The sequence below is a fragment of the Siphateles boraxobius genome, unplaced genomic scaffold, assembly GCF_051911475.1.
Source record: "Siphateles boraxobius isolate OS27281-9 unplaced genomic scaffold, OSU_SipBor_1 31, whole genome shotgun sequence".
In the NCBI taxonomy this organism is placed as follows: Eukaryota; Metazoa; Chordata; class Actinopteri; order Cypriniformes; family Leuciscidae; genus Siphateles; species Siphateles boraxobius.
The window spans coordinates 21,329,779-21,401,867 of record NW_027508931.1 but is presented as its reverse complement, the minus strand read 5'-3'; the positions used below and the strand labels follow the sequence as shown (position 1 = coordinate 21,401,867).

The following is a 72,089-nucleotide window of genomic DNA, read 5'->3' as shown; positions in this document are numbered from 1 at the left end:
AATTCATCTATTTCGATGCACCACTGAACTCCAAGTCCTCGCTCAATGTGAAGTTCTCCTAGGACCATGTCTTGATCTTTGGTCTGTGTACATTCTTCCTGTGGTATTACGGAAATCACTTCTTTGTCGTTGGACACGAACTTCTGTAGCCGAAGCTTTCCCGTTCTGCACAAGGCCCTTGACTCTTCCACCAGATGAACGGCTTCATCGGTTGATTTTACGCTTATTAAGCCATCGTCGACATAGAAGCTTCTTTGGATGATCTTGATTGACTCCTCGCTAAACTTTCCATGACCCTGCGATGCCAGATGTTTGAGTCCAAAGTTGGAGCAGCCGGGGGACGAAGCTGCCCCAAACAAGTGCACCTTCATTCTGTACACTGAGGGTTTGGAGTCCAGATCGCCTTTGTCCCACCAGAGAAACCTTAAGTAGTCTTGGTGTTCCTTTGTAACGTGAAACTGATGAAAAATTCTTTCAATGTCACACATAATGGCTATTTGGCCCTTTCTAAATCGACATAGCACTCCAATTAATGTGTTGGTCAGATCTGGCCCGGTCAGGAGATGATCTTTTAGAGAGGTTTCTTGGAAACATGCTGAACAGTCGAAAACGACACAGATCTTCCCAGGTTTGTGGGGGTGGTAGACTCCGTGGTGTGGAATTTACCACGCTGGTTGGTTTTCGATTTCAGTCTGTGGAACCTTCTCAGCATCTCCTCGGGTTATTATGTCATTCATGAAATGGACATAATCCTTGTAATACTGCTAATTTTTTCTCAGTCTTCGCTCTAAAGAGGTGAGCCTTCGAACAGCACATAGTTTATTTTCTGGGAGATTAGGTTTGTCTGTCTTGAAAGGAAGTGGGAGTTCATAGTGGCCGTCTTCCTTCTGCCTTATAGCTTTTTTCACCTTAGAAAAGAAGAGAAGGTCTTCCTGAGGAACCGGTTTATCATCTGCAGTGTGATCTGTGAAATTGGATTCGTGAACATTGATGATGTCTGTTGGACTGATCTCTTTGACTTGAGTTCTACAAGCAAAGTGTACTTCCCTCTTTAACTCAACTGATTGATGCACAGCAGGTGTCACCTGTCGCACTATGATTCTATGACTGGTTCCTATTGCATCACCACAGTCACTTTCTGGATTCGAGCAGCCGACAATGCTCCAACCGAGGTCAGTTCGCTGTGCATATGGATGGGTTTCTTTGCCAGACAGGATCTCCCTTGGGAGAAGTGCTTGCTGACAGTTATAGCCAATCAATAGGCCTACTTCGCAGTCCAATGGCAGTGGAATCTTGTCTGCTAATTGTTCCAGATGAGGCCATTTTAGGGCTGTTTCAGAAGTTGGAATGTGCGACCTGTCTGCTGGAATGAACTCTCATGTGAAAAGTGGTGGCAATTCAATCCTTTTCTCAAAATTGTATCCTCACTTCTAGATTTGTTAGTTTTTGACAGGGTATGACTGTCGACATTGTGGATAGTCGCAAACTGATATTTTCTTTGTTTATGTTGAGATCCTGGGCCACTTCATCTAGAATAAAGGTTGTGTCGCTCTGTGTGTCTAGGAGTGCTTAGACAAGAACTACTTGATATGGCTGTTTTGTGGATGAGACCCAGACTGGAACGATTGGAGATGTTTGTGTGCTTACGCCATATTGTATGACTCTGTTGGTGGTTGCTGTTGCAGCTATCTCTTTGATGTTTGCCTTGTGCTTTAACCCTCTGGGGTCGGCTATCGCGCTATCAGTGCAAAAGAGACTCAAAATACTCTGTTGATTTCGATCTTACGTGTTAGTGTTATACATCATTCGATCCTGTTAAGTGTCTATTTTTTTGTGTATACTCACAATAAAAACAAAGTATTGCGCTTTTTGTCAAATAAAGAAAACTAAAGATGATGCGAGTTTTGCGTTCTCTCTGTCAGTGAAGTCCATTCTGAAACACGTCCGAAAATTAACTGTAACTCCGCGAATACTTGTCACACAGGCACGAGTGTTTTTCCATAATGAAGCTTGAACTCTCTTCTTTTAAATTAATTCATTTATATATAAAAAACAAATATTCTCAGTTTATGTAATCTGTATAAAAAGAGAGAGATGTCAGTATTTTTATTTCCAGCTCATTAAACCTAATTACTTGTTAATGTGCCACGCCCACGGAGAGTGCACGCTATTCAATTCAAAATGGTGGACACGTGGTACATCCCATCATGGCAAAATCGATATCCGGTCTGGATAAACAGACAGCCGGTCTGGTTGTGGGTTCGAACCCCGTGTTGGATGAGTATTAAAATTGTGTTGATTCCTGTATTATTCTTATCTATTGCGCCAAAGTGGCTTGTTTTGATTTCATCTATAAGTACTTCTGAACCTATCTCTTCTTCATATACACTCAATTTCTGCTGTTGTTCTTCCGACTCTGCAGTGCTGTTGGTGCTTAAATGCTTGCTGCGCGGCTGTGCTTACTGTACTTGCTGTGCTGCTGTAATTGATGTGCTGATGTGCTTGCTGTGCTTTATGTACATTTAGATGTACATTCAATTTTTGCTGTTTTTGTTCTTCTTATGTGCAGCTGTACTTGATGTACATTTACATGTACACTCAATTTCTGCTGTTTTTGTTCTTCTGGCTCTGCACTGCTGTTGGTGCTTAAATGCTTGCTGCGCTGCTGTGCTTACAGTACTTGCTGTGCTGCTGTAATTGATGTGCTGCTGTGCTTACTGTGCTTGATGTACATTTATATGTACATTCAATTTCTGCTGTTTTTGTTCTTCTTATGTGCAGCTGTGCTTGATGTACATTTACATGTACTATAAATTTCTGCTGTTTTTGTTCTTCCGGCTCTGCACTGGTGTTGGTGCTTAAATGCTTGCTGTGCTGCTGTGCTTGCAGTACTTGCTGCGCTGCTGTGCTTACAGTACTTGCTGCTCTGCTGTAATTGCTGCGCTGCTGTGCTTACAGTACTTGCTGTGTTTGCTGTAATTGCTGCGCTGCTGTGTTTACAGTACTTGCTTTCACGCTGTAATTGATGTGATGCTGTGCTTGCTGTACTTGCTGTACTTGCTGTGCTTGCTGTACTTGCTGTACTTGCTGTGTTTGCAGTACTTGCAATACTTGCTGTACTTGCTGTATTTGCTGTACTTGCTGTGTTTGCTGTAATTGCTGCGCTGCTGTGCTTACAGTACTTGCTGCTCTGCTGTAATTGATGTGATGCTGTGCCTGCTGTGCTTGCTGTACTTGCTGTATTTGCTGTGCTTGCTGTACTTGCTGCACTTGCTGTACTTGCTGTACTTGCTGTACTTGCTGTACTTGTAGCTTGCTGTACTTTTTTCTGCTTGCGGTGCCTTCCTGGGCTTGGCCCCGTGTTGCTGCTTGCAGCTATATTTATTATTATTATTATTCCCGGTGGAAGTCTATGGCAGCCCTATGAACCGTAAGTAGGAAAATGATGAAATTTGGCACACTTGTAGTGATGGTCATGAATAGTAATTGGACCAATTTTTTGAGTCTCCAGGACCAACTCTATAGCGCCACCACCAGTTCAAATATTCAACATTGAAATGGTTATAACTTTTGAACCCTTTGATCTAGAGACATGAAACTTGGTACACCTGATTCCACTCATTATGCTGATTACAACCAATACCTTACATTAAGACCCCGCCCATTACAGTAGTGGCCATTTTGAACTGTACAGTATTCAGTTTTTTCGCTACTCCTCCTTCAAATTTTCTCCAGTTTTCTCCAACCATGTGCTCAATTGATCTTCGGAATGAGCCGCATAAAAGTACTGTTCCCGATGTTTTTTTATTCATCTTTGTTCAAAAGTTATGGTGTCGCAAACTTAACGAGGTCCACCAAAAATTGGCTAAGAGGCTGTATCTCGGCCAAAGTTTGATCAATTGAAACGAAAATTAGTACACCTCATCGGAAGCATGTTCTGAGGTTCCATGCCAAAGTTGGGAATAGCGCCACCTACAAGTCATGAGATATGAAGAATTGCTATTTTGGCCAATAACTTGTGAACAGTTTGTCAGAAAATCATAATTGTGGTATCTATAGATTCCTTGCATCATGCCGAATCAGTGGATATCGATTTTGCCATGATGGGATGTACCACGTGTCCGCCATTTTGAAATTTGTCATATTTTGCAATATCTTTTAAACTATTTGAAGTTTCTTCACCAAATTTGGTATGGATCATCATTAGCATGGCCCGAAGGTACCTGAGAAGTTTGATCACAGCGCCACCAAGTGTTCCAGAGATATTATTGTTTTTTAAAAAAATGCTCATAACTTTTGCTAACATTGCTTGAAATTTGATTTCTTTATGACAATATATTCCTTGGCTTATGCCGATTTCAACGATATCTCATATGTTGTTTTTCAACAATGTGACTGGCCGCCATATTGGAGCGAATGTAAAACAGTTTTTTCGCTACTCCTCCTTCAAAATTTGTCCAAAATGGTCCAAAATTTGCTCAAATGATCTTCAGACCGAGCCGCATAGAAGTACTGTTCCCGATCTTTTTGCTATACTGGAAAAACAAAAGTTATGATGTCGCAAATTTAACAAGGTCGACCCATATTTGGTTCAGAACAGTTTGTCACAAAATCATAAAATTGGTGTCTATCCATTCCTTGCGTCATGTCGAATCCGAGGATATCTATTTTGCCAGGATTGGATGTTCCACGCCATAAGCTACATTAGCATTAAGCTAGCTTAGCATGCTAATCTGGTTAACCTGCTTTTGTGTGCTCATTCTTATACTGAACCCTCTCCTCTGCAGTTTGTGACTGTACGTCCACTGAGTGGCACAGTCTGCTAAACCATGTGTTACTAAACCCGAGCCATTCAGATTGTGGGTTAGAACCCCGTGTTGGATGAGTATAAAAATTGTGTTGATTCCTGTATTGTTCTAATATTTTGCTTTGCATTGCGCTAAAGCGGCTTGTTTTCATTTCATCCATAAGTACTTCTGAACCTATCTGTTCTTCATGTACATTCTATTTCTGCTCTTTTTGCTGTTCTGGCTCTGCACTGCTGTTGGTGCTTAAATGCTTACTGCCCTGCTGGGCTTACAGTTCTTGCTGTTCTGCTGTAATTGATGTGATGTGATGCTGTGCTTGCAGTACTTGCTGTACTTGCAGTACTTGCTGTGCTTGCAGTACTTGCTGTACTTGCAGTACTTGCTGTGCTTGCAGTACTTGCTGTAATTGCTGTAATTGCTGCGCTGCTGAGCTTACAGTACTTGCCGTGCTTGCTGTATTTGCTGTACTTGCTGTGCTCGCTGTACTTGCTGTACTTGCTGTGCTTGCTGTACTTGCTGTAATTGCTGTGCTTGCCGTACTTGCTGTGCTTGCTGTACTTAAAGGAGAACTCCGGGCAATTTTTAAGTTAATCTTGATCGTTAGACCTTTGTGAGAACTGACTATAGAAAAAAAAACGAACCGGATTGGTGCTTGCTACTCGGAGCTGCGACCGCGAATGCCCAGAGCTCCCACCCAGCTAAAACGGCAGCTATGGGGGCATCGACATAAAGAGCGTTTTTGAACCTCTTAACAGACACAAAATGCAATTAAAATGTCTGTCCAACATGAACAGGGACCCTACATGTGAACAATATGCGTTTAGCAGCTTAGCCATTGTTTCAACTCACCTAAATAGTCTTTTAGACGACAAGCTGTAGTCTCGCGCTGCAGTCCCTTTGCTGTAGCCGGAAAAGGTAAACAATGTCCAGGTGGGAGGAGCGTTGATCATGTGCGACGAGTTATGATCAGAGTTGCTTACAAGTGAAGAAGAAATGGTTCGTGTTTGTGCCTTTCCGAATTGTGACAACAGAATGCGAAAATATAAGAGCTTAAATTTTCATCGTCTTCCTTTCCATGACCTCGAGATTCTGCAGTTTGTGGCTAGTTGTATTTCAACTTGATGTGCAAACTCCCGTAGAAGTACTACGCGCTAAAGATTACCGCATTTGCAGTGAACACTTTGACAAGGATGACTACACACACTCAACACAGCGGGGCCGTTTGAAGAAAAATGCCATTCCATGTACGAAGACTCGTCGCACATGATCAACGCTCCTCCCACCTGGACATTGTTTACCTTTTCCGGCTACAGCACGGGACTGCAGCGCGAGACTAAAGCTTGCCGTCTAAAAGACTATTTAGGTGAGTTGAAACAATGGCTAAGTTGCTAAACGCATCTTGTTCACATGTAGGGTCCCTGTTCATGTTGGACAGAAATTTTAATTGCATTTTGTGTCTGTTACGAGGCTCAAAAACGCTCTTTATGTCGATGCCCCCATAGCTGCCGTTTTAGCTGGGTGGGAGCTCTGGGCATTCGCGGTCGCAGCTCCGCGTAGCAAGCACCAATCCGGTTCGTTTTTTTTTCTATAGTCAGTACTCACAAAGGTCTAACGATCAAGATTAACTTAAAAATTGCCCGGAGTTCTCCTTTAAGGTACTTGTTCTGCTTGCGGTGCCTTCCTGGGCTTGGCCCCGTGTTGCTGGTTGCAGCTATATTTATTATTATTATTATTATTCCGCAAATGGGAGTCTATGGCAGCCCTATGAACCGTAAGTAGGAAAATGATGAAATTTGGCACACTTGTAGTGATGCTAATGAATAGTAATTGGACCAATTTTTGACCCTCTAGGACCAACTCTATAGCACCACCACCAGTTCAAAATTTGAACATTGAAATGGTTATAACTTTTGAACCCTTTGATCTAGAGACATGAAACTTGGTACACCTGATTCCCCTCATCATGCTGAGTACAACCAATACCTTACAGTAAGACCCCGCCCATTACAATAGTGGCCATTTTGAAATGTACAGTATTCAGTTTTTTCGCTACTCCTCCTTCAAATTTTCTCCAGTTTTCTCCAACCATGTGCACAAATGATCTTCGGAATGAGCCGCATAAAAGTACTGTTCCCGATTTTTTTTATTCATCTTTGTTCAAAAGTTATGGTGTCGCAAACTTAACGAGGTCCACCCAAAATTGGCTAAGAGGCTGTATCTCGGCCAAAGTTTGATCAATTGAAACGAAAATTAGTACACCTCATCGGAAGTATGTTCTGAGGTTCCATGCCAAAGTTGGGAATAGCGCCACCTACGGGTCATGAGATATGAAGAATTGCTATTTTGGCCAATAACTTGTGAACAGTTTGTCAGAAAATCCTAATTGTGGTATCTATGGATTCCTTGCATCATGCCGAATCCGTGGATATCGATTTTGCCATGATGGGATGTACCACGTGTCCGCCATTTTGAAATTTGTCATAATTTGCAATATCTTTTAAACTATTTGAAATTTCTTCACCAAATTTGGTATGGATCATCACAGCGCCACCTAGTGTTCCAGAGATATTATTGTTTTTTTTTTTAAAATGCTTATAACTTTTGCTAACATTGCTTTAAATTTGATTTATTTATGTCAATATATTCCTTGGCTTATGCCGAATCAACGATATCTCATATGTTATTTTTCAACATTGTGACTGGCCGCCATATTGGAGCGAATGTAAAACAGTTTTTTCGCTACTCCTCCTTCAAAATTTGTCCAAAATTGTCCAAAATTTGCTCAAATGATCTTCAGACCGAGCCGCATAGAAATACTGTTCCCGATCTTTTTGCTATACTGGAAAAACAAAAGTTATGATGTCGCAAACTTAACAAGGTCGACCCATAATTGGTTCAGAGGCTGTAACTTGTGAACAGTTTGTCACAAAATCATAAAATTGGTGTCTATCGATTCCTTGCGTCATGTCGAATCCGAGGATATCTATTTTTCCAGGATTGGATGTACCACGCCATAAGCTACATTAGCATTAAGCTAGCTTAGCATGCTAATCTGGCTAACCTGGTTTTGTGTGCTCATTCTTATATTAAAGGATCTCCTCTGCAGTTTGTGACTGTACGTCCTCTGAGTGGCACAGTCTGCTAAACCATGTCTTACTAAACCCGAGCCATTCAGATTGTGGGTTCAAACCCCGTGTTGGATGAGTATAACAAATTGTGTTGATTCCTGTATTGTTCTAATCTTTTGCTCTGCATTGCGCTAAAGCGGCTTGTTTTCATTTCATCCATAATACTTCTGAACCTATCTGTTCTTCATGTACATTCTATTTCTGCTCTTTTTGCTGTTCTGGCTCTGCACTGCTGTTGGTGCTTAAATGCTTGCTGCCCTGCTGGGCTTACAGTTCTTGCTGTTCTGCTGTAATTGATGTGATGTGATGCTGTGCTTGCAGTACTTGCTGTACTTGCAGTACTTGCTGTGCTTGCAGTACTTGCAGTACTTGCAGTACTTGCTGTACTTGCTGTACTTGCTGTGCTTGCTGTACTTGTGGTACTTGCTATGTTTGCAGTACTTGCTGTACTTGCTGTGTTTGCAGTACTTGCTGTACTTGCTGTGTTTGCAGTACTTGCTGTACTTGCTGTGTTTGTAGTATTTGCTGTACTTGCTGTGCTTGCTGTACTTGCTGTGTTTGCAGTACTTGCTGTACTTGCTGTGTTTGCAGTACTTGCAGTACTTGCTGTACTTGCAGTACTTGCTGTACTTGCTGTACTTGCTGTACTTGCTGTGTTTGCAGTACTTGCTGTACTTGCTGTGTTTGCAGTACTTGCTGTGCTTGCTGTACTTGCGGTACTTGCTGTGTTTGCAGTACTTGCTGTGTTTGCTGTGCTTGCTGTACTTGCGATACTTGCTGTGTTTGCAGTACTTCAAGTACTTGCTGTACTTGCTGTGCTTGCAGTACTTGCTGTACTTGCTGTGCTTGCTGTACTTGCGGTACTTGCTGTGTTTGCAGTACTTGCTGTACTTGCTGTGTTTGCAGTACTTGCTGTACTTGCTGTGTTTGCAGTACTTGCTGTACTTGCTGTGTTTGCAGTACTTGCTGTACTTGCTGTGCTTGCTGTACTTGCGGTACTTGCTGTGTTTGTAGTACTTGCTGTACTTGCTGTGCTTGCTGTACTTGCGGTACTTGCTGTGTTTGCAGTACTTGCTGTACTTGCTGTGTTTGCAGTACTTGCTGTATTTGCTGTGTTTGCAGTACTTGCAGTACCTGCTGTCCGAATGGGTGACATTTGCTTGTTGTAAGTCTTCAAAATTAAACTTTTTTTTTTAATCTTTTTCAACATTTAATCTAATACTACACATATTTAATTACTCAAAATGTGTATTGGTCAATCTCAGGCAACTTTATTGATTTTTTTACAAGGTTTAAGCAGAAGATGTACGCATGTTTTCTCAATCCTGTTACCGAAAACCATGTGCCATTTAAAAAGCAAGTTTAAAAGCATGTAAATTAATTCCTTTGTTTTCCCCACAAGAAAATTTTTATTTTAAAGAAATTGTTGGTTATTTGTTCCAAAAATTTATATTTGTGACAATAAAATCACTATCAAGGCAAGGTGTATTTTAATAAAAAACACAAAGCCATTTTTTTCATTTTAAAGAAGTCCGAAGCCTCAAGTTTATATGTTTTTAAATAATTTAATTTATTAAAGCTGCAGTTCATAACTGTTTTGAGTTAAAAATATCCAAAATAATAATAATAATAAAAAACATAATCATCCTGTGTTCAAAAATATCTGCTTACCTTTTCTCGATTCAAAATGGTTAGCTTGTAATATTTTTAATTCCAGTGGTACTGGTGGGTTTCCGCGGGAAATTCGAGCATGTCTTTGCGTCATTACGTCACATCCGTACACATGAAGAAGGAGTCCCGGCAAGCAGGCTATATTGCATGTGATCATGTTGGAGGTTGACATTTTAGCCTTTTCTCATAGCACAATAATTAAAATTATGGTGGATCTAGAAAGGAATCGACAATCACCAGTGACAACTGTAGATTCAACAGTTACAACTGTAGATTCAACAGTTGTAAAACCAAAAAGAATTCGGACTTCTGAGTGGGTAGAGAAAAAAAGAGACTGCAACCGTGCCCTCGCGAAAACAAGAATAAACATCGGCAGGGCTTTTGAAAGGTGGCGTGAACTCCGTGACTTGAAGGGGTTCAAAACGGACGCAGAAACGGCTTTTTTCTGCTGGACAGGTAAGACATTTCAATAGTTCGTGTAACGGCAGCACACTTGTTCTTTTAATTCACGCAGTTACGGACTTTCCTTTGTTGTTGTTTTTTTCGTTTTGCTATTAGTAATTATGAATTATTTTGTGCTAGCTATGAGAGGGTGCAATTCACGTCTACTCCAAGAAAACAAAATCCGCCTCCTCGTTTGTCAAGCATTTGAGCTGAATCAGATCGGTAAAGTGAAAATTTTCTTGTCGTAAGATGTCGGAAGAGTTATATTATGTAAAACACATTTATGCGTAACAGTGATTCAGTTCATACACCTTTTATTTCATAGCACTATGAATGTTAATTGTTTGTTAATGTTAACGTCTCAGGTTACGTATGTAACCCTGGTTCCCTGATAGGGAACGAGATGCTGCGTTTGAGACGCGGTGGGGACGCTCTGCGTGATTACGTCGTGAAGCACGTGTAAAATCAGTCCAATGGAAGCCCGCTACGACATAGGTGACGTCATAGACCAGGAAACTATAAAGCAACCCTGAAATCAGACCGCGATAGCTTCTGAAAAACCTGAAGCAAGTCGATCAGGGCATGCAGGAAGTATGGCAGGCAAACGCAGCGTCTCGTTCCCTATCAGGGAACCAGGGTTTCATACGTAACCTGAGACGTTCCCTTTCAAGGGAACTCGAGCTGCGTTTGAGACGCGGTGGGAACCCTATACCCACTACGCCATAGTGACAAATGCCCGTTCTGTGTGAGGTCCTGCCCACACTAAGAAGCAAGCAACCTCGCCCCAGGAGTGGAGAGGTCAAGGTCATAAAACCTGACAAATGTATGCGGAGAGGACCATCCTGCCGCATTACACACGTCAAGAAGGGAAACTCCCGAAATTAAGGCCATAGCGGCCGCCATACTCCGAGTAGAATGGGCCCGCACAGCCATAGGTGAAGGCTGTCCGGCCGCTTCATAAGCCAATGAAATAGCCCTGACTATCCATTTACTCATAACCTGCTTAGATGCAGGGCATCCTCTCTTGAGTGACCCAAAACAAACAAATAGTTGCTAAGATTTACGCCACAGGGCAGCTCTGTGAACGTAGGCATCTAAAGCCCGGACTGGACATAACAGGTTAAGCTGTTCCTGGTCAGGGGTATTAAAGGGTGGAGGATAGAAGGCCTGCAGCACTATTGGGCCCCCAAAATTCAGTGGAACCTTAGGAATATAACCCGGCCTGGGGTAGAGAAATGCCTTCACCATACCAGGTGCAAATTCCAGACATGAAGGAGCAACCGACAAAGCATGTAAATTACCAATTCTCTTGATAGATGAGATAGCAAGGAGAAATAAAGTCTTTAGAGTGAGGAACTTTTCAGAAACCTCCTCGATGGGCTCGAAGGGAGCTAAAGCCAGACCCTCGAGTACAATGGCCAAGTCCCAAGCTGGTGCTCTAGCGTGCAGTGCAGGTCTCAACCTCAATGTACCACGGAGAAAGCGAGTAATTAGAGGGTTTCTCCCAATAGAAGTACCCCCAGAGGGGTGTGGTAGGCAGATATAGCCGCCACGTAAACCTTTAGGGTGGAAGGAGATAACCTGGCCGAGAAAACCTTGCAGAAAATCAAGAACTGAACCAACAGGGCAGTTAACAGGATCTAACTGACGTTCAACACACCACGTGGTGAAAAGTTTCCATTTTAGCGCATACAGCCTTCTCGTGGAAGGAGCTCTGGATTGAAGAATGGTTTCTACAACATCGGTCGAAAGACCGGTCTCCCTGAACCTGGCCCCCTCAGAGGCCAGGCCCACAGTTTCCACAACTCCGGCCGAGGGTGAAATATTGTGCCCCCGGCCTGAGACAGGAGGTCCACCCTGATTGGGATCTCCAAGGGGGAGCCGTCCAGAAGAGACACCAAGTCCGAGAACCAAACTCGGGTCGGCCAATAAGGGGCTACTAGAAGCACACGAGCCCCTTCTCGGCGAACCCTCTCCAGAACCCCCGGAAGCAAAGATATCGGGGGAAAGGCGTACAGGTGCAGCCTCGGCCACACCTGCACCATAGCATCCAGACCGAGAGGAGCTGGGTGCGTTAGAGAGAACCACATGGGACAATGGGTTGAATCTGATGATGCGAAAAGGTCTACCTGAGCACGACCGAACTTTTCCCACAGGAACTCCACCACTTCTGGGTGAAGTCTCCACTCCCCGGGCCTCAGCCCCTGTCTCGACAGAATATCTGCTCCCACATTCTGACGCCCCGGAATATATACCGCCTTGAGCGACAGTAACTTCCCCTGGGCCCATAGGAGGATCTGATGGGCCAATTTGCAAAGGTGACGTGACCTCAGGCCCCCCTGATGGTTGATATAGGAGACCACCGAAGTGTTGTCTGTGCGGACCAACACGTGATGGCCTCTCAGGTCTGGCATGAAATATTTGAGTGCTAGAAATACCGCCATCAACTCTAAACGATTTATGTGCCAGGAACATTGATGGTCCTGCCACAGACCTTGCGCCGAGCGGCCACTCATGACCGCCCTCCATCCCGTGAGGGAAGCATCCGTCGAAAGCGTGACGTGTCGACAAGGAGCCCCCAACACTGGGCCCTGGGCGAGGAACCAAGGTTTCTTCCACAAGGCCAAGGCACGAAGGCATAGCCGCGTGACCTTGATCTTGCGGAACGGATTTCCCCTCGGAGAAAACCCCTTGGTCCTGAGCCACCACTGCAGGGGTCTCATGTACAGAAGGCCAAAACTAATAACGTTGGACGCAGCTGCCATGAGACCCAACAGTCTCTGAAACTGTTTCACAGTGAGTGACTGGCCTAGTTTCACATTCTTTGCGGCTGTGAGAATCGCAGAAATACGAGCAGGAGACAGGCATGCCTGCATTGTGGTCGAATCCCGAATTACACCTAGAAAAGTGGTCCTCTGAGCAGGGAGGAGCACACTCTTTTTGGTGTTTAGCCGCAACCCCAAACTCTTTATGTGGGACAGAACAGCATCTCGATGCTGAACTGCCACCTGCTCTGACTGAGCTAAAATCAACCAATCGTCGATGTAATTTAATACGCGGATGCCCTGGAGTCTCAACGGAGCCAGAGCTGCATCCACGCATTTTGTAAAACTGCGGGGAGATAAACCTAGGCCAAATGGAAGAACCCGATATTGGTATGCTTCGCCCCCGAAAGCGAACCTTAGGAACCTCCTGTGATGAGGATGGATAGATACATGGAAGTACGCGTCCTTCAAGTCTATTGTGACAAACCAGTCCTCGGACTGAATCTGTGATACAATCTGTTTGAGTGTAAGCATTCTGAACTTGAGTTTCTGAACCCTGCTGTTTAACTGGCGCAGGTCTAGAATAGGACGCAGCCCTCCATCCTTCTTTGGAACAATGAAGTAACGGCTGTAAAACCCTGACACTCTGCTGGGAGGAAAAACCCTTTCTATAGCTCCCTTTCGAAAGAAGTGTCAGTACTTCTTGCTCCATTACCAGAGCCTGCTGTGAGTCCACCACCGTGGGGAGGACTCCTTGAAATCTGGGCGGACGAGAACCGAGCTGAATTCTGTAACCCTTTTCTATTATGTGCAGGACCCATAGAGAAATATTTGGCAGAAGTTTCCACGCTGCCAGAAATTCCGATAAGGGAACCAGTCTCTCGAGACTGGCCTCTGGATTTGATTGAACAACCATTTCGGTGCCCTGAAGCGGCGAACCGGCAGGGAACAACCGAACTGACCATTCTACAACCCTCCTCAGAGGATTGCACGTGGACGCTGACACTTCGGCGCCCTGAAGCGGCGAACCGGCAGGGAACAACCGAACTGGCAGCGCTGCGACCCTCCTCAGAGAGTCGCACCCCAGAGGGCGCCGTTAGGAGAAACGATTTCTCAAAACCGTCCCTCTTTTCTTTTTTTTTTTTTTTTCATTCGACAGGACTTCTTGTCTAAGCTTTATTAGAGATGACGACAGTCCTCAGATCTTGCCTACCTCTAACTAGCTTAGTTCCTACGACCCTCCTCGGAGGATCCTAGGAAAAAGCAGGCACCTCGGCACCCTGAAACGGCGAACCGGCAGGGAGACCGAACTGACTGCTCTACGACTCTCCTCGGAGGATCGTATGGGGACGCTAACACCTCGGTGCCCTAGCAGCGAACCGGCAGGGAACAACCGAACTGGCAGCGCTGCGACCCTCCTCAGAGAGTCGCACCCCAGAGGGCGCCAAGGAGAAACGATTTCTCAAAACCGTCCCTACCCCGGAGGGCACCACCCTTAGAAGCCTGATAGCCTCGGCATCAGGTCTTCTTCTTTGTACTCTATGCCAGTTTCAGGAACATAGATTGGTGAGGAAGAAACCTCTGGAACGCTGCTGAAAGGTTTAGTTTTCTTGGAAGCGGAGCGTCCAGAAGAACAGACATTTTTATCTTTCTTTTTCTTTATTTTTATATCAGAAAAACGTATACATATAAACATATATATATATATATATATATATATATATATTCTCGAATAGAGTCAATGCTGACATCCTCACATTCATCTATGTCCTTAAATACTTTACCCACCAGTACTGCCTAATAAAATTGTATTTATTATTAAGATGGCTGGTGGGTAACGTCGGGGTTAAAAATGATGACGCCGACTCGGGAGAGAGAAAGCTCGCAAGCGTCTCCATAATCCAAGGCACTGTCATACCATGATACTTAATACCCATAACATTACTCTAGTTAGACGTTTGTGTATTAAACACATAAAATAGAAACCGGTTTATTCCACGATCTCGACACCTCAGTGTGGAGATAGGGAAAAACCAGTAGTCCCCGACGAGGAGGCTGAGATACAGAGTTTTCCTGTTTTTTTAGATATATTTCATCCAATAAACTCTTTTTATTTTCACTCTCATAATGTTCAGCTGTCCAGTAAATATTTAACTAGCAACAGCATTAGAAAAGCCTCCTTTTAAAAGCTCCTCTTTTATTTTTATTTTTCTTTATTTAACGATACCAATTCCTCAGAACTGGAAATCGCAGCACACTGGATCTGCAGGTGAAAGCTGAGATAGGGCGGGGCCCGTCCCAACCCACGCTGTCAGATCCGATTTCGAACCCCAAAATGCGAGTCGCCGCCGTGTCTAGGCAACAGTGGGACCCGCGCGGGGAGCGCAAACCGTACCGTCCTCCTCAAAGAACGATCGGCGAGAGCGGAGCGTCTTCATAGATAGACTCATACAATGCTCACAATCAGCCCCCTCGAGGACTGACTGAGCATGCTCCACTCCCAAACAAGCAACACAAAGCTGATGTGTGTGTCCCCACCCGTATATAACGAGGGCAGGGGACAACACACCGTCTATAATCTTGCTTGCTCGCCATAATAATGATAGATATATTGGGCTTGACAGACAACAATAAATAGACAAGGACAGATATACAGAGAGCGCTTGCTGAAGGTGCAGAAGCTATCGCGGTCTGATTTCAGGGTTGCTTTATAGTTTCCTGGTCTATGACCTCACCTATGTCGTAGCGGGCTTCCATTGGACTGATTTTACACGTGCTTCACGACGTAATCACGCAGAGCGTCCCCACCGCGTCTCAAACGCAGCTCGAGTTCCCTTGAAAGGGAACTGCTCTAGCATGTAATCAGCTGTTTCCATCAAATGACATTTTTGCTACTGTGTAATTGACAACTTTTGTATTACTCATACAGAGAAAGTGTTTTCTCTGACCCTGGAATTGATTTTTTGCAAAAAGAACATGATGAAGAAGAGGCATTGCAAGCAAGGTGTGTACATTATCACTAGTAGTTTGTTTATTTTATTTGCTGATTATCCACAGTATGTAATATAAGTGTGTTTGTCTTTAGTGTATATTCTGATGTGATGCATTCAGCCCATGCCCCTGATGTAATCAACATTTGTCTGTAAAATGAATGTCCCAAGCAGTCAATACACAGTCCATCTATTCTTTCCATTGTATGTTCTACAATCGGAGTCCTGTTTTTTATTTTATTATATTTGTAACGGTGATCAGCTGGAGTGCCCTTGAGAGCCAGCTGAGGGCACTCCACATCAGACTATCATTGTTCACTCACAACTACATTTCCCATAATTCACTGCCTGGACTCATCTCTGATTATCACAATCACCTGTGTCTCATTATATTGTTTAGTTCACCCCATATAAGCCTGGTTCACCTCATCATTCCCTGCGAAGTCTTGTACGTTATTCCACTGCATTGCTGAGCGTTTCATTTGTTTTCTTTGTTCCTGGTTTTTGATCTCTGCCCGTGTCCTGGTTTTCCCATTCCTGCCTCACCCTCTGGATTTGTCTGTTTGTTTGGATTGCCTGCCTGTGTATGACCTTTGCCTGGATTCTGATTACAATTTGGATTAACTTTGATAAACTGCATTTGGATCCTCAAACTTCTTGTCTCTGAGCAGTTCATAACAGAAGACTTCGCCGACATGGATCCAGTAGTTTGTCTCTTCCACCTCCGCCAAGGTAACCGTTCAATTGAGGATTTTGTCGATGAGTTTTGTGAGCCATGGGGTGAACTTTAAAGATGCTGTCCTAAAGGACATTTTTCGCCATGGACTTAATGAGCTTCTTAACTACCTCATGCCTGACAATACCCCTCACTACACTCTAGCTCAATACCTTGAAATTGCCATTCGGTTAAGCTCTGCCCTTCACCACGACATGCCAGAGCTTCCAGCCATCTCCACCACGCCTACCATCAAACCAGCCACCGGATCAGTATACGGATGTCCTGGACTGATTTCCAGCGTGGCCGATTCCCCATTGATACCAGCGCGTGCTGCCGGGAGGGCCATAGTCCAGCCAGAGTCTCGTCCCGCCGAGACTGTCCGACCAAAGCCTTCACCGCTGTCCAGCCCAGAGCCCTCGCCGCTGTCCAGCCCAGAGCCCTCGCCGCTGACGCCGTCCAGCCCAGAGCCCTCGCCGCTGACGCCGTCCAGCCCAGAGCCCTCGCCAGAGACCGTCGAGCCAGAGACCGTCGAGCCAGAGACCGTCCAGCCAGAGACCGTCCAGCCAGAGATTCACGTCAGCCGCGTCCAGCCAGAGCTTCACGTCAGCCGCGTCCAGCCAGAGCTTCACGTCAGCCGCGTCCAGCCAGAGCTTCACGTCAGCCGCGTCCAGCCAGAGCTTCACGTCAGCCGCGTCCAGCCAGAGCTTCACGTCAGCCGCGTCCAGCCAGAGCTTCACGTCAGCCACGTCCAGCCAGAGCTTCACGTCAGCCACGTCCAGCCTGAGCTTCACGTCAGCCACGTCCAGCCAGAGCTTCACGTCAGCCACGTCCAGCCAGAGCTTCACGTCAGCCACGTCCAGCCAGAGCTTCACGTCAGCCACGTCCAGCCAGAGCTTCACGTCAGCCACGTCCAGCCAGAGCTTCACGTCAGCCACGTCCAGCCAGAGCTTCACGTCAACCACCTCAAGCCAGAGCCGAGGCCCTTTTCGCCGCTGGTCCTGCCCAGCTCAAGGCCCTCTTCGCCGCTGGTCCTGCCCAGCGCTCAGTCCTCTTCGCCGCTGGTCCTGCCCAGCTCAAGGCCTTCTTCGCCGCTGGTCCTGCCCAGCTCAAGCCCCTCTTCGCCGCTGGTCCTGCCCAGCTCAAGCCCCTCTTCGCCGCTGGTCCTGCCCAGCTCAAGGCCCTCTTCGCCGCTGGTCCTGCCCAGCGCTCAGTCCTCTTCGCCGCTGGTCCTGCCCAGCTCAAGGCCCTCTTCGTCGCTGGTCCTGCCCAGCTCAAGCCCCTCTTCGCCGCTGGTCCTGCCCAGCTCAAGCCCCTCTTCGCCGCTGGTCCTGCCCAGCTCAAGCCCCTCTTCGCCGCTGGTCCTGCCCAGCTCAAGGCCCTCTTCGCCGCTGGTCCTGCCCAGCTCAAGGCCCTCTTCGCCGCTGGTCCTGCCCAGCTCAAGGCCCTCTTCGCCGCTGGTCCTGCCCAGCGCTCAGTCCTCTTCGCCGCTGGCCCTGCCCAGCTCAAGGCCCTCTTCGCCGCTGGTCCTGCCCAGCTCAAGGCCCTCTTCGCCGCTGGTCCTGCCCAGCGCTCAGTCCTCTTCGCCGCTGGCCCTGCCCAGCTCAAGGCCCTCTTCGCCGCTGGCCCTGCCCAGCTCAAGACCCTCTTCGCCGCTGGCCCTGCCCAGCGCTCAGTCTTCGCCGCTGGTCCTGCCCAGCGCTCAGTCCTCTTCGCCGCCCTCTTCGCCGCTGGTCCTGCCCAGCGCTCAGTCCTCTTCGCCGCTGGTCCCGCCCAGCTCAGAGCCCTCGCCGCTGGTCCCGTCCAGCCCTGAGCTTTCTTCTACCGATCCAGAGACTGTTCAAGTCACGTCTGCCGATCCAGAGACTGTTCAAGTCACGTCTGCCGATCCAGAGACTGTTCAAGTCACGTCTGCCGATCCAGAGACTGTTCAAGTCACGTCTGCCGATCCAGAGACTGTTCAAGTCACGTCTGCCGATCCAGAGACTGTTCAAGTCACGTCTGCCGATCCAGAGACTGTTCAAGTCACGTCTGCCGATCCAGAGACTGTTCAAGTCACGCCTGAACCTGATCGCTCTATGTTTGTTTCTGTGTTTACGTCTGTCCTTGTGGCTGTTTCTGTTCTGGTGTCTGTTCCAGAGCCGGAGCCGGTGTCTGCTGTTCCCGAGCCAGTGTGTGTGTTGTCTGCTGTTCCTGAGCCGGAGCCGGTGTCTGCTGTTCCCGAGCCAGTGTGTGTGTTGTCTGCTGTTCCGGAGCCGGTGTCTGCTGTTCCTGAGCCGGAGCCGGTGTCTGCTGTTCCTGAGCCGGAGCCGGTGTCTGCTGTTCCTGAGCCGGAGCCAGTGTCTGTTCCTGAGCCGGTGTCTGTTCCTGTGCCGTGGCCGCCCGATGGGTCGTCTGCTTCGCCCTGCCCACCTGAACTGCCTGCTCCACCCTGGTCGCCTGCTTCACCCTGGTCGCCTGCACTGCCTGCTCCGCCCTGGTCTCCTGCACATCCTGCTCCGCCCTGGTCTCCTGCACATCCTGCTCCGCCCTGGTCGCCTGCACATCCTGCTCCACACTGGCCTTCCGTCCTGCCGCGGTCTCCGGGTCCACTTCCCCTCCACGGGCCTGGCCCTCCATCCCACCCCCGGGTCCGCCTCCGCTCCACCTCCCTCCTGGAGAATTTTAGGAGCATCTGGAAGCTGCTCCTTTGAGGGGGGGCTATGTAACGGTGATCAGCTGGAGTGCCCTTGAGAGCCAGCTGAGGGCACTCCACATCAGACTATCATTGTTCACTCACAACTACATTTCCCATAATTCACTGCCTGGACTCATCTCTGATTATCACAATCACCTGTGTCTCATTATATTGTTTAGTTCACCCCATATAAGCCTGGTTCACCTCATCATTCCCTGCGAAGTCTTGTACGTTATTCCACTGCATTGCTGAGCGTTTCATTTGTTTTCTTTGTTCCTGGTTTTTGATCTCTGCCCGTGTCCTGGTTTTCCCATTCCTGCCTCACCCTCTGGATTTGTCTGTTTGTTTGGATTGCCTGCCTGTGTATGACCTTTGCCTGGATTCTGATTACAATTTGGATTAACTTTGATAAACTGCATTTGGATCCTCAAACTTCTTGTCTCTGAGCAGTTCATAACAATATTACTATTATTACCAAATGTATAGTCTTTTTACTCATGACTTAAAAACTATACTGAACTGAAGGCTATGTTCCTTGACTATCTTTACTAAGCTGTCTTCCTTTGAAATTTGGTCCAACACATGATTGTTATTGTTAGAGCCATAATTACGTTAATCATTTGTAATATTTTTCCTTGTATTAAGAGTGATTATGTTTTTTGATAAATGCATATTTTGAGTTATTTGTATGGTATCGCGAGATTTGACTCGTTTTACGTGCTACGTACGTGTAATTTTTTGAGGAAGAAAAGGAAAGAAGAAAGGGTTGGTGCTAGACAGTCTTTTGACCGTGAAAAGGATCGAATTCATGTTATTGGAACGTGAATAAGTGTATAATCTTTTTTATTTTTGTTTGTGTATTTGAGTTCTTTTAAAATGTAATCTGGCAACAAAAAGTAAAGTTTACAAGACAGTTTATGGATTCACACCTCAAATCCTTTGTGCTACACCCTTGTAGAAATGGCTAAGAAAGAAAAACGGCTCAGATCCCCATTACAGTTATGTAGGCTATTAGAAGCTAGAATTTGTTTTTGTTTTTTTAAATTCTGATGATCCACTCCATGAGTGCTCCGCTAAATTCCACAAAACTAACAAGTGTAATTTAATTGTTTCATTACAGCTTTACATCTATGCTAATTAGCGAGAAGTCATTGCAAATGGATGACAATCAAGCAAATGTCCTGATGAACACTGTGTAAGTAAAAATATAGTTTATGTTACTATATATTTAGCAGATAGTTATTTAGGTTTACCAATACTCACAGTCAGTCCTGTCAATTAATCTTTTAGAAAGTATAGATTGGGATAATGAAATGGATATGCCATCAAAACATGGGGATGCCTATGATGTTGATGACAGTTCAGATGAGGAATATGTGCCACCTTTATGTGTGCGGTATGTTTTTTTGATTATTTATTAACCCTCTACTGCACGGTGTTGCCATATGGCAACATACCCTTTCTTTGGACATTTCTTGAAATTTGAAAATAAATATGAGCTCTGATTAATCTTAAATTCATGGTAGAACCAGGTGGTAACCAATGATATGCTTTGATGACATCACGACACTACACACACCCTTGCAACGTCATTCTTTTCACACACTTTTGATGACTCCAGCTGCTGAAAAAGTGCTTGTGTATATGTGAAGATTTTCCTCATTTTTTTCATATTTCTTCGGAATAAAAAAATACATCAAGCATCTGGGGTAAGTTCTAATCTTATTTCAATCATTGTCACATTGTTTTGATACTGTAGGATTACAAATTTTATTTAAATGTTTAATTGAGCTTCCAATACAATAGTATAGAAACTGAGAAAGTTTATTAGTGTGAATTTTGTATCTAAGGTAAATGATGTCACAAACCTGCCTGTTCCTGTCTGTCCAGCTCTCTATTGTAAGCAGAGCACTGAGACTATCACCTTCTGTCTTTATGCACTGCCTGGCCATTAAGATAATGTGAAGGTATCGGTGCAGAGTCTGGCTGATTGGATTAGGATATTTACATTACACTGTTATGCTGATTGGATTAGGATTGGTAACACTCTCAGTCTAGGGCACATTCCTTAACCGGTATGCCTCATTTACATGCTATTGTTTCAGAGTGCCTCCACCTTTAGGTAACTCCTCCCCCTGAAAGGGTATATGAACTAAATGTATACTGCCTTAGTTAGACTTGATTGAGATGACTACAGCGACGCAATAAAGAACTTATACCTCAACAATCTCCTGGTCTGCAACTCTATCTTTTCTACACTTGAGAAGAAAAAGTTCACAACAGAGGGTGCCGTGACCCGGGTGGAGAAACTGAAACTCAACAAAGACTGAATTCCAGACTGAATCTTGAAACTCCAAGCTCAAAAAAGAATCTCAACAAAGAATGAACTTCTGACTGAATTCCAGACTGAATTTTGAAACTTCAAGCTCAACAAAGATTTCAACAAAGAATTATCTTTCTGACTGAGTTCCAGACGGAATCTTTCCGTACAACTAAAGATTTGGTGAGTTTCACTCTATTCAAAGAACAACTGAAGACCAGTACAAATTTGTCATTCCTCTGCGCCGCCAGAGAAGAAGTTAACAGACAGCTGTAGGGTTTGTTAACTAAAGTTATCCTCTAAAGTTGCTTTTAGAGATGAAATGTATCCTCTGTTTTTCAGGCAGGGAAGATTAACGTACATGTTAATATTGCTTATCCTCTAAAGTTTCTGTTAGAGATGAAAGTGATCCTCTGTTGTCAGGCAGGGAAGAATTTAGCATTACGTGTTATTATTTGGTGATCCTCTGTTTCAGGCAGGGAAGTTTAGCATTACGTTCTAGTTATTTTGTTTTTGTTTTTTGGTGATCCTCTGTCCACAGAGTAGAATTAGCATTATGTGCTAGTTATTTGTTTTTTTTTTGTTGTTCATCCTCTGTTCACAGAAAAGGTAAGCATTACTTGCTAATATTTGCTATCCTCTGTTTTAAGCAGAGAAGAATTGTTTTTATCCTCTGTAAAGTTAGGGAAGACTTATCCTCTGCTTTACCAGGGAAGGTGATACATCCTCTGTGTAGTCATAGAAGATTAATCCTCTGTTCAACAAGGGACGTTTAACAACAGTTACAACAGTTAATAGTTTAAACTGTTAACAGTAGTTTGTCCTCTACTTTTTTATTTAAGAAGGTTCATCCTCTGTTTAATCAGGAAAATTTAACAACTGTTAAAAGTGTGTTAGCAAAGTGGTTTACCCTCTGCTTTGCCAGGGAATTGTTTTATCCTCTATAAAGTTAGGGAAGATTAGCATCAAGTGCTAATATATTGTACCCTCTGTTTTCAGGCAGGGAAGATTCACGTACATGTTAATATTGTTTTATCCTCTGCTTTGCTAGGGAAGTGGAAAAAGTTTTTTTCAGGCAGGGAAGATTTTAGTATAAATTGCTAATATTTTGTGTGTTGCCCTTTGCTCTGGGCAAGGAAGGTTAACTGTGTTATCGAGTGTAGCCTCTTTTGATCAGAGAAGATTTAGTGTTTTTGTTTGTTTTATCCTCTAAAAGTTAAGAAGGTGAAAGATCCTTTGCATTTTTCTTTTAGGGAAGATTAGCGTAACATGCTAATAGTTTGTGATGTGTTGGTAACAAGGAAGTTTAACAATAGTTGATTTGTGTTAATAAGCGTACCCTCTGTGATCAGAGAAGTTTAGTGTTTGTTTGTGTGGTAACAAAGAAATCCACAAAATGATTAAGAAAAGTGCTAGACTAATCTCCACAACTAAAAAAGGTGGTCTTGCTACTCCTTTATGGTCAGATAGCGAATTTAAAACACTGTTAGGAGAACAGATGGACTCCATAGTGACTGAGTCAGTCAGATTGGATTTGAGAAAGAAATTTGGTATTCACCCAGAAAAAGTATGGTCTATTGAAGAATGCAAGAAGGTGTTGGGTGCATGTATCAGAAAGAAAAACATGAAAGGCATAATATGTTGCCATAGAGAATATAGCTTATCCATTGCACAAGAACAAACTAGGTGTATTGATAAGTTAAATGAACAAAACAAACAATTGCAGACTCAAGTGTCGTGTTTCAAGACTAAGGTGAGCCATAACAAGGCCTCAACCAAATGTGACTCAGAAGACCAACAGTCAGATGAAACTTATCCTGACTTACAAGCATTCTTTGAAACAGATGTAGACATCCCATCAGTAACTGATAAGCCTGTAGATTCAGTAAAGGTATGTGTCGCAAGAAGATCTCAGGGAATTGAGAGAACTGAAAGTGTTCCTCCCAACTCTGCTGTTGTCCAAAACCAAACTGTTGCCAAAGCACTCGGACCTAGAGACATAGAAAGACTATCCCAAAGCTTACCTTCAGTACGCACAGATTTTTCTGAATTTAGAAGGGCATTGATCAGTAAAATGCGTCTTTACGACATGTCGTTGGCAGAAGTCACACAGCTGATGTCACAAATTCTAACTGAATCTGAATTCAACAGTTTTGAGTCTGCTGTTACTTCTGAACTACAACATGCCAGAAAAGATGAATTGAGAGAGGGAGTTCTGAAAGCGTTGAAGAACATTGTTGGACCCAAAATTGACTGGTCGAAGATCACTAGTTCTTTACAGAAGAAGGGTGAAACTGTTAGTGAGTACACTGAAAGATTTTGCCAGTCAGCAGCAGCATACAGTGGTATAACTGACACTTCAGAGAAGGTGCTAGAAGATAATGGTCCCCTAGTTCGCACATGGTTTGATGGTCTGTTGTCAGAACATAGAAAAGCATTGCCTTTCTTAGACTTAACATGGTCCACTAGAACCATACAAAAAAACTTGGAGAGGTTAGCTACTTGGGAAAGAGATTCTGATGTCAAGGCAAGAGTAAAAATTGCAGCAGCATCCTTTAAGGTCAACACAGAGAAGCAACAGAAACGCAAATGTCCTAAGAGAGAGGGCAGCAGTTGTTATTACTGTGGTAAACATGGGCATTGGGGAAAGGAGTGTAGGAAAAACAAAAAGAACTTTAAACAAGTAAACAATGTTACTCAGCTCCTATTCAGTCTGCTTGCTACTCTGAAGCAGCCCGTCCCCTCGTCATTAAACTCGTTGGGCAGCTTGTTGATGTGTTAACCATTTGGGCTGTGAGTGCTTAATTTCCCCAGTAACTTCCAACAAAGATGAAAGACTTATTTTTGTTTAATAGAACAAAAGGAAAGTGACTGTCTTACCCTTCCTTTGGGGAACACCAAGTTAAGAAGACGCACAGCCTTAAATGTTATGCTACAGCACAGGCCCTTCATCAGTAATGATGTTAGGTCAGACTGTAAATGTAAAATGCCTTCATGCAGTGTCCACACTGATGAATGAAACAAAAGAAACTTCTGTCACCTTCTCCCATTGGGGAAATTGGTTAGCAACTCTCACAACTCCTAACATTGTCTTACAGCGTGCACCTGTCACAAATCCATCCTCATGTATGATGTCTGCTATGACTGAAGTTTTGTTAGAGGATGAAGGAGAAATTACTCACGATTGTGTTATGCTTACATATACACCTATGAGTGAAGTAAAAGAAAAAGGTAACAGACGAGCAGGTTATGCAGTAATGTCCACCACGGAAGTGTTAGCTTCAGGACGTCTTCCAGATCATTTTTCAGCTCAAGCTGCAGAACTAGTAGCCCTAACAAGAGCATGCACGTTAGCTTCAGTATCAGTTGCTATTATCTACACAGATTCCAGATATGGTTTTGGGGTAATTCATGATTTTGGTGTAATTTGGCAAACCAGGCAGCTTCTAACTTTTCAATGAAACTTCCAAAGAAATTAGCAGTGATCAAAGTGAAAGCACATCTCACAACTAATACTACGGAAGCTAAAGGTAATGCTCTTGCTGATATGGCAGCTAAACAGGCTTGTTTCCATGCAACTGTACAAGTGTGTTCAGGTAGTGCAGCACAGAAGAAAATGATGCCTCCTGAATCAATAATTGATCTGTACAAAGACGTTTCCTCCATTAGAACCAAAGTGACATGGGCCACATCAAGTGATGTTGATTAAAGCAGCTGCAGTATTGTGTCAGGGAAGGAAAACCTGGACTCATGTGTCACACTGTAAGGTTCTTCCTGCTCCAACAGGGATAGGATAGGACACGAACCAGTGAGGAGCCGAGGGAAGAACCGATTGCAACAGGCGTCGGGAGCCAACCCTTCAGTGAAGATTCCCTCATAGGCCCTATCCTAGTCCATCCTTACCTCACTGTTCCTTAGGTGTCAAAGGTTTAAGAAATAGGGAAAGATGGAACAACAATAGCAGACTCGGAAAATTTACCGCCCTAGTGTTTGAACCAATACTGCTCTACTGTCGAGCAGACTCAGAAAAGTACAACCCTAGAACAAATACTGCTCTCCTGTCTTTTGTTTTCTTTCTTACTCTGTGCAGATACCACTGATGACTTCCCGAGACCCATACGCACTGACCTCGTCATCTGCGTATGAAGCCACAAGAAAACCTCAAGAAACAACTTGACCCACTTCCGAGCCAACTATCACAAAAGGATAAAGAAAAGAAAAAGAAAAAAATACACAACGCAGAAACTACGAAACCTTCAGTCATCCATTGACATGATCAAGATTGTCCTACTACTACACATCATGAAGATCGCACAAAGTCCGGACTCCAGAAACAACATATTCTTAGAGCTGATGAATATGTCACAAATGCCTTGTTTGCTGGAAAGAAAGTGTGCACTTGTGCACAAACATGTTGGTCCAACAAGACATTCTTGATCTTTCAGCAAAATTACACCAAGATGACTGAAGATAATTCTTCATGGTTCAGAAACTTGATTGATCACGAGAAAATCACAGTTCCAACCAGAAAAGACTCACGGACCCTAATTGCATGTTTTGTTTCTGTGTCAACATGCAATTACAGAAAAACAAACACAGAACATGCCTTATGTGCCTGTAACTAACACAAGTTGCAAGAATGAATTTTTAATTTGATTAAATTTGTATATAATGTGAGAGTTATTTAGAACTCTCAAAGGGGGAAATGTAGGATTACAAATTTTATTTAAATGTTTAATTGAGCTTCCAATACAATAGTATAGAAACTGAGAAAGTTTATTAGTGTGAATTTTGTATCTAAGGTAAATGATGTCACAAACCTGCCTGTTCCTGTCTGTCCAGCTCTCTATTGTAAGCAGAGCACTGAGACTATCCCCTTTTGTCTTTATGCACTGCCTGGCCATTAAGATAATGTGAAGGTATCGGTGCAGAGTCTGGCTGATTGGATTAGGATATTTACATTACACTGTTATGCTGATTGGATTAGGATTGGTAACACTCTCAGTCTAGGGCACATTCCTTAACCGGTATGCCTCATTTACATGCTATTGTTTCAGAGTGCCTCCACCTTTAGGTAACTCCTCCCCCTGAAAGGGTATATGAACTAAATGTATACTGCCTTAGTTAGACTTGATTGAGTTGACTACAGCGACGCAATAAAGAACTTATACCTCAACAATCTCCTGGTCTGCAACTCTATCTTTTCTACACTTGAGAAGAAAAAGTTCACAACAATACTTATATTACCTTTTTATTTAATAAAATAGGTATGTTGCCATATGGCAACATTGTGCGGTAATGGAACAATATTTTGCCCATTCTAATGCAGAGTGGCTTTGTATGAATGACAATGTATGGATGCACTGATATAGTTGGATGGTTGTATTCTACTCATATATTTATATATATTTTTATATATTTATAAAGTAAAGTAAAAGTAAATTATAAAAGTAAAATATATATCCGTCTTGACCGCTTTGATCACTGGCCAGAGATGGGTGCACCAAAAGTAAGGTGCAAGAATCCTGGCTGCAAGGGCATCGTCAGAGGGGTTTGCTCTAAGTGCAAGGTGCACCTCTGCTTAAAAGGTGGGGTATGTGATTTGCAAAACGGCCGGCAGATTTTGAAAATACACAACTCAAAATGTCCTACCTTCTTTCCTCCAAAGCTGGCCCTGACTCCACCCACTCGAAGAGGGGCATGGGGGAGGGGGGTATGGTACGACCGTTTGATTGACGCACTTACTGTCCAATGATTCTAGGTGGTCTTGGAAATGATTGGCTGTTTTTCGAGTTTTTTCGAGTTTTTCGAGTCCTGCCCGTTCCACAGATGATTAAATTTTTTAATTTTCATGTCAGTGCTTCTAACTCAGTGGCTGTAAGTGGGTTAGGAATAGGATTTCAAGTGATTTTGAAAAAATGGTCAAAAAAGAAAATCACATACCCCACCTTTAACAGAGAGAACAACTGCTTTAAGGCGTTTCACATCGAGTAGTTTCTCTTGAACAGTTCTTATGAGTTTGCGTCAGATGTTTTGTAAATATTGCTGAAATAATCGTTTCACATTGAGTTGTTTCACTTGAACAGTTCTTATGAGTTTGCGTCAGATGTTTTGTAAATGTTGTTGAAATAATACTTTGAAAATTAGTTTCATATTTTGTACACAAAGCTCTTGAAAACATTTTAAATAATAAAAACAATTTCATTTCTAAAAGACAGGTCTGTAATCATCTATGAATTTCATTTCATTTTGGGAGAAAACGCACCAGGCTGTTCCATTGTCGCACAATGTTGCCATATAGCAACGCACCCAAAAGTACCCCCCCCCCCCCCCCCCCCCAAAAAAAAGAAATGTTAATTTGAGTCTATTTTATATATAAAAAAACACTGTAAAATTTTTTTCCATGATTGCATAATAATGCGTGCAGTAGAGGGTTAATTTAAAACAAAAAAGTGATATATTTATTTCAGTTTGATATAGGAAATGCTCAACATTGTGATTGTGTTTATTTTATTTTATTTTGTTTTTTTTTCCAGATTGTAAGGTTCACAAAGTATTCCTTTCAACATTGATGAGTTCCCTGTGATTGGGCTCGATGAAACTGTGCATGACGAAGTGGATTGTACCGAGTCTGTTGATGAGCCCTTCACCGAGCATGAACAAATTATATGTGAAGATGACCTTGTGAGGAAGCATGCTTCCATTGTCTATGATGACAATTTGAAACTGCTTGCAAATTTTCTTCAGTTACCATTGAATGCATGTACTTTCAAAGAACACACCCTAAATAAAACATTTGATGCTGCTCCATTGTAAGACTGCTACAGTCTTACAATGGTTAATACTGCTGGTTATTGTCTTGTAACTAATAATTCACAGAGTAGTTTAAAGAATTTAGGATAGATGTTTGACAATTTTCAGTTCTCAATGTTTTTTTAGTTTTGTTCCAGAGGTCAAAATGTTTGGACATGGAATTCACAACCAAAATTCAAATATGGCTTGCAAGGAGGGGATTTCATGCTGGCAAGCAACATCTTGCTTTCTGGCAACAACTATGCCAAGATAAAACTTCTTTTCCAGTTAATGAACATGGGCATTGTTGCCAAAAACACATTTTACAGTATTCAAAATGAATACTACATAAATGCTGTAAAGGAATTCTGTACCATTAAAAAAGCTGAGGTGATTCAGCGCCATCAGTCCAAAGATGAGGTTGTTGTGCACAGTACTGCACTTATACCACTATGGAAAATGAATCAAAGGACATAGTTCATGTGGTAACAATAGATAAAAGAGAGACCCAGAGAAACTCTGTTATCATGGAAAAAAGAGCTTTTATTCAGACTGTTGACCAGCTTTCCACAGAACTGAATCTGAAGGAGATAGTTACAGATGCACACAGGCAGATATCTGCTTTGATGGGTAAGTAATGTCTACCATTTGTAATACATAACGCTATGAAATTTATTTAAATCTGAGGTGTCCAAACACAGTCCTGGAGGGCCACTGTCCTGCAGAGTTTAGCTGCAACCTCAATTAACCACACTTCTGAACCAGCTTATAAATATCTAACTAGGCACACTAGAAACTTCCAGGCAGGTGTTTTGGACCTATTTGGAGTTAAACACTGCAAGACCATGGACCTCCAGGACAGAGATTTGATACTTGTTCTGAAGGCAAATATTGTTAATATTACATACTGTTATTATGTGATGTGTGCAGACCCAGTGAAAGGCAGATACAAGGATAATGGGATTGTACATTCTCTGGACATGTGGCATGGAGAGAATAACCTTGCAAAAAGACTACATGCTGTAAGTGTTGCAGTGCTGTGTAAGTTCTTTAGTCACATTGTTGTTCACAAAACGGGTTACTAAAGTGCTTTTTTATTTTATTTTATGTAGGCCGGGATGATAGCTGGCCAGCACATCATTTTAATCTGGATAAAAGACATTGTAAACCATTTCTGGTTTTGTTGTAAAGCAGCAGATAATAGAGAACAGTTCATGTTAGGACATATGTTATTTTTTTTCCCTCTTCATAATAGTATTAGTATTAGTTAGTATGAATGACAGTATTTTTTAATTTTTTTTAGGGTCTTTGGACTGGTGTGCTTCATCATGTGATTAACAAGCATACATGGGCATTTGGACAATGTCAACATGGCAGTGTCGATTCTTACCACAGTAAGGATTGGATGAAACCTGGCTCTGTTGCACATGAGGCCTTGTCCAGGATTGTACTTGATGCAAGATGGCATAAAGGAATTGATAAGTATCTTAGATTCAGGTAATAATGTACTTATGTATCATTTTGCAATAAGTTTGTCTATTATGAACTTTATCTTCTTCACAGTCGTTTATTTACATTTATTGTTAAAGGTCAATAGATAATCTATGTTTGTGTTTTATATGTAACTACAGGACAACTGCTGATCTAGAGTCATTTAAAAATCACATTTTGATGTACGCCAGCAAGAGATTTGCATTTTCGCCACCTGTCTATGAGGCCAGAACCTTACTTGCTGCGCTGGACTACAATCATCACAATCATCGTCCAGTATTGGTGAATGCAGAGGGCAACAAAATGTGAGTAATCTTCAATGGTAAAAGGTCTATAATAGATGTATTGTGGCCTATAACAGGTCAAAATGATCTTTTGATTTAACTCTGCCTTCATGTCTTAGGTACAGGAGGCTGTACAACAAAAAATCTAAAAGGTGGTGTGTTTATGCATTAAAAACTTCTCTGGTTATGACTATAACCCTTGTTCCCTGAGAAGGGAACGAGACACTGCGTCGAGAATCGACACTTTGGGGACGCTCCCTTAGCGGGCGCCTCTGAAGTAAGAATGAAACTAATCCAATCCTGATTGGTGTTGCGTCGTGACGTAACATGTGACGGCATAACCGGATGCATAAAAGTGACGCTGACACACACACACATCAGCTCCGCGGTGAAGCAAGACGCTCTAAGGCCTCGAGGGGCGTGGCAGGACGACGCAGTGTCTCGTTCTCTTCTCAGGGAACAAGGGTTATAGTCATAACCCGAGACCCTCCTTTTACATCATCTGATCAGCAAAAACTTAATCTGCTCTGCCCTGTTCGGCCTTTAGATGCTTACGTCCACAGAGCTGCCCTGTGGAGAAAATCAGAACAGCTGTTCGTTTGTTTTGGACCACCTAAGAAGGGGTCCCCAGTGTCTAAGCAGAGGATGAGCAAGTGGGTGGTTGAGGCCATCTCACTTGCCTATGAGTCGGTTGGTCAGCCTTCACCTTTGGCTGTCCGAGCTCACTCTACCAGGAGTATGGCGGCTTCCAAAGCCTTATTGTCAGGAGTCTCCCTCCAGGACGTTTGTGATGTGGCAGGCTGGTCCTCACCGCATACTTTCGTCAGGTTTTATGACCTAGACCTCAGCTCCACCCCTGGGGCGCAGGTGCTTTCGGCTGAATTTAATCTTTGATTCACACAGTCGGTCACTTGCTCTTATGGCGACGTGGGTATTAGCGTTCCCGCAGCGTTTCACGCAGCTCGACGTTCCTGAAAGGGAACGTCCCGGGTTACGTATGTAACCCTAGTTCCCTGAAGGAACGAGACGCTGCGTGTCGTTGCCATACTCCCGGCATTCCCTTGATCGACTTGCTTCAGACTTTTTCCAGAAGCTGTCGCCATTGTCTTCAGGGGTGTGCTTTATAGTTTCCTGGTCGATGACGTCACTCGTGACGTTCCGTCTCGCCATTGGGCTGATTCCATACGTGCTTCATAACATGTGACGGCATAACCGGATGCATAATAGTGACGATGACACATACACACCCACATCAGCTTTCGCTCTTCAGCAAGCGCTCTCTGTGAAACTGTCTGTCTTATTTGGTGTTGTTTGTCTGTGCAAAGCTCTATATTATGGCGAGTGAATAATACACTAAATGTGTGCACCCCTGCCCAAGATTATATGCCACGGCTGCCTGTGCACACTGTGAAGCACTTCCTATTAGAGTGCTGCGTTCCAGCTTGGCTATATTATTTCCTGATGATGGCCAGGCTCGCGATCCCCACGATTCGGGTCCCGCGTCCGTCGAGCTATCTGTTTATAAGGAAGTAGATGTGCTCAGAATCGGGAACGAGCAACATGAGTCACTCTCGCCGGGTTATATTTCTGCTTATGTAGAGCTCGTGGAGGTTGTGATGCGTGCTGTGGCCAGACTAAATAAATAAATAAATAAATAATATATATATATATATATATATATATATATATATATATAATATATAAAATATATCAGCTGGCCACAAAATAAGCAGGATGGTCTTACTGTTTTTCCCAGATCTTTATAAATACATATATATATATATATATATATATATGTAGATCCTGGTAAAAACCCCACTCTTTCACATCTCACCACACTCGCAGGTTTATGTTTCTGCTTATGTAGAGCTCGTGGAGGTTGTGATGCATTCTGTGGCCAGACTAATATATATATATATATATATATATATATATATATATATATATATATATATATATATATATATATATATATATATAAAATATATCAGCTGGCCACAAAATAAGCAGGATGGTCCCCGTCAAAATGAACTAGACGAGAGATTCCTGCAGCACCGCTCACAACCTCAGAGCCGGGGCTTACTGTTTTTCCCAGATCTTTATAAAATACATATATATATATATATATATATATATATATATATATATATGTAGATCCTGGTAAAAACCCCACTCTTTACGTATCTCACCACAATCGCAGGTTTATTTTTCTGTTTATGTAGAGCTCGTGGAGGTTGTGATGCGTTCTGTGGCCAGACTAAATAAATAAATAAATATATATATATATATATATATATATATATATATAAAATATATCAGCTGGCCACAAAATATGCAGGATGGTCCCCGTCAAAATGAACTAGACGAGAGATTCCTGCAGCACCGTTCACAACCTCAGAGCCGGGGCTTACTGTTTTTCCCAGATCTTTATAAAAAATATATATGTAGATCCTGGGAAAAAAAACATCTCGGGTTATGACTATAACCCTTGTTCCCTGAGAAGGGAACGAGACACTGCGTCAAGAATCGACACTTTGGGGACGCTCCCTTAGCGTGCGCCTCTGAAGTAAGAATGAAACTAATCCAATCCTGATTGGTGTTGCGTCGTGATGTAACATGTGACGGCATAACCGGATGCATAAAAGTGACGCTGACACACACACACATCAGCTCCGTGATGAAGCAAGACGCTCTAAGGCCTCGAGGGGCGTGGCAGGACGACGCAGTGTCTCGTTCCCTTCTCAGGGAACAAGGGTTATAGTCATAACCCGAGACGTTCCCTTTCGAGGGAACTCAACACTGCGTCGAGAATCGACACTTGGGGGAACGAATGCCCACTAAGACAGGCCGAAAACAGGCCTGCCCCGGAGTGAAACTGATTCAGGCACTCAGCTAGGACGAGAGCACATGTGCGCCAAGCGTACTAGGGAGGTGCAGACTATAGAACCTAACAAAAGTGTGTGGGGTAGCCCAACCGGCTGCCTCACAGATCTCCTTGATGGGAACTCCCGAAAGGAGGGCCCTAGAGGACGCCATGCCTCTAGTAGAATGAGCCCTAACGGCCAAAGGTGAAGGGAAATTCCGCACCTTGTAGGCCTACTTATGGTTTGTATAGCCGGGAGCCCCTAATAGGTGATCCAAAACACACTACAGTAGGTCCGACCTCCTCCAAGAAGAGGACCTCTCAAGGTGATACTCGGAACTCTGACTGGCAGAGCAAGGAACCTCTCCTTTTCTGCCGACACATGAGGTGGAGGATGAAATACTTGCAGGACCATGGACCTAGCCATGATAAATTGCACTTAAGGCACATAGCTGGGTCTCGGATGCAGGATGGCCTTAACTCCGCCGGGGGCACACTCCAAGCAACTGGCGATAATGCCAGGGCTTGGAGATCTCCCAGTCTCTTTAAAGAAATAGCTAAGAGAAAGGCTATCTTGAACGTGAGGTCCTAGGCGAAGCCGACTGGAGGTATTCGAAGGGAGCCAGGGATAGCCCTTCGAGAACCACCGCCAGGTCCCAGGAAGGAACCCTGGACCTGACTGTCGGTCTCATCCTCCAATACCATGGAGAAATAGTATGACCAGTTGGTGCCTCCCTAAAGGCCCAACATTTAGTGGTGCATGGAACGCCGCAATGGCAGCCACGTACACCCTACGTGTGGAAGGGGAGAGATTCGCAGAGAAACAATCTTGAAGAAACTCCAGAACTGAAGCCATTGGGCAGTTAACTGGGCCTAACTCAAGTTCTCTACACCAAGTAGAAAAATATTTCACTTTAGGCCATATAATCTCATAGTAGACGGAGCCCTAGAGATAAGTATGGTTTCGACCACCCCAGATGATAGACCAGCATCTAGGTACTGAGCCCCCTCAGAGGCCAGACCCACAATTTCCACAGCTCTGGATGAGGATGGAATATAGTGCCCTCCGCCTGAGACAACAGACCCCTCCTCAGAGGAATCTGCCATGGCGGAGCTATCAGGGGTGAAATTAAGTCTGAAAACCATACTCGGGCTGGCCAAAACAGGGCTATCAGAAGAAGACTGATGCCCTCCTGACGGACCCTCTCCAGGACCCCCGGGAGCAGAGCGATCGGGGGGAAAAGCGTACAGGCGAAGCCTAGGCCAGGCCTGTACCATGGCATCCAACCCCAGCGGGGCTGGATGAGTGAGGGTGAACCAAAGTGGACAGTGGGACGGACGTCCCTCGAGACGCAAACAGATCCACTTCCACTGGTCCAAACCTCTGCCATATGAACTCCACCACCTCTGGATGGAGTCTCCATTCCCCGGGCCTCAGCCCCTGCCTCGACAGGATGTCCGCTCCCTGATTCAGATCCCCCGGGACATATATTGCTCTTATAGATAATATTTTCCCTTGGGGCCATAAAATGATCTGATGCGCCAATCTGGATAGAGGGCGCGATCTGAGTGTCCTTTGTCGGTTTAGATAAGCTACCACTGAGACGTGGTAACCTTTGATGTCTGTGAGGAAGCTCCTCAGAGCCCTGAACACAGCCAACATCTCTAGGCAATTTATATGCCAAGAATGATGATGGTCCTGCCACAGACCCCTGGCAAAGCGGCCGTCCGAGACCGCACCCCAGCCAGCGAGGGAAGCATCTGTCGAAACAGTTTCCCGGCGACATGACGCCCCTGCCACTAGCCCTTGGGACAAGAACCAAGGTTTCTTCCATATTAATAGGGAACGAAGGCATCTGCACGTAACCTTTATTATATGGAACGGATTCCCCTTGGGGAAAAAACCCTTGGCTTTGAGCCACCACTGAAGTGGCCTCATGTGAAACAGGCCCAAAGGAATTATATTGGATGCCGCTGTTATGAGGCCCAGCAGTCTTTGAAATTGCTTTACAGTGATGGCCTGGCCTAGCTTTATCCCGGACACCATGGCCAGGATGGATTCGATACGAGCGGGAGACATACGTGCCCGCATCGTAACCGAATTCTATACCACGCCCAGAAGAGTAGTCTTCTGAGCTGGGTCCAACACATTTTTCTTAGTGTTGAGCCTCAACCCCCGGTTCTGAATGTGGCCAAGGACGACATCTCGATGCCGAACTGCCATTTCTCGAGACTGGGCCAATATGAGCCAGTCGCCGATGTAATTCAGTATACGGATGCTCTGAAGCCTCAGTGGAGCCAGAGCCGCATCCATACACTTTGTGAACGTGCGGGGAGAGAGTGCTAGGCCGAACGGAAGAACCCGATATTGGTATGCTTCGCCCCCGAAAGCAACCTCAGGAACCTCCTGTGACATGGAAGGATGGAGACATGAAATAAGAGTCTTTTAGATCCATCGTGACAAACCAGTCCTCGGATCTGATATGGCTCACGATAATGGGAATAGTAAGCATTTTGAACCTGAATCTCCTCAAAGAACGATTCAAAAGCCCTAGATCTAAAATTGGCCTCAGTCCGCCATCCTTCTTTGGAACTATAAAGTACCGGCTGTAAAACCCGGACTCCCTGTCTGGTAGGGGAACACATTCTATGGCCCCTTAATTCCAGTAGAGTCTGTACCTCTTGTTCCATAACCCGAGCCTGTTCTGGAATCACTGCAGTCGGTACCACCCCAGCAAACTAGTGAGGTCGGTGACCGAACTGCAATCTGTACCCATAGAGATATATTCGGAAGGCGTTGCCATTCTTCTACAAAATCTACTAAGGGAACCAGGAAATCGATGTGGCCCGAAGCGTCAAAGACGGCCTGACAACATCTTCTACCCTGAGGGCACCTGCTGCTAGAACAACCTCGATTGTTCCACAGCAGGAGGGGGGGTGGGGTGGGGGGGGGGGCAGCTCTCAGAGGTCCTACAATTAGGACCTCTTCGCCTGAAGGACGGCCCTCAGGTCACCCTTCTGGCTGGAGGACTTCGGTTGAGAGTGCTTCCTCTGTTTGCCAAACTCTTAATCGGGATTCGTTCTCGACCCCCTGAAGCGGGTTTCCGGAAGGGCTGGACCGAAAATGATTCTCGATTGGCGAACGTGAATGCTGCCTGGCCGCAAAAATGTGGGGCGGACAGTGCAGCCTGCGTTCGCTGGAAACCGATGTGTCCCGAAAAGTTTTTAACGGCGGAAGAGCAACATCGATTTCCTGCACCATGTAAGCCCAGCCAACCAGTGCAGAGGTGTCCCTGCATGGTTTGTTGGGCAGCGCCGGGGCTTAAAGTGAAGATGCCGGATCAGGAGAAAGATAGCACGCTAAAGCTTCCTCCATCTGCGGCAACTTGCCATAACCCGACTCTCTCGCACCCACCACATTCGAATAAACATATAATGAATGTGGTGAGATACCTAAAGAATGGGGTTTTCCCCAGGATCTACACATATATATTAATATTTTTATAAAGATCTGGGAAAAACAGTAAGCCTCGGCTCTGAGGTTGTGAACGGTGCTGCAGGAATCTCTCGTCTAGTTCATTTTGACGGGGATCATCCTGCTTATTTTGTGGCCAGCTCATATATTTTATATATATAAATATATTTATTTATAAATTTATTTAGTCTGGCCACCGCACGCATCACAACCTCCACGAGCTCTACATAAGCAGAAACATAAGCCGGCGAGTGTGACTCATGTTGCTCGTTCCCGATGCTGAGCACATCTACTTCCTTATAAACAGATAGCTCGAGCACTGGGCACTCGTCACGGGCAGAAGAAGCCGCATCGCGGGCTTCTGCGTCGAGAACGAGTGTCATAGATCCTTCTGCGATCTCCACGATCTAAGCCGTCGCGCCGCCTCAATGGACGCGGGACCCGAACCGCGGGGATCGTGAGCCTGGCCATCATCAGGAAATAATATAGCCAAGCGGGAGCGCAGCACTCTAATAGGAAGTGCTTCACAGTGTGCACAAGCAGCCCTCTCGAGAGCTGACAGTGCGTGCTGCGCCCCTAAACAATACACACACATACAGCTGATGCGTGTCCCCACCCGTGGCATATATATTATCTTGGGCAGGGGTGCAATCACTTAGTGTATTGTTCACTCGCCATAATACAGAGCTTTGCACAGACAAACAACACCAAATAAGACAGACAGTTTCACAGAGAGCGCTTGCTGAAGAGCTAAAGCTGATGTGTGTATGTGTCAGCGTCACTTTTATGCATCCGGTTATGCCGTCACATGTTACATCACGACGCAACACCAATCAGGATTGGATTAGTTTCATTCTTACTTCAGAGGCGCACGCTAAGGAAGTGTCCCCAAAGTGTAGATTCTCGACGCAGTGTTGAGTTCCCTCGAAAGGGAACCACTCTTTACATATCTCACCACATTCATTATATGTGTATTCGAATGTGGTGGGTGCGAGAGAGGCGGGTTATGGCAAGATGCTGCAGATTCTGGAAGCTTTAGCGAGCTATCGTTCTCCTGATGCGGCATCTTCGCTTTAAGCCCCGGCGCTGCCCAACAAACCGTGCAGGGACACATCTGCACTGGTTGGCCGGGTTTATATGGTGGCTGGTCAGGCTGGTGCGTGCCTGCACTCTATGACGATTTTGCAGGCGTACCAGGCCGATCTTCTTAAAGATCTAAATGAGGCAAATATTCCTGTTGGCCGCTCCACTATCTCCTTCTGGCCTGTTTTCCAACGCTGTCACTACAGTCGTTGGCAGGTTTCAGGAAGCGAAAAAACCCCAAAAAAACCAGTCGGCTGCATTCCAACGGTATTTCCCTCGCCACTCTAAATCAAAGCTCCTCCCATCGGCAAGAGCAAAAAGAGAGCGTTGCCTCTAGAGCCCCTCCTGTGGGAGCTTGGCAACAGAAGAAGCACTCTCAACCGAAGTCCTCCAGCCAGAAGAAGAAGGCTTCGGGAAAGAGGTCCTTAAGCTCCTTAAGCTCAAAGCCAAGGGTTTTTTTCCCCAAGGGGAATCCGTTCCGTATAATAAAGGTTACGCGTAGATGCCTTCGTTCCCTATCAATATGGAAGAAACCTTGGTTCTTGTCCCAAGGGCCAGTGTTAGGGGCGTCATGTCGCCGGGAAACTCGCTGGCTGGGGTGCGGTCTCGGAAGGTGCATATTTAGCACAAATCTTGTGTCCTGGAAAAGTATAGTCTTGAACGGTGTTTGACACATGTATGTTACTTGAAATTATATATATTCCAGTTTTAAATATCCATCGGATTACGGATACGTTTGTTTGTTTAAAAAAAAGAAAAAAAAAGAAAACCAGTAAAGAAACATTAATTTCATGGTATGACAATTAGAAATTAGACTGTACAGAAATGGTAACTGAACAACAGGTAGCCATAATAAACTTGTATTAAATGTAGTCATGCAATGCTGATGTTGTTAACATAAAAAAATTTCTGAATAATTTGCATGATAACTTGTAGCTACTGTTTGACATAAGATAAGTGATCGTTATATTTAAACAGCACGATTTACTTCATTGTTTTTTTCCCCCATAGTTGATCAAAACAAAAGTGGATGTTACTTACTTGTTCAGATTACATTTTCATGTGGAAATTCTTATGCTGGTCATACTTCCAAAACGTAGAATCTGTGATTCTTAATGCCAGTCACAGTATCCACACCGGAGCGGTGATTGACAGACGCTCACTCTCCTCAAAACAATGTGTTCATCCGCGCTGTTTCATGCCAATGTACAACTCACGTAAAGTTGATAATTCCGCGAATTACTGCAGTTACAGATTTCGAACAGAGATGGCGACAAAGAGGAAAAAGCTACGGACTGTAGCTTTAAATTATTGTATAAATGATGGGCCAAACAAAACTGATAAAAACAGTGGTTTAATTTTATTTTTTTAGAAAAAAGAAAAAAATAGTAACAGGACTGAAAGTAACAGGATTGAGTTTTTAAGCAAAAAGTTATCAAATAATTGGCATATGGCCACATAGTACATGTTCTAGTGCCTTACCACAAGTTAATATTTTTTAAAATAAACAAATCAAATCTAAGAAAAAGTTTAGGTAACAGGACAGTATGTTGAGATTGACCTTCTCAGTCGTAGTTCCAATTTCATCAAATATACAGAAATTAAAATGAGAAGACTAACTTATGGTCTTCCCATTGCCTTCAGAAGATCCAGATGATGCAACTTACTGTTGAAAATGTGTCTTGTAAAAATATACACAGTTTTTCGACCCGGGGACATGACTAAAATGTGTATTTTATCTAAAATATTAGATCAGATGTTTTTTTCTTTTTTCATTTTAAAGCAGATTGGATATAAAGTCACACAACAATGCAAAAAAATTCAGATTTCTGAAGGATTTGAATCATTATATTTCATTGTAAAGTTTAGAGATGGAGAGTGGGGACATGCAGAAAATGGAATTTTTTAGTGTTCTATGTAGTTTTTAATTATACATTTTAAAATTGTAGTTAGCTTAATGTGCAGGACATTTTGCTTAATAATAAAATGTATTTTAGAGTTAATTTTCATGCAATTTTATAAATATAATGTCCTGGGGACAGAAATTTCACCCTTTCGGTGGAATGGCTAATTAATATGCAGCTCATTATCTGGCCATTGTCTTCTCAGGTGTGAACACGGCTCCACGCAGGAATCTTATGTGTAAATTTTATGTGAATGATTAGGCAGGATGATTTTCAGATCATTTTGAAGCAACAATTCTAGGCGACAACATCCATTAGTCAAAAGTATTGTGGACACATATTTAGTATGTGTTTTGTGGACTTGTTTCAGAGGCTTTAAGTTTTAGTTTTTTTCAATAACCATGCATAAACAATATTCCTTCAAAAATACAAATGTGTACATACATGTTGCTCACATATTATGGTAGCCCTGTTTGTGCTAAATAGAGTACAATGACAAGTTTGGCATTAATATGTTTATAAGCAACTGAAAAAAGCACAAATGTCAGGGCATGTCAAAACATCTCAAGGACCCCAAAAACACCTCAGACCCCAGAGGGTTAAGTGGTCGTCTCATTTTAGAGGTGTTGACCTTTGACGTTCAATGAACTTGTCATCATGCAAACATGTTGGATGTCTCCTCTGGCACCTTTTACATGTGCTCTTGTTATCACATCTTCTCGAGTGATGGCCAGTCTTCAAACATCCAAAGCAAAGCTTCTCTACATGCACAAACTTGACACGATCTTGAACTGTCTTTTCAAGGAACCTTCTACATTTGGCGAGGACATGTCCTGTTCTTTTGCAGAAAACACATGATGGAATGTTGCTCTCTGTTGTGTTTGTAGACAGTGTCTTGGCTTGTATGGGTTGGCTTCGTGGATACCTTGGTTTCTCACTCTCCACATTCTTGAGCGCTTGTTCTGACGATATGGGATCACAAGCAAGATCTGCTTCCTTCGACAGAAAGTCTACAAACTCTTTGAACGGTGGGTACTCAGCTCTTGTTTGTCTGACTTTCACTGCTTTGCGATTCCATCTGGACACCAACCAGTCTGGCAATTTCAGCAGGATTTTTTGACTCTCACTGCAGTCGTTGAGAACGTCCAATGTCTTAATGTAGGACATTGCTGCCTCACGGCTCTTAAGAAAGTCTGCATATTCTCTTAGTTCACAACCATCCTTAGAGCTTATTTTTGGCCATGCGTGCAGGTTGTCTCTGAAGGACTTCCCAATTATATAAGGGTCTCTGAAACTTTTTCAAGCAGCTGCCAGGCTGAGTCATATGCTGCTTCAGTTCCCAGTAGGACAAATAGCCTTGACGGCTTTCTTTGCAGCGCCACCTAGGTACTTTCTAAGGTAGTACAGTTTTTCATTCTTTGGAATGTTTTTCCTGTTAATTAACGTTTCAAAAGATAGTTGCCAGTCTTTGAATTTCAAAGGATCTCCAGTGAATAACGAAGGCTCTGGTGTTGGAAGACGATTAGCACTTATAGCTTCTGCTAGCACGTTGATCAAATCAGAGCTGTTCTGCACTTTTGGTATGGGCACTAAAGTTGGTGGAGCTTGAGATACCAGTTGCAGGCTTTGTGGACTATGGAGGGCTTGCATTGTAACTGGAAGAGATTGAGGAATTAATGGGGGACTTGAGGCTTGGAGAGCTTGGGTTGTGACTGGCAGAGATGGATGAATGAATGGGGGATTTGAAGCATGAAGAGTTTGAGTTGTGGCTGGCAGAGATGGAGGAATGAATGGGGAACTTGAGGCATGAAGAGTTTGAAGTTCTCCTGCTGATGCAACAGTATGTAGCAAGTCAATCGATTCGAAATTTTCTTCGACTTGGTTGTAGACCATTACTCAAGCTCTTGCAGCGTTCAACTTCTTCACTTCTTCGAGACGTTCGAGTTTTCTACGCTTCTCTTGCATTGCTTGCTGTCTGGCTAGGTTCTCAGATTCAAACTGTGCCAGCCGTTGTTTATCTTCAACCTCTAACCTTTGAAGTGCTGTCATCTCTCTTTCTTGTTCATCCAACACTGCCAAAACCTCCTGTGATGCAGCAGCTTCAGCAGCAACTTCATTTTTTTAAGTGAGTGGATGCTAGAGTAGATAGATCCACATTTTGATCGACGAGACAGTGGCCTTGATGGAGAACATGTAGAGTTTAGGATCGATCCAACATCAGGCCAGGGTTCTTCTTCTTCTGTTGACTTTCTGCCTTTCGAATAATAAATCCTGACAGCGATACACGTGTCCACTCTGCGCCGCAGTTCTGGTTCAGGAACTTGGATTTGACGTAACTCTTCATAAATTATCTTTACATCGGAACACGTACCTTTCATGTTCTCAATTAGCTCATACAATTCGTCTTTTAAGGCCTCTTCAGTCAATATTTCTTTGCTTGATACCTCCACTTCTCATAGAGTATTCTATAACTGCGTTGTACGCTCTTTAACCTTTCTTCTTTAAGTTCTTTTCCCTTTTCTGTTAGGATTCGGGTTCTTTCACTTTTTCGTAGCCTTTCTACTTCTTCTGCAGCTCCATTGTCTATAGCTTCGGCTTGAGCAGGTGATTTGGCATTCTCATGACAGGTCTCAGTGCTTGAGATAGACATTTTGAGGCTGTGTGTACATGTAAGCTACAGTAGGCTAAGTGTGATTAACTAGGAAGGTTCGTAGATTTTCATTACACGAGAGTAGATGTTAAAACTTCATGCTGATTTGTACTCTGCTTTCGCCAAGATAAGCTCCAACTAAGACATAGCTTTACAGTAGCCTATGCTTCTCTACCCATTTACGCTTCTTTCCAAATGGTGATGTGAACCTCCTTCTGTCTGGTGTTAATAGCTGCAGTGTATTTGTACACACAACGGCTGCAACCACAGTGCGGTCCCCTCATGACAGCCGTCTGGATTGAGCAGAGTAGGGGACATCTCTAGGGTCTTCAAGTGGGCACCTTCCGTCCTCAGTGTTTCGTCAACTAGGCCACGACACCTCAAGAGGGCTCGACAGTGACTCTGGCATCACAGAGTCTATATGCCTCATCTACAGCATCCTCCCATGGCACTGTTAACTCTATCAGTTGAACAATGCATGCTGATCCAGATCACAAAACAATATCTGGTCGGAGGTTAGTGGTGGCAATCTCAGGTGGAAAAATAAGCCGTTGATCAAGATCAGCCAGCATTTTCCAGTCCCTAGCAGCTTCCAGTTGTCCTGAGCGAGAATTGGTTTTAACACCTTTTCTTGGTGGTTGCTCGCCTGGGTGGAGGAATAATGTCTTCTGTGTGTAATGTTTTGCTAGAACAGGTGGCAACTTATTGGTCATGTTACGCTTGTCTTCCAATGCTAAAGCCAAACATCGGAGTACTTGCTCATGGCGCCAAGTAAACCGACTTTGGCTAAGAGCCACCTTACATCCTGTCAAAATTTGCCTTAATGTGGCAGGTGATGAACACAAAGGACAAGAAAGATTAATTCCCAGCTCACAGCTAAATAAGAAATAATTCAAGGGTAAAAGCATAGGTAGCTTATTTCGCAGTTCAAGACAATAAATTCGTAAGCACATAACACAAGTAATGCTTCTCTTTTCAAATACAAACAATACTTTATTGATTATAAGACTAACACATAAAACTAATATCTAACACACACACACACACACACACACACACACACACACACACACACACACACACACACACACACACACACACACATTCATACGAGTTGCAGAAAGAAAGAGGGTGAGGAAGAATGAGTTTTAGGAGTCAGATGGTGAGATCCCAAGTTTATATGCACTTAAAAGACATGACCTGAACGAACCATCAATCATCGATTTAACCCGTCTATCGTTTCTTAGGCAGGTTATTCAATTTTATATTAATGCACCAGTTCAGTTAAGAGTCTGAAGGCTACTTGCTTGTCTTCGGTTTGCTTTGGGGATTCCCCTTTGTCAGTGTAAAGGGGTTTCCCGGGTCCGTTGCTTGGCTGGCGGTCTCCTCGTGCCTGCTAGATCTTGGGCAGCAAATCACGTGGTGTGTTGGGGGATCGATGAAAGTCTTTGAAGTTGGTAGACCGTTGCAGTCGAAACGTTTAAACGAAACTTTGCAGCAAAACTTAACTTAGAACCGAGACATTTAACGGAAAAGAAAACAAAGGAAAAGAAAGGAAAGGGAGACGAGTTAGATGGCTTGGATGAAGCTGTTTTAAACCCTGATCTTGATTTGGGTCATTTGTCTCTATGCGTCTACATGGTTACTATAACCATCGTCTGCTCCACCCGACTTGTTCTGCCGAGACTTTTTCCGAGAGAGAGCACGAGAGAGGGAGAGAAGAGAGCGGAGAGAGCGAAGAGAGCGCTTCTGTGTTCGGGTCTAAGATTTTAAACTCAAAGTTTGTCCAACCTCCAGGATGAGTTCTGGGCAATTAGACACTGGCTTAATTTAGGAGGTGGCTCTATTTTCTTCTTATCGTAAATCATGCGTTATCTGTGATCTCCTTGCTCTCCAGCACTAGCAGAGAGAACAAGAGGCCACAGTTTAGCCATTATTACTATTATAAGAATACAAAACATGTTAGCCAGATTTCAATGAAGCCAAGAAGAACATACGATCCTGCCGACAGGAAGCACGACACACTTTCGTTCACACACCTAATATTTATAACAATTATGAATTGTATGGCATCTAAGCATATAAGACACACACATATATTGTAGAAACAACATAGAATTATGTAGTTGCATGATGTTTGATTATAAGTCCATCGAGAATTGTTCTGGGATGAGTTTTATGGATTTTGATATGTAAAGTGTGTTAGTGTGTAAAGTTTATGGGGTTTAAGCCATTCCAGTCTGAGGTCAGGGACAGTTCCTGCTGAAGTCTGTTTTTGTTCATCTCTCATGGGACCTTGATCCTTAAGAAAGACGTATTCTGTTAGTCGCAGGGGTCAGGTGACCTCTTGTTAGGGCCACCTCTTGTTAGGGCCTCTTGTTTCACCATTTCTGAACAGATCTGTCTTGCCAAATTATAAAACATTGACAACGTTCTTCCTTTAGTTAAACAATAAAAAGTAATTTTGGTTACAGACTCTCTGGAGCCTATGGGTGATTTATGGCTCTGGGTTTGGTGATTTGAATCTGGAATGTGAAGCCTCTTTTGTGTGATTATGTATGAACAATCACCTAAAAGCTTCAATTGTGTTTGGTTCATTCTCGTTGTCGCTACACTATTCAATTCAATTCAATTCAAATTTATTTGTATAGCGCTTTTCACAATACACATTGTCTCAAAGCAGCTTTACAGAAAGTGCATTTCGGAAATGTACATAGAAAAATACAGTTAGTTAATCATGTATTAATTTATGGCATAACATATCGCCGGCTTTGAGTCGTCTCTTCACAGGCGTCGAGTCGTCTATTCACAGGCGTTGGGGCATCTGAAGTCTCCGTGAGAGGCTGGATACAAACTGGAGCTGACGAACGCTATTTACCTCGGGACTAGCGTCCCGAGATAACAGCAGAAAGGCAGATGGGAAATAATTAGCATAGCTGATGTTCATAATGTTAATGCATTCGAACTGATTCAGCAGTAGTATCAAAGGTTAAGCATTAAGTGAATGCTTGGTTAAAGAGATGCGTCTTTAATCTAGTTTTAAACTGGGACAGCGAGTCTGAGTCTCGAACAATATCAGGAAGGCTATTCCAGAGTTTAGGAGCTAAATGTGAGAACGCCCTCCCTCCTTTAGTGGACTTAGATATCCTAGGAATGACCAGAAGCCTCGAATTTAGTTATCTTAAAGAGCGCGATGGATTGTATGGCGAAAGAAGGTCTGTTAAATACACAGGAGCTAAACCATTTAGGGCTTTATAGGTCAGTAGGAATACTTTGTAATTGATACGTAACTTAATAGGTAACCAGTGTAGAGATGATAAAATAGGTGTTATATGATCATATTTTCTTGATCTAGTAAGAACTCTAGCGGCTGCATTTTGCACTAACTGTAGCTTGTTTATTGAGGATGCAGGACAACCAGCTAATAAAGCATTACAGTAATCTAGTCTCGAGGTCATGAATGCATGAACTAACTTTTCTGCATCAGAAACAGATAGCATGTTACGTAGCTTAGCAATGTTTCTAAGGTGGAAAAAGGCTGTTCTTGTAATATATGAAATATGATTTTCGAAAGTCAAGTTGCGGTCTAGTATAACACCCAGGTCTTTTACTGTAGTGGATAAAGTAACAGGACATCCTTCTAAATTAAAGTTGTATTGTAAGGGATTTTGTGGGTAGTTTTTTGGACCAATAAGTAATACCTCCGTTTTATCTGAATTTAATAGCAGGAAATTACACGTCATCCAGCATTTTATATCATTTAGACACTCTGTCAATTTAGATAAGTTAGTGTTTTCATCTGGTCGTGATGAGATATATAATTGAGTGTCATCAGCATAACAGTGGAAATTAATTCCATGTTTTCTTATAATATTACCAAGTGGCAGCATGTATATTGAGAATAGCAGAGGGCCTAACACCGATCCTTGCGGCACTCCATAGTCTACTGATGTTATCTTTGATTTTTCCCCATTTAAACAGACAAAATGGTAACGGTCTGATAAGTACGATCTAAACCAGCTTAATGCCTGTCCCTGAACACCAGTGTAGTTTTGTAGTCGATCCAAGAGTATTTTATGATCGACAGTGTCGAACGCAGCGCTAAGATCGAGTAGAACTAGTATTGAGATACAGCCTTGGTCAGAAGCTAAAAGTAAATCATTTTTAATTTTAACTAGCGCAGTTTCTGTGCTATGATGCGGTCTGCATCCCGACTGTAATTTTTCATAGATATCATTTTCTTGCAAGAAAGAGCACAATTGAGCGGACACAACTTTTTCTAGTATTTTAGACATAAATGGAAGATTTGAGATGGGTCTGTAATTTGCTAAGTTATTTGGATCTAATTGCGGTTTCTTAATGAGAGGTTGTATTACTGCCAGCTTGAATATTTTTGGAACATGACCTAAAGATAAAGACGAGTTAATAATATTAAGAAGAGGCTCTTCCACTACAGGTAACACTTCTTTCAGTAGTTTAGTGAGTATTGGATCTAATAAACATGTTGTTGGTTTAGATGCAATGATAAGTTTATTTAGCTCTTCCTGTCCTATAGTTGTAAAGCGGTGTAGTTGTTCTAGAGGGGCCATAATTGAGGCTGAATCATAAGACATCATAGAGGATTGTATATTTACAATTGTGTTACGGATGCTTTCTATTTTCTCATTGAAGTAATTCATAAAATCATTACTACTATATTGTAACGGAATATTTTGCTCTGGTGATGTTTGTTTATTTGTTAGTCTAGCCACGGTGTTGAATAAAAACCTTGGATTATTTTGGTTATTTTCTATTAGTTTGCGGAGATGCTCAGCCCTGGCTGCTTTTAGAGCCTTTTTATAACGTGACATACTGTCTTTCCACGCGATTCTAAAGACCTCTAAATTAATTTGTTTCCATTTACGCTCTAAGTTACGAGTTTCTCTCTTGATTGCATGCGTAGCACTGTTGTACCATGGTGCTTTAGTTTTCTCTCTAACCTTTTTTAATCTAATTGGTGCAACAATATCTAGTGTACTAGAGAACATGGTGCTCAAACTGCTAGTCATTTCCTCTAGTTCATCTGTTTGTTTGGGTGCACTGCGCAGCTGAGATAGATCAGGTAAGCTATTTGAGAATCTATCTATAGTGGTTGGAAGGATTGTTCTGCCTGGTCGATAACGTGGCGCAACATGACAAATTTCAGCAGTACGTATTACGCAAGATACCATGTAATGATCAGTGAGATCGTCACTTTGCGGTATAATATTTATATCAGTTGGATTGGTTCCATATGATATAATTAAATCTAGTGTATGATTTAGACGATGAGTGGGACCACTGACGTTTTGCGTGACCCCAAAGGAGTTTAATAAATCTGTAAACGCAGTCCCTAACGCATCATTTGTATTATCTACGTGTATGTTAAAGTCTCCAACAATTATTGCTTTATCAACATTGACCAATAGATCTGAGAGAAAGTATGCAAACTCTTTTAGGAAGTCAGCATAGGGCCCTGGAGGTCTATATAGGGTAGCCAAGGCTAGAGATAATATGGATTTGTTTCTTACATCTAAGAGCGTAACATTTAGCACAAGTACTTCAAACGAATTAAACCTGTGACCTGTTTTCTGAGTAACATTAAGAATATCTCTATAGATTGTTGCAACACCGCCACCACGACCGATGAGACGGGGCTCATGCTTATAACAGTATCCTGGTGGAGTAGACTCATTTAGACCGAAATAATCATTTGGTTTAAGCCAGGTTTCAGTAAGGCAAAGTACATCGAAACTATTATCTGTGACCATTTCATTTACAATAACCGCCTTAGGTGTGAGCGATCTAATGTTTAGAAGACCTAGCTTTAGAAATTGTTTTTGTTCACTGATATTTAGATTTTCTGGTTTAATTACAATAAGATTTTTGCTAGATCCTAAACTAGATTTATTGTTTGGCCTCACTAAGCGAGGAATAGACACAGTTTCTATATAATGTTCTACACTACTTATATCAATTAAGTTGGGACAGCATAGACTGTGATTTGGACTTTGACTTACTAGTCATATGGTGTGTAACGTCTTGGAGATGTTGTCCGACAGAACAGCCGCTCCGATTCTGCTGGGGTGCAGGCCATCAGCACGGTAGAGCCTAGGTCACTCCCAGAACAGATTCCAATTATTTACAAAGAGCAGTTTCTGTTCATTACACCATGACATTAACCATTCATTTAGAGCAAATAATCTACTGAACCTTTCTTGTCCTAGTCGGTACGTGGGAAGCGGTCCAGACACGATGATCGTTGCTTCAGGCGATGTGCTGCGAACCGTCTCGTAAGGCTTCTGTAGTCCTTCTTCAGAACCTCCGTCTGCCGCAGCCTGATGTCGTTCGTCCCCGCGTGTAGCACCACAGCTCCGACGCGCTCGTCACCGTTCAGGATCTCGGGAATCTGTGCAGCGACATCAAGAACACGAGCACCAGGAAAGCAGTGAGTGCGCACCTTACGCTTACCTGAGGTAGCACGGACATGACGGACCATGGAAGTGCCGATGATCACGGCGGCGTCACGTTCCGGCTCGCGAAGAGGGGAGAAGCGGTTCCGGGTGGAGATCTCGAAGACCGGGAGGGGCGGGGAAGTCCTTGGTCTGGTCCTGGCTCGTGTCTTCCGCTGTGGGATCACCCAGGGTCCATATTGTTGCCTCGGTGCCGGAGTGAGTGAAGGCAGAGATGATCGCGTCCTCCTGGGCAGAGAAACGCACGGAGTAGACGAAGTCGGAGTCAAAAAGTTACTAACCACTGACTTGTGAGCATCGGCGCGTGATGTTTCAAGCGCTGACCGCCGATCTCGCAGCTCGGCTTGCTTCACCAGCAGAACACGGATCTGCTTCTCCACAGACTCCAGCTCCAATCGTACCGAAAACAGCTCGAATGTGTCCTCACCTGCACTCAGAGGTAACGTTAGACACACATCCGATATGTTCGCCATTATAACAGATGAACAGTAAATTAGTAGTGATACTACCAATATCACTACTAATTTAGGACTGAAATGAGGGATATAACCCGTATCCTTTCAGTGAAACGGGTGTAAAATGAGAGGGTCGATAAGCGCGAGGCCACGCGTGAAATGCTAGCGGGCTAAAGGCTAGTAGCCGAGATTCGGAAAGTTGGATCTAAGTAGCGATATCAAAGCAATCCGATTCCTTTTATAAGGAATAGTGTCGAGGATAAGTTCACATGATATAAAAATAGAAAGTGCTTGTTTATAAATGAGTGGTAAAGAAGAAAATCAGGGATTAATGAATCAATTCGACGGAGCTCCAAACACAAACACAGATCGCACGCGCATGCGCAGTCAAAAAAAAGGACACTACTCTCTTCCATTGACCAAAGGTCTTGCCAGCCCATCTTACGTTGTTCCACACTCTCCCATCTCATCCACTCTCCCTGCTTGGCCTGGGAAATGGCCTTTATACACCTCATCCTCTACTCCTGCTTTAGCAGCTCGTTGACTACGAGCTTCCTCCTTTGAGCTGGGACTGCCTTGTGCCATTTAGGAGGAGCTTAACTGAGCCCAAAACCCCCTCTTCCATGCTGTACCTGCCCCACGATATCACCAATTTGAAGGGCAGACTTTGCCTCTTCCACAGATTTCTTTGCTGACCACTTTAGTAATTATGTGAATCTTAACGGATGTGTGGAGACTGTGAGCAAAGTCTAACTCTAAATACAAACTTCAATATTGCATCACAGTAACTGTGTCAGTATTTAAACTTTTCTAGACTTCAAATTGACTTAAGACTAGGAATTGGTTTGTTACAAACATGCAAATATAAACCTTAATTGTAGATTGAATATGCTCTGAATTGCATTAAATCATTTGTACTTTGCACATGAAAAAGTTCACATCAATGGAGTTACCCTTTAAACTTAGCTTAAGTTGCCCTTTAACTTCTGTCACCTTTAAAAAAATTAAAAAATAAAAGAAATAAAAATCATACAAATCTCAATTTTATCCTATAATGTCCTTTCCTTTGACCTTTACTAAAGCGTGTTCATTTGCTTAAGAGGTGGGACTTTCTTCTTTAAAATTTGTTGCATGTAACAATCATGAATACCAGCACATTAGATGTATCCTCAAACACAGGCTAGAAACAGTATGCAGCAGGGGTAATAGACTTGAGTCCTTAATTGCAATTTCCAAGTTAAACCACTTCTCACACCACTTTAACTTGAGGGGGTTTTGGTAGAGCTCTTTCTGGCTTTTACACGGAAAGCTGCACTCTCAACAGAGTCTAATAACAGCTGCTCGCGGTAGCCATGTCGACAGTGTGTCCTGGGTTTTGCTTATCTGATATGCTGGATCTTCGTCATGTCGTTACCCGCCATGGTCTTGTCGTCTCTCCTACCCGCGTCGAGAAGTCGAGTTCTCACTGTAGCTCTCTTCGCAACAACATAGACATAGGTCGGTTATTTGAAACCGGCATTTATTGCTGTGGGCACGTCTGGTCTCTGATACATCCATGCTTTGTTCACTCCATGAGAACTACATTTATAACTGAACACAGTACAAATATATCAGTGCATTATACAGAATAGCTTAGCAAATGAAAATACAAACAACATCTAGCTCAATAAAGACGATGTGGTAAAATACGTCGTTGGCCGCTTGTTGTGAAAAGAGGTTATTAAATCCTTTAAAGCCCCTATTAAGTCCATTTAACTGTCTGCATTACATCAGACATCGACATTTGCAACTTTTAATGCAGTTTAACAGTCTCGTAGCCATCAGCTCCGCTGGAACCCAAAACAGTGCGCCGACTAAACCATTGTAGCGGTAACACAAACAGAGAACATTAGTTCCGGGACAAATCGTAAACACATAAAATGGACTAAATACACGGTTGACCACGTCTTATTCAGCTGCCTATTTTACCCTTTAGCTCTTAAACACGCATTACATTATCAACTTTACATTAACTTAATTTTTATCTATTACATGAAATTATGACAGCAATTATGAACACACGAGTATTTATGCCATAACACTTACACAGCCCATATGCACGTGCAGTCCTAACTGTGCTTCTCAGAACTGACTGTTTCTATGGTAACCAGAGCTTCTAACAGCAGCTGCAGTGACACAATGGCTTTATTGGTGATTGGCTCTTAAGGTGACGTCCTGATTTCCAGTGATGACCACTTGGCACCGCTTGCTCTTTTAAAGGAACAACCCATACCACCTGAGATGGTAAGTGGCTTAGAAAGAGAGAGAAATGTGGATTACTCTGTATATTTCTATATACTTACTCTTTAACTGTATCACTGCAGCTTCAATCCTCAGATCAGATACCTGCCAGATCCAGGGACATTTCAAGTTGAACGGCATGTACCAGGATGGAGATGTTATACTTGGAGGACTGTTTGAGGTTCACTTTTTCACAGTGTTCCCAGAGCTGAGCTTCAGAACAGAGCCAGAACCACCATACTGTAAAATGTGAGTCAGACAGACTGCATAACTATAAAAGAAGAAATGTTTTTTTTTTACAAATAATTACATCAATAATACAATAATAATAATAATAATAAAAATAATAAGAAGAAGAAATATAATGTTAATATGCTCAAATGACAAACGTGTGTACCATAGAAGAGATCCATGAGTGTGAACTCTGAAGTAATTGCTGTGTATTAATGCTTCTATTAATTTGTAATTTGTAATTTATTTATCTCTTTTTAATATAATTAAATGTTAACATTTATCTTGCTTTTTCTTAGATTTAATATGGAAAGCTTTCAGCATGCACAGACTATGGCTTTTGCAATAAATGAGATCAATAAGAATCCCAATCTGTTGCCTAATATCACTCTTGGTTACCATCTTTATGACAATTGTGTGATGCTAGGAATGGCGTTCCGGGCTGCCATATCCCTGGCTAGTGGGACAGAGGAGTCCTTCTCCAACCTAAACTGCAATGGCCCTCCGCCGGTTATTGGAGTGGTGGGGGATCCTAGTTCAACTCCATCCATTGCAATTTCCAGTGTTCTGGGGCTGTTTCGAGTACCTATAGTAAGATGGGATAAAAAATATATATATATATATATATATATATATATAATTTTTTTTTTGCCTGCAATTATTTGATTTAAAAAAAAAACGTAATTTTGTTTCTGACAATTTACAATAACTGTTTTCTATTTGAATATATTTTGTAAGATTTATTCCTGTGATGCAATGCTGAATTTTCAGCATAATTTGTCCAGTCTTCGGCATCACATGATCCTTCAGAAATCATTCTAATATACTAATTTGATGCTCAAAATAATAATAAATTATTATTATCAATGTTGAAAACAGTAAATATTTTTTCAGGATTCATTGATGAATAGAAAGCTTTATTTCATTTCTTTGAAATATAATCTTTTGTAACATTATCAATGTCTTCACTGTAAATTTTTATCAATGTAATGCATCTTTGCTGAATAAAAGTATTAATTTATTTGACCCGAAAAGCAAAAAAAATTATCTTACTGACCCCAAACTTTTGAACTGTAGATTATAATGTTACAAAAGCTTCCTCTATTTCAGATACATATTCTTTTGAACTTTCTAACCATCAAAGAATCCTGCATTTTTTTACATAACTGTTATCAACATTGATAATAATAATAATAATAATAATAATAATAATAATAATAATAATAATAATAATAATAATAATAATAACAATACGTTTATTCTGCAGCAAAGAAGCATATTAGAATGATTTCTGAATGATCATGTGACACTTAAGACTGGAGTAATGATGCTGAAAATTCAGCTTTGCATCACAGGAATAAATTACATTTTAAAGTATATTAAAATAGAAAACAGTTATTTTAAATTGTAATAATATTTCAAAATATTACTGTTTTGTTTTGTTTGTTTTGTCTTGTTTGTCTGTTTTTTGTTGTTGTTGTTGTAGTTTTGATCAAATAAATACAGCATTGGTGAGCATAAGACACTTCTTATAAAAACATTAAAAAAATTACAGATCCCAAACTTTTGAACAGCAATGTATTTGTGTGTGTGTGTGTGTGTGTGTGTGTGTCTTGCCTCATCGGCTTGTGTTACAAATATTATAAAGGCACTGATCATTTTTTGGTTGATCATCACTCATTTCATGTCCTCCCTCTCCATCTCCCCTGATTAGGTTAGTCACTACGCCACCTGCTCCTGTCTGAGTGACAGAAAAAAGTACCCCTCTTTCTTCAGAACAATCCCCAGTGATGCCTTCCAGGTGCAGGCTATGGTTCAGATCTTGAGGCATTTTGGATGGACCTGGGTTGGTCTTCTCTACAGTGACGATGAATATGGCATCTACGCTGCTCAGTCCTTCCAGCAGGAAATGCAGCTGTTTGGACATTGTGTTGCTTTTTCTGAAATTCTACCCTATGATAATAACCCCAGAGATATTCAGCGTATAATGGGAGTGATTCAGGCTTCTACAGCTAGAGTGGTGGTTGTTTTTTCCATGTCATCCTTTCTGTTGCCTTTGATGGATGAGGTGGTGTTACAGAACATAACAGGAAGGCAGTGGATTGCGAGTGAAGCTTGGTCCACCTCTCCTGTATACCACACTCCACGTTTCATGCCCTTCCTCAGGGGCACACTAGGCATTGCAGTTAGGCGTGGAAAAATTCAGGGGCTTCATGACTTTCTGCTACGTCTTCATCCTAGGAATGATCCAAGAAATAATATGTTGAGGATTTTCTGGGAGAACATGTTTGGCTGCAGTTTTGAAACAGGGGGTAAAGAGACAGATGGAGATCAAGTGAAAAGGGTCTGTACAGGACAGGAGGATCTGAGCATTACAGACACACCATACACTGATGTTTCAGAGTTGAGAGCAGCTTATAATGTGTATAAAGCAGTTTATGCCCTAGCACATGCGCTTCATGACCTGATGCAGTGTGAGGAGGGTAGAGGACCATTTAGTGGGAACAGATGTGCTGACATAACACACTTGAAACCCTGGCAGGTAAGACTCAAATATATAGGGCAGATTTACAGAAGAAGAACTAGTCAAATCAAGTCAAGTCACCTTTATTTATATAGTGCTTTATGCAATACAGATTGTTTCAAAGCATCTCTACAGTGATTTAAATATTTACAACTAGACACAAAAAAATAAAAAAGTGCAAAACATAACCCTGTCCTATCTACAATCTGTACAGCTGGTTCACTACCTACAGAAAGTGAATTTCACCACAGGCTTTGGGGATCATGTGTCATTTGATGAGAATGGAGATGCTTTGGCCATCTATGATGTGATGAACTGGCAGCCGAGGACAGATGGATCAATAAGTATCTACACAGTTGGTGTAGTAAATGATGGGCCAGAAACAGGGATGGTTCTCACACTGGAGGAGGATGCAATATACTGGAACTTTGAGACAAAAAAAGTAAATTAACATTGCATGTTAATGTTATATTTTTTTCAGATTCTAAATTATAGTCAAAGCTATAAAACAATTGAGAATATATTAATTGAAAGGCCAAGCTTTTCATTATGTAAAAGACATAACTGATGATGTCTCTTTCAGGCACCACAATCTGTGTGCAGTGAGAGCTGCCCACCAGGAACCAGACAAGCCACGCAAAAGGGTCTTCCTGTCTGCTGTTTTGACTGCCTGTCATGCGGAGATGGAGAGATTTCTAATACAACAGGTGAGGAGATTATTGTTAGCAAAAGTTTAATTTATTTTTATTCTCACCTTCTCTCTTATTCTCACCTATAGATGCTATTGAGTGCACATTGTGTCCAGATGAGTTCTGGTCCAATCCAGATAAGGATCAGTGTGTCCCCAAAGAAGTTGAGTTTCTGTCTTATGAGGAACCTCTGGGCATCTCTCTGACCACTGCATCTCTGCTTGGCACCTGCTTCTGCGCTCTTGTGATGGTCATCTTTACTCATCACCTTAACACTCCCATAGTACGCGCCAACAATTCAGAGCTCAGCTTCTTGCTGCTGTTGTCACTCAAACTGTGTTTTCTATGTGTGTTGCTGTTTATTGGCCAGCCGCAGTTGTGGACGTGTCGGTTAAGACATGCTGTGTTTGGCATTAGCTTTGTCCTGTGCATTTCCAGCATCTTGGTCAAGACTATGGTGGTAATAGCTGTGTTTAAGTCCTCTCTACCAGAAGGAAAAGGCGCAATGAAATGGTTCGGAGCAGCTCAACAAAGATGCACAGTTTTGGCCCTAACAGCCCTCCAGGTTGTGATATGTGTAGTCTGGCTATCAACTGCCTCTCCAACACCCCATAAAAATAGCTACTATATCCGCTCTATAATAGTATACGAATGTGCTATTGGCTCAGTGGCTGGTTTTTCTATGTTGCTGGGATACATTGGACTGTTGGCAGCAGTAAGTTTCCTGTTAGCCTTCCTGGCGAGAAATCTTCCAGATAATTTTAATGAAGCAAAGTTCATCACTTTTAGCATGTTAATATTCTGTGCTGTGTGGATTGCGTTTTTTCCAGCATATGTGAGCTCACCAGGGAAATATGCAGTGGCTGTGGAGATTTTTGCCATTTTAGCTTCTAGTTTTGGATTACTGGTGGCCATATTTGCCCCAAAGTGCTTCATCATACTTTTACATCCAGAGAGAAACACTAAAAAAGCCATAATGGGAAGAGAAACATAGTTTGCATTATTGTGATGTAAAATGATGACTTCTTATTGAAAACGATTCCATTGGGTTGTGTATATTATTATATTTACTCAACACATTTGACTGCCATATTCCATCAAAGCTTCTCTCTGCTGCTCTCTGATGTGAGTAATTTCACATAGTCCTACTCACTTAAAGTGGCACTGATTTATATGTTTCACAATTTATAGATAAAATATAGCCAAATTTCAAATGGTAGAACTTTATCATCAACATAAATTGTCATATCACCCAGCCTAAAAATCGTTTCATTTTAAAGCATTAAGGCCATAACAATACAACTTTAAAGCTGCTTGAAATGATATGTATTGTGAAAAGCGCTACACAAACACATTTGACTATATCACTATTAATATTTATATATTATATATTAATATCTTATATTTTCACCTTTGTAAACAAGCAATTTACATTTACATCCTTTACATGTTAATCCTTGTGTAACTAAAAAGTTTGCATGTTGAAGTGATTAGTTTTAGAATGTACATATTAATATATATTGTCAGAATTATCAAATGTAATTTACGCTTGGTGTAATAAATAAATGAGGAGTAACGATTGTTTGTCAGAATCGCTGGGTTTGACTATAAAGAGAAATCAAAGTTTCTCATAGGATATATGTGATATTTGTCACAGGATCCGCCACATCACCAGCCACTCGATACACACCGAATCACTCAGCTCCACCCTGTCGTTCACAATCACTGGAATACTGATTCTCTCCACCTGCATCTAATCACTAGCACTCCCTTTATAAGCAGTCACTATCCACACTTTAGGTGTATGGTCTTGTTGTTGCCATCCAACACTCACACACTCCCTACAGTACCTGTTCGACTCACCTGAAATACTGACCTGTCTTCATTGTCTCCTCTCATTCGTCTTCCTGCATCAGCCTCTTGCAGCCTTCTTCCATGGTTCTTTTCCACTTCCTCATCTGTCATCCGTCGCATCTGCAAAACAAATAACTTAATCACCAGCAAGCGAAGTTTCACCAAACTATCAAACTGCTTGACACTCACCCATTCATCTCTCCTGTTGCTTCTTCGATACCTGCAAGTAAAAGATACCTGTTTGCTACTTACCTGTCTTGTCTCTGTCTGTTTTGTGACAATATGTAATTCCTATGGAAATAAAATGCTTGAAATAAAAGTCATGTGGTAACATTGAATATATGCATTTTGTTGTCCTAAATGTAATATTGTCATAATCAGCTCTCAACAATTTCAGAAATATTCACCTTTTTCATGGGACACGAAACTACCTGTTATGCCAGGAGGTGTGCCACCTCCTGGATTGATATGACACAATGGCTATCATTCACATATGTTAACATATTCAGTTATCTTGTTTTGTCTGAGGGTGTCGACAGTGAGGAGCTTAGACATTATAAAAGCACGAAAGCATACAGTACAATTACTTACACGTTACATTTTTTTCAAAACACTATAAATCCATCAATTTTTTCCAAAACTGTATGGTATTAACTGTATAAAAAAAATAAATAAAAAAAACGAGAGCATGCAACATATAACCAGGGGCTCATACTATAAATTACTATAATGATTTCAATTACACGAGAGTAGATGTTAAAACTTCATGATTTGTACTCGGCTTTCGACAAGATAAGCACCAACTAAGACGTAGCTTTATAGTAACCTATGCTTCTCCTTTCATTTACGCTTCTTTCCAAATGGTGATGTGAATCTCCTTCTGTCTGGTGTTAATAGCTGCAGTGTATTTGCACACACAACGGCTGCAACCACAGTGCGGTCCCCTCATGACGACCGTCTGGATTTTCAAGGGTCTTCAAGTGGGCACCTTCCATCCTCAGTGTTTCGTCGACTAGCCCACGACACCTCAAGAGGTCTCGACAGTGACTCTGGCGTCCCAGAGTCACCCCCTCCGTCCCCCACTCAACTGAGCCCAGCTTACTGACCTTTACATCCCTCCTGCTGCTGAGGCTGCTCCTTTGACCTAACCACAATCTCTCACAACCTCTCCACAACCCGACCATACGTGCCAACCCGTTTGACTAAGGCTGTCGAGCCCTACTGCGGACGTTAAAGCGGTCAGTGGCAACGGTTCCGTATGGCATATTACCGCAAACCATCCAAACACCAATCCTCATTCACGGAAAATACACAGGAACGTAATAACTGTAATTACTATGCAAACTATACAAATAAACCAACAGACTCATCAAATTTTCAAGAATTTTTCGAAACCGTAGCATGGTGGCCTGTACACAGCCAGCCACACTCTTTCTGTCTCAACCACAGCCAGTTGCTGCTCCTCTCTGCTGCTTCAGATAAGTTATTTACTGTGCGACGCAACTCTTGGCCACTGAATCCGACGTCTCTGAGGAACCGGGTTGTGGAGTGTGCCAAAAATCCTCGACAACCCACTTCAACTGGATAAACCCGGACTCTCCATCCTGGCTGTTCTGCTTCAGTGGCCAGCTGAGCATACCTCAGTTTCTTCCTCTCATATGCCTCCACTACAGCATCCTCCCATGGCACTGTTAACTCTATCAGTTGAACAATGCGTGCTGATCCAGACCACAAAACAATATCTGGTCGGAGGTTAGTGGTGGCAATCTCAGGTGGAAAAATAGGCCGTTGATCAAGATCAGCAAGCATTTTCCAGTCCCTAGCAGCTTCCAGTTGTCCTGAGCGAGAATTGGTTTTAACACCTTTTCTTGGTGGTTGCTCGCCTGAGCGGAGGAATATTGTCTTCTGTGTGTAATGTTTTGCTAGAAAAGGTGGCAACGTATTGGTCATGTTACGCTTGTCTTCCAATGCTAAAGCCAAACATCGGAGTACTTGGTCATGGCACCAAGTAAACCGACCCTGGCTAAGAGCCACCTTACATCCTGTCAAAATGTGCCTTAATGTGGCAGGTGATGAACACAAAGGAAAAGAGGGATCCTCTCCTACCCAGAGGTTTAGGTTCTGTGGTGATGGGAGAACATCAAATGTTGATCTGATAAGGAAACTTATCCTACTCTCAAGGTCTTGCCAGCCCATCTTGCGTTGTTCCACACTCTCCCATCTCATCCACTCTCCCTGCTTGGCCTGGGAAATGGCCTTTATACACCTCATCCTCTCCTCCTGCTTTCGCACCTCGTTGACTACGAGCTTCCTCCTTTGAGCTGGGGCTGCCTTGTGCCATTTAGGAGGAGCTAAACTGAGCCCAAAACCCCCTCTTCCATGCTGTACCTGTCCCACGATATCACCAATTTGAAGGGCAGCCTTTGCCTCTTACACAGATTTCTTTGCTGACCACTTTCTACCAGTTTTTAACACAGGTGATGCCTCCATTACACATTTGTTGCGTGACTCTACTAAGGTCATTTCCAGTCTGACCTTGGCGCACTTAAACTCCTCGGTTAGAGCAGAGACTGGCAGCTGCAATATTCCTTTACTATAAAGTCCCACTCTGCTGAGGCAGCGTGGAACTCTCAACCATTTCCGATATATGAACTTATTAACGCTTCCAGCTTATCCACTGTTGTCAAAGAAACCTCGTACACAGTCAGTGGCCACAGCAACCTCGGCAGTAGACCAAACTGAAAGCACCAGAGTTTTAGTTTCCCTGGTAGAGCGCAGCTGTTTATGCTCAACCCTTCCACTGCTTGTCGTCTAACTTCTCCCACTCGAACTGTGTCCTTTAGGTCCCCATCGTACCATCTCCCAAGACTCTTCACTGGCTTCTCAGAAACTGTTGGTATTGCCTCACCATTAATGAAGAATGTTTTATCTACCACCTTGCCTTTAATTATCGAGATGCTCCTTGATTAAGAGGGCTTAAATTACATTCGTGCCCATTCAATGTTATCGGTTTACTCACCCAATAACCGATTAGTGCAGGCTACCGTTGTAGTCATGGTTGTCATGTCATCCATGTATGCTCTGATTGGTGGTAGTCGCATCCCAGAAGCCAAGCGCTCTCCTCCTACTACCCATTTTGATGCCCTAATGATTACTTCCATTGCCATGGTAAAAGCCAGTGGAGAAATTGTGCATCCTGCCATTATTCCAACCTCTAAACATTTCCATGTAGTGCTGAATTCTGGAGTTGAGAAACTAAATTGCAAATCTCCAAAATAGGCTTTCACTAAATTTGTTATCGACATCGGTACCCTGAAAAAATCAAATGCTGCCCAAAGAAGCCCATGTGGCACTGAACCATATGCATTAGCCAAATCCAGGAATGTCACATGGAGCTCCTTCCTCTCCTTTTTAGCTGATTGAATTCGTTGCCAGATAACATTGATGTGTTCTAAGCATCCTGAGAACCCTGGAATGCCCGCTTTTTGAACTGAAGTGTCAATGAAGCCATTCTTTAATAGGTAGGTTGACAATCTCTGCGCAATAATGCTGAAGAAAATATTACCTTCGAAGTTTAATAGTGAAATAGGACTAAACTGACTGATGCTTGTAGCATCTTTTTCTTTGTGTATAAAGACTCCACCTGATCGGCGCCATGCTCTAGGTACAACCTGCTTTTCCCATGCCACTTTTATCAATTTCCACATAATTCGTAGAACTCCTGAAGCACTCTTGTACACTCTGTACGGAACTCCATTAGGCCCTGGAGATGATGAAGCCCTTGCCTTTCTCACAGCCTGCTCTATCTCTTTCCACTTAGGTGCACAGACCTCCATTTGGTATTCTGGTGGATTGATAGGTGGGATGTCTGACGGAATTGACATAGGCTCATGCCTTTTTGCATCTGTATGCGTTTCCTCCAAATATCTCTCTAGCTCAACCGTAGATGCTTTTAAAGTACCACTCTTCTCACTGGTGAATAACTTCTTTACGAATTTGAATGGTTCTTTATAGAAATTAGCCCTCGCACGCTTCTTCTTTTTGTATCGTTTCCGTAGGCGCTCAGCTCTGCGTAATGTTGCAAGCTTATCTTTTATGGCCCTTTGTAAGAGATTGAGTCCCTCCTTCTGACCTTGTCTTGCTCTTTTCCATTGCTTCCTCAGCTGCCTCCTTTCTCTAACTAACCCTTCAATTTTCTGCTGCCGTCTAGACATTCCAGGAGTAGTTTGTACTTTTTCCTTCCTTTTTTCCACACCAAACGTCTCAGGTTACGTATGTAACCCTGGTTCCCTGAGAGGGAACGAGACGCTGCGTTGAGACGCGGTGGGAACGCTCTGCGTGATTGCGTCGTGAAGCACGTGTATAATCAGTCCAATGGAAGAGCGAGACGTCATAGGCGGTGACGTCATAGACCAGGAAGCTATAAAGCACACCAGAAAACAGACCGCGACAGCTTCTGAAAAAGCCTGAAGCAAGTCGATCAGGGCATGCAGGAAGTATGGCAGGAGAACGCAGCGTCTCGTTCCCTCTCGGGGAACCAGGGTTACATACGTAACCTGAGACGTTCCCTTTCAAGGGAACTCGAGCTGCGTTGAGACGCGGTGGGAACCCCATACCCACTACGCCATAAGACAAATGCCCGTTCTGTGTGAAGTCCTTGCGCACACTAGAAGCAAGCAACCTAGCCCCGGGAGTGGAGAGGTGTAGGTCATAAAATCTGACAAATGTATGAGGTGAGGACCAGCCTGCCGCATTACAAATATCCTGAAGGGAAACACCCGAAATTAAAGCCTAGAGGCAGCCATACTCCTTGTAGAATGGGCCTGAACAGCCACAGGTGAACGCTGTCCGGCCGCTTCATAAGCAAGTGAGATAGCCTCAACTACCCACTTGCTCATTATCTGTTTAGATGCAGGGCAACCTGTCTTAGGTTACCCGAAGCAGACAAATAATTGTTCTGATAAACGCCACTGAGCAGCTCTGTGGACCTAAGCATCCAAAGCCCGGACAGGGCATAACAGATTTAAGATTTTCCTGATCTGGGGTAATAAAGGTGGAGGACAGAAGGCCTGGAGCACAAATGACCCGCACATTTAGTAGGGACCTAGAAATACAACCCGATCTGGGGTGAAGAAATACTACCACCAACCAGGTGGAAATCCAAGTACGTGCAGGCCTCAGCCTCATGTACCACGGAGAAGACGAAATTAAGGATCTCTCCTCAGAGATAGCCCAGCAAAGAAACATTCATTACAGAAATCAAGTACTGTACCAACAGGGCAGAAACGAGATTCAGAAGGCGTTCTCTGCACCAGGCAGAGAACAGCATATTAGTCTTCTCGTGGAGGGAGCTCTAGACTGGAGTATGTTCTCCACGACCTCGGTCGAGAAACCTGAATCTATGAGCTGGGCCCCCTCAGAGGCCGAGCCCACAGTATCCACAACTCCAGAGCTCCCAGGAGCAAAGATATCGGGAAAAGCGTATAGGTGTAGTGGCAACCACACCTATTACATTACATCCAGTCCAAGCGGAGCTGGATGCGTGAGGGAGAACCACAAGGGCAATGCATTGTACAAGCGATGCGAAAGGTCGACTTGTAGTTTGACCGAAGTTCTCCCTAAGAAGCTCCACCACCTCGGGGTGAAGTCTCCATTCCCCGGGCCACAGCCCCTGCCTCAACAGGATATCTGCTCTGATATACGAGACCATCAGTGTGTTGTCCGGACCATTCGCCGACCAACCACTCATGATTGCCCCCGACTTGTGAGGGAAACATCCGTCGATAGCATTATGCGTCGACAAGAAGCCCCCAACACTGGGCCTGGGCGAGGAACCAAGGTTCTTCCACATGACCGAGGCACGAAGGCATAGCCGCGTGACCTTGATCATGCGAAAACGGATTTCCCCTCGGAGAAAACCCCTTGGTCCCGAGCCACCACTGCAGGGGTCTCATGTACAGAAGGCCAAAAGTAACTATGTTGGACGCAACTGCCATGAGCCCCAGCCAAAGACCTTTCACTGAGCGGCCACTCATGACCGCCCCCCATCCTGTGAGGGAAGCATCCGTCGATAGCGTGACGCGTCGACAAGAAGCACCCAGCACTGGGCCCTGGGCGAGGAACCAAGGTTTCTTCCACATGACCGAGGCACGAAGGCATAGCCGCGTGACCTTGATCATGCGAAAACGGATTTCCCCTCGGAGAAAACCCCTTGGTCCCGAGCCACCACTGCAGGGGTCTCATGTACAGAAGGCCAAAAGTAACTACGTTAGACGCAACTACCATGAGCCCCAACAGTCTCAGAGACTGTTTGCAGTGAGTGACTGACCTAGTTTTACATTCTTACGGCTGTGAGAATCGCAGAAATATGTGCAGGAGACAGACGTGCTTGCATTGTTGTCGAATTCCATAATACACCTAGAAAGTGGTCCTCTGAGCTGGGAAGAGTACACTCTTTTTGGTGTTGAGCCGCAACCCCAACCTCCTTATGTGGGACAGAACGACAACTCGATGTTGAACTGCCAAAAGCTCGGACTGAGCTAAAATCAACCAATCGTCGATATAATTTAATACGCGAATGCCCTGGAATCTCAGAGGAGCCAGAGCTGCATCCACACATATTGTAAAAGGTGTGGGGTGATAACCTAGGCCGAATGGAAGAACCCGATACTGGTATGCTTCGCCCCTGAAAGCAAACCTCAGGAACCTCCTGTGATGAGGATAGATAGATAAGTAAGCGTCCTTTAAGTCTATTGTGACAAACCAGTCCTCGGACTGAATCTGTGACACAATCATATTTAGTGTAAGCATACTTTGAACTTAAGATTCTGAAACCTGCTGTTTAATTGACGCAGGTCTAGAGTAGGACGCAACCCCTCATCCTCTTTCGGAACAATGAAGTAATGGCAGTAAAACCCTGACTGTCTGCCGGGAGGAGGAACCCCTTCTACAGCTCCTTTTGCAGAAGTGTCAGTACTTCCTGCTCCATAACCAAAGCCTGCTCGGGGTCGACAACAGTGGGGAGGACCCCTAGAAATCTGGGCGGACAAGAACCGAATTCTGAACCCTTTTCTATAGTGTGCAGGACCCACCGAGAAATATGTGGCAGTAGTTTCCACGCTGCCAGAAATTCTACTAGGGGAACCAGTCTCTCAAGACTGGCCTCTGGATTTGGTTGAACAGTCACTACGGTGCCCTGAAGCGGCGAACCGGCAGGGAACAACCGAACTGACCGTTCTACGACCCTCCTCGGAGGATCGTATGGGGACGCTGACACCTCGGTGCCCTGAACGGCGAACCGGCAGGGAACAACCGAACTGGCAGCGTTGCGACCCTCCTCAGAGAGTCGCACCCCAGAGGGCGCCGAGGAGAAACGATTTCTCAAAACCGTCCCTGCCCCGGAGGAGCCCTCAGAAGCTTTATTAGAGATGACGACAGTCCTTAGATCTTGCCTCCCTTTAAATAACTTAGTTCCAACGACCCTCCTCGGAGGATCACGATTTTCTCAAAACCATCCCTACCCCGGAGGGGACCACCCTTTAGAAGCCTGATAGCCTCGGCGTCAGGGCTTCCTATTGTCCAAGCTTTTTTAGAGATAAAATAGTCCTCAGATCTTGCATATCTCTAACTGGCTAGACTGCTACCGCCACCCAAGTCCCCTTCGATTGTGGAGGAGCCCAAATGGCGATGCTCGTTCTTGCATTCTGTGCTGCGAGGAGCTTAGTAGACTTAGACTGCTCCGCCCAGCAGTCTCGGGAACATTAGATTGGTGAGGAAGAAACCTCTGGAACGCCGCTGAACGGTTTATTCTTAGTTTGTTTTTTGAAAGCGGAGCGTCCAGAAGAACAGACATAATTTTATCTTATTTTTCTTTATTTTTAAATCAGAAAAACTGCCTGAATATAAATAAACTGCCTATATAAATATATCACTCCGTGGCCAACAGCAGGAAAAACAACCGAACTGGCCGTGCAGCGACCCTCCTCAGAGAGTCGCCACCCAGAGGACGCAGAGGAGAAACGATTTCTCGAAACCGTCCCTCCCCAGTATAGTTTATCTGTTTTTGCACGACGCAATTCTCGAATAGAGTCAGTGCTGACAACCTCACATTCATCCATGTCTTTATAATTTACCCACCAGCGTTGCCTAATAAAAAAATTTATTTAGATGGCTGGTGGGTAACGTCGGGGTTAAAAATGATGACGCCGACTCGGGAGAGAGAAAGCTAGCAAGCGTCTCTTTAACCCGAGGCACTGTCATACCATGATACTTAATACCCATAGCATTACTATAGTTAGACGTTGGGCATTAAACACATAAAATAGAAACCGACTTATTCCACGATCTCGACACCTCAGTGTGGTGTGGAGATAGGGAAAAAACGGCAGTCCCCGACGAGGAGGCTGAGATACAGAGTTTTTCTGTTTTTAGATTTATTTCATCTAATAAATTATCTAATTTCATCTAATTTTTATTTTCACTCTCATAATGTTCAGCTGGCCAGAAAATATTTAACTAGCAACAGCACTAGATAAACCTCCTTTTAAAGCTCCTCTTTATTCAACAGAGTTATGAGCTGACTTATTTATTCATTTATTGAAAACTCAAACATCTGCCTTTTCTTAATATCTTTATTTGTTTTGTTCTCTTTTTCTAAACAAAAGACTAACGACACCAATTCCTCAGAACTGGAAATCGCCAGCACTGGATCTGGCAGGTGAAAGCTGAGATAGGGCGGGGCCCTTCCCAACCCCCGCTGTCAGATCCGTTTGCGAACCCCAAAATGCGAGTCGCCGCCGTGCATCGGCAACAGCGGGACCCGCGCGGGGTGCGCGAACCGAACCGTCCTCCTCGAAGAACGCCCGGCGGGAGCGGAGCGTCCTCACGGACAGCTTCTCGCAATGCTCACAGTCAGCCCCCTCGAGAACTGACTGTGGCATGCTCCACTCCCAAATAGTAACAAAAAGCTGATGTGTGTGTCCCCACCCGTGATATAACGTGGGCAGGGAACAACACAAAAGCTGCTTGCTCTCTTTTGCCATTATATATATATATATATTGCAACTTGACAGACAACAATAAATATGACAAGGACAGAATACACAGATCGCTTGCTGAAGGCAACAGAAGCTGTCGCGGTCTGTTTTCTGGTGTGCTTTATAGCTTCCTGGTCTATGACGTCACCGCCTATGACGTCTCGCTCTTCCATTGGACTGATTATACACGTGCTTCACGAATCAATCACGCAGAGCGTTCCCACCGCGTCTCAACGCAGCTCGAGTTCCCTTGAAAGGGAACCTCTCACTTCCATATGCGTAAATGATGTCCCCAAATTTATCCAGCTTCTTTTCAACTGTACCAGTTAATCTTTCCAATGCAAAGCATAGATCTGTGTTTACCATGTCCCATGCAGTTTTCTCACAAGCTCTTGGCCATCTAACTCCAGGCCTATGCCCGTTGAGGTTCTTTTCTCTCTTTTGCTGGTTAATCTGACCGGGTTCACAAGTATCAATGTGTTCATCACTAACTGTGCAAACCCTCCTCTCCTCTATGACAGGGGTGCTGATATCCTGCGAACTGTGGTTTGCTTCCTGACGCTGGATTTCATTCGACTGACTTGACTGACTTCGTAAGAAGTAATGATCAATGCCCTTGTCCCTTCTCTCTCAAGCATTTCATTTTCCCTTGATGAATCTTTAAACCGCTGACCGTTATCGCCTTGCTCCAGCCACAGACAGAGTTCAATGACTTTGCTAACTGCAGAACCTGAACTAGTCTTTTGTGAATTACTCTCCATACTCGTATCCGTTTCCATTCCAAAGTCGTTAACCATGTTGTCCAACATTGAGTCATCTTCCACCCTCGCTCTCGCAGACTCTAGGAGTATTTTCCTCTCAGCACTATTCACCGCAGTCACTGGAAGTATCCAGATCTTCATGATTACCATTACACGAGAGTAGATGTTAAAACTTCATGCTGATTTGTACTCGGCTTTCGCCAAGATAAGCACCAACTAAGACGTAGCTTTACAGTAACCTATACTTCTCCATTCATTTACGCTTCTTTCCAAATGGTGATGTGAATCTCCTTCTGTCTGGTGTTAATAGCTGCAGTGTATTTGCACATACAAAGGCTGCAACCACAGTGCGGTCCCCTCATGACAACCGTCTGGATTGAGCAGAGTAGGGGACATCTCTAGGGTCTTCAAGTGGGCACCTTCCGTCCTCAGTGTGGGCTCGACAGTGACTCTGACATCCCAGAGTCACCCTCATCTGTCCCCCACTCAACTCAGCCCAGCTTACTGACCTTTACATCCCTCCTGCAGCTGAATTAAATTTAGTAACACATTTAGGCTAATAGTCATTTGGTGCAGAACCTGAAAATAGTAATGATATCAATAGCTATTCAGAAAGTTATTTAGTAATACATTCAGAGTCATTTTTAGTAAAGTGTCAAATCTGTAACAAGTAGGACCAATTTGTCCACTACATATGCATTAAAAATGAATTATTAAAAATATTAAATAATGATAACGATATTCAAAAGTAGGGATGGGCACCCCTCCACCACACACACACACACACACAAACACATATGCATGTAGGCTACACAGTATGTGAGCAAAGTGGAGCGGCGTGACGCTTAAAAATAGGCTAAGTTAAAAAAAAACTTAAACATACGTTTCATATTTATTGTGATGAATCACCGGAGGCAGTCAGGTCCATTTGCAACGTTTTATTAAGAAGAGTAGTAAGCAGGAAAAGGGTCAAACACTAGCAAGATCAACAACGAAGATTAGGCTCACACTTATCAGATCCAGGCGAGGGGTCAGGGCTGGCAGCGAGCAGAAGAGAATCCAGGGACAAAGCAGGGGGTCGAGAGACAGGCGGCAGACAACGGGATAATCAGATCAGCGGAGGTCAAACACAGGCAGGCAGAGATAAAAGAATAAACGGTCAGAATGTTCACAGAGAAAACGAGACTTCGCACTGTTTGAGAAGTGAATGGGGCTTATATGCAGGTAGATAACAGGGTGCAGGTGCGTGAGTGATCAGTGATGGCAGGTGTGTGAGTTAAGTCAATATTCGGGTTATGGTGCCCTCTGGTGGCCAGTGAGGGATGTTGTGGGTTCTGAGAGTGTGACATTTATGTTTAATAATATAGGCTAATGCTATTTTTTTATTTCATCTATGTTGATTATATGAAAAGGGAACCGAATGAGATGAGTACGATAGGATCATAAGATGCCCAATATATCGGAAAACATTTGGAATAGGTCAGACATGATTTTGGCCACTTATTAAGTTTTGTTTTGTAGAAAGCCTTTCTTTAAAATGAATTTCGTTTTGTATAGATTGTATCTTCATTTTAATAAATGTTTCATCAACAAATTGACTGGATTAATAATAAATAAATAAGAAGCAAATACAGCAGACATATAATCAGGAAATGGAGGCGCCCGTGCGTGATCTGGAGCGCGTCTCATAAATGAACCGAAACACAGTGATACTTGCCTCACAGTCCTGAGAAGTATATCTATAAAAAGCTTGAAATGTCTACATTTATACAAAACAATAAAAAATGAAAAGAAATTGGCTACTCTCTGAGTATGTAGGCTAATTCGAAGTGTGTATTTCTCTCTATAGGCGCGTTCAACACTGCGAAGATGGCGAGTCAGCATAGTCAACTTTATCTTTGTTGCTGACACTGACATAAAACCAGAGGTGTCAATTCCAGGGGTCAGAAAGTAAAAATCCTGCCATACGTTTATTCCACCCATTAACTCAGCCAGCTGATTTCACTAATTAGTTCTATCTCCTGGCTGGAAAAACTGTGCTAATTAGCAAATCCAGGTGATTGGAACAAAATACTGAGGAGGAATTTTACTTTCTGAACCTGGACTTGACACCTCTGCAGAAAACGTCTCGGTTACGTATGTAACCCACGTTCCCTGAGTACAGGGAACGGAGACGTGTCGTCGGGGAGTTCCCTGACGAATTGGGATCACGCTAGGGTGACCAATTGCCTTTGAGTGAATTAAAACGAGCCAATGAAAATTGGCATGCAAGATTTGCATTCCGCGACCCGCCTACCAGCGCGGGTATAAAAGGCGGAAGTAAACATTGCGCAATGCTTTTAGCTTCGGAGCCGACCGATTGTGTCCTCTCTGAGTGAGTGAGCTTTAAGATTGTATTTTTCTTACGGCTACGAGTCTGCTGTTTCGGGAGGGGATCTCTCTGTGTTGGTGAGATGGCGTTTCAGCGACCGCGCGGTTTCCTGTCTGCCGGCTGCGTCTATATGCTGTTGATTCAAAAGCTGTTTTCACAGCTGGTAAACGGTTGAGTGCGCACAGCGGGCTTGCAGTTCCCCGCTGTGTTGCCGCGTTGGGTCCCTGTGTGCTTCAGCACGATAGAGAGAGTACTTTCTTCCTGAAAGAGCAACACGAGTGAAGATCGCATCCTTTTCAGGATGACGTTTCACTCGTGTGTTTCTGGATGCGATCGTTTCCTGTCCTTATTTGACGGCCACGTTCATTGTTTCACATGCCTAATCAGTGTGTGAGACTACGTTTCTGGATGGTTCATGTTCTCTGAGGAGTGCATGACCACGTCGGCACGTGGTTCGTCTCCCCTTTCTCGTAAAGGCTTGAGCCGCTCAGCGTGCCGTGTGCCGTCGAGCGCCGGCTGACAGCGCGGGTTGTCACGGCAACCCAGCGCGCGTCATTCGGCGCTCAAGATGCGCGGTCAAGATCAAGACTCGCGTGCCTCTATGAGGTGAGTCCCTTTGCTTATTTCCCGATCTAGTTTCTCTTCTGGTGCACCAGAGGAGGGCTACTTTGGTGAATAACATTGGTGATCTGAGGGTTTCAGTGAGCACGAACCACTCACTCCTCTAGCGCATCGCAAACATGCTGAGACTGTGTTCGTGGGGGGTTTATGCTTTCTTATGAGAGCATGACCACGTCGGCACGTTGTTCGCCCTGCCTGAAGGCTTGAGCGCCCAGCGTGCCGTGTGTCATCGAAGCGATGGCCACGTTCACTATCTTGCATGCCTGGTTGACGGCCACGATCACGGTTTCACATGCCTAATCAGTGTGTTGAGACTGCGTTCGTGGGTGGTTCATGTTCTCTCAGGAGTGCATGACCACGTCAGCACGTTGTTCGTCTCCCCTTTCTCGTAAAGGTTGAGCCGCTCAGCGTGCCGTGTGCCGTCGAAGCTTTCGGATGAGAATCTGGTCCTTCTCATGAGGGACCAAGCATTTCATTCGGGGCCCCAGGGAGGACAGATGTCGATCGCTACATCGGAGAGAGGGCTGTTATACTCTGAAATGATGCTGAGTTCCTACTATAATGGTGTGTTCTCATGCTGAAGATTCAGACTTAACAGCCACACTTTCCTGGGCTGTTCTAAAGTGCCTGGATGTGTGTGTAGAATTTTGGCAGCATGCAAGCATTTTTGGTGCCAATATGGCAAGCCAAACATGCCTAAATCTGCAGAAGTTTTTCCTCTCTCACTACCACTGCACGTGCGTAGTTCTAACTCGGGGTTGAGCTGTGCTTAATGACTGACCGTGATTAGTCACAAGAGCTGGCCCTCGGTTAGACGATGTTCTGGTGGTCCAGAAGCGCCTCAAAACTAGCCCGCTCAGAGTTTGTTTCCCCCAGCGAAGGGAAGCAACCCTGAGATGAGCGACCCAGAGTGTGTGACGATCTGCTCTCTGGGAGTGCGTGTCATCACCACTCCTTCCCCCGGGGGAGGGCCGGGTGGAGAATTTTTCTTTTCTGTTCCGCCGCTGTATCAGCGGTACCCAAAGTTTGAGCAGTCCACTTCCTCTGAGTCGTTCACGGGCTACGGCCTTGTCACTCTCGTCTCTCGCTGGATGAGGGGAAACCAGGACTCGATGCCCCCGGGCCTCGTCCCTCGTTCCCCTCACGGTCGAGACTGGCAGTATAATAAGACCAGTTTCCTCCGTCCGAGAGGGTCAGAATGGCAGTGCGTGCCGCCCCCGAGCTGCACCACTCCCGTTCCCCTCTCCCCAGCTTGCAGATAGCAGTGACGCAGCCGGGTCCCTGTCTTCCACCTCGCTGCCCCTCCGCGGGTACGCCGGTGGTTCGGGTGGGTTCATTGCGATGCTATCTGGAAGCCTGGCTAGAGCGCTTCCGGGTCCGTCCCGATGGCTCATCCGCACCGTCCGTTTCGGCTATGCAATTTAGTTTGCACGCCGGCCTCCCAGGTTCAGGGGCGTCCACTTCACCCGTGTTCGGTCACAGGATGCCCCTGTCTTGAGGAAAGAGATCGATGTCCTGCTGGCGAAGGACGCGATCGAGCCGGTCCCTCCTGCCGAGATGAGGTCTGGGCTTTACAGCCCTTACTTCATTGTACCCAAGAAAGGCGGTGGGTTACGGCCAATCCTGGACCTGCGTATTTTGAATCGGGCCCTGCACAAACTCCCGTTCAAAATGCTTACGCAGAAGCGCATTTTCGAATGCATCCGTCCCCAAGATTGGTTTGCAGCGATCGACCTGAAGAATGTGTACTTTCACGTCTCGATTCTCCCTCGACACAGACCTTTTCTTCGGTTTGCTTTCGACGGTCGGGCGTATCAGTACAAGGTCCTACCCTTCGGGCTGGCCCTGTCACCCCGCGACGAAAGTCGCGGAGGCGGCCATTGTTCCCATGAGTGAACAAGGCGTTCGCATCCTCAACTACCTCGACGACTGGCTCATTTTAGCTCACTCGCGAGATGTATTGTGCGATCACAGGGACATGGTGCTTCGGCACCTCAGCCGGTTGGGGCTTTAGGTCAACTGGGACAAGAGCAAACTTTGCCCTGTGCAGAGGATCTCTTATCTCGGTATGGAGCTGGACTCGGTCGCCCGGACTGCGTACCTTACAGAGGAACGCGTCCAGTCAGTGCTCACCTGCCTCAGGTCTTTTCGAGGCAGAACAGCGGTTCCACTGAAGCAATTTCAGAGGCTGCTGGGGCATATGGCAGCCGCAGTGACGCCGCTCGGCCTGTTACATATGAGACCGCTTCAGCGCTGGCTTCATGATCGAGTCCCGAGGTGGGCGTGGCACAGCGGCACGTTCCGGGTCAAAGTGACCCCGCACTGCCGTCACAATCAGAGTTTCTTGTTAGTTAATAATAGTTACTAGATTGTTAATATTGTGTTACTCATTTGTTCTTGTGTAGTTATTCATTAACGAAGGAACCGTATTCTAAAGTGTTACCAAAGTTACTCTTTTGATAGAGCAGTTTTTCCACAGTTAATTATACACAATTATACACAAATTATACACAATTTAGTGATACAATTTTACTATTTCCTACGATATTTAACTCTATTTAGTGTTTTTTGAAAACAACTCTCATGCTATTTTACTCAGTTCAGAGCTAGAAGAAAATTACTCAGCTACTTTTTAACTCTGTTCAGGAAAACGTCCCGGGTTATGTATGTAACCCTAGTTCCCTGAAGGAACGAGACGCTGCGTGAAACGCTGCGGG

The 72,089-nt window shown here is 43.8% G+C and overlaps 1 protein-coding gene and 2 long non-coding RNA genes across 4 annotated transcripts; all 3 read left to right on the top strand.

The window, feature by feature from the left end:
• Positions 1 to 15,724: 15,724 nt before the first annotated feature.
• On the top strand, positions 15,725 to 28,281 carry LOC143697023 (uncharacterized). The gene is made up of 4 exons (XR_013186135.1): positions 15,725 to 15,820; positions 20,319 to 20,393; positions 20,493 to 20,594; positions 28,055 to 28,281. It is a non-coding gene; the product is annotated as an uncharacterized LOC143697023 (long non-coding RNA).
• A 1,337-nt stretch (positions 28,282 to 29,618) lies between these two features.
• On the top strand, positions 29,619 to 30,261 carry LOC143697147 (uncharacterized). Its single transcript, XR_013186191.1, has 3 exons — positions 29,619 to 29,807; positions 29,942 to 30,106; positions 30,205 to 30,261. It is a non-coding gene; the product is annotated as an uncharacterized LOC143697147 (long non-coding RNA).
• A 21,053-nt stretch (positions 30,262 to 51,314) lies between these two features.
• LOC143697007 (extracellular calcium-sensing receptor-like) lies at positions 51,315 to 55,724 on the top strand. 2 transcript variants are annotated; one of them, XM_077193975.1, is made up of 6 exons: positions 51,315 to 51,535; positions 51,817 to 52,108; positions 53,232 to 54,059; positions 54,256 to 54,483; positions 54,625 to 54,748; positions 54,820 to 55,724. In XM_077193975.1, exons 1-6 carry the CDS (start codon positions 51,315 to 51,317, stop codon positions 55,722 to 55,724), a joined length of 2,598 nt encoding a protein of 865 aa, XP_077050090.1. The 2 variants fall into 2 exon arrangements, with proteins under 2 accessions (XP_077050090.1, XP_077050091.1); XM_077193976.1 differs by having other exon boundaries at positions 51,411 to 51,535; positions 54,256 to 54,432.
• The last annotated feature ends 16,365 nt before the right edge of the window (positions 55,725 to 72,089 follow it).

Coding starts and splice junctions, on each gene's coding strand:
- LOC143697007 (XM_077193975.1), top strand. CDS start 51,315: ATGTGGATTACTCTGTATATTTCTATATACTTACTCTTTAACTGTATC. Junction 51,536..51,816: donor GAACCACCATACTGTAAAAT/GTGAGTCAGACA, acceptor GCTTTTTCTTAG/ATTTAATATGGAAAGCTTTC. Junction 54,060..54,255: donor CACACTTGAAACCCTGGCAG/GTAAGACTCAAA, acceptor CAATCTGTACAG/CTGGTTCACTACCTACAGAA.